Source organism: Melozone crissalis, unplaced genomic scaffold (genome assembly GCF_028551555.1).
Source record: "Melozone crissalis strain CALT ecotype California unplaced genomic scaffold, PUWL_Pcris_2 ptg000635l_1, whole genome shotgun sequence".
Taxonomy (NCBI): Eukaryota; Metazoa; Chordata; class Aves; order Passeriformes; family Passerellidae; genus Melozone; species Melozone crissalis.
Genome location: NW_026536310.1, coordinates 1 through 52,386, shown reverse-complemented (window position 1 = coordinate 52,386; position 52,386 = coordinate 1). Strand labels below are relative to the sequence as shown.

The following is a 52,386-nucleotide window of genomic DNA, read 5'->3' as shown; positions in this document are numbered from 1 at the left end:
GGGATTTTTAATGGGATTTTTTATGGGATTTTTATGGGATTTTTTATGGGATTTGTTTTTGGGATTTTTTTGGGGATTTTTTTGGGGATTTTTTGGGGATTTTTATGGGATTTTTTTGGGGATTTTTTGTGGGATTTTAATGGGATTTTTAATGGGATTTTTATGGGATTTTTTGGGGGGATTTTTGGGGTTTTTTATGGGATTTTTATGGGATTTTTTTTAGGATTTTTTGGGGTTTTTTTATGGGATTTTTTGGGGTTTCTCACAGGAATTTGAATTCCCCCTCCCCAGGTGCTGAAGGACCCCTCCAAGCCACACTCCAAGGATCCCTTTGTGGGATTTTTAATGGGATTTTTATGGGATTTTTTTGGGGATTTTTATGGGATTTTTATGGGATTTTTTGGGGATTTTTATGGGATTTTTATGGGATTTTTATGGGATTTTTTATGGGATTTTTAATGGGATTTTTATGGGATTTTTAATGGGATTTTTTGGGGATTTTTATGGGATTTTTATGGGATTTTTAATGGGGTTTTTTATGGGATTTTTAATGGGATTTTTATGGGATTTTTATGGGATTTTTTTTGGGTTTTGGGGTTTTTTATGGGATTTTTGGGGTTTCTCACAGGAATTTGAATTCCCCCTCCCCAGGTGCTGAAGGACCCCTCCAAGCCGCACTCCAAGGGCAATTTCTGGACGGTGGACGTGTCGCGGATCCCGCCGGCGGCGCTGAAGCTGCAGAACACGGCGGTGGCTCGGGGGGCCCTCGCTGGCTCCGCGCCCCCCTTTGTGCCCGACCTGTCCCCGTTCGTGCTCTCGGGGTGCCCCTACCCCCCGACCCCCCCGAGCCCCCCGAGCCCCCCGAGCCCCCGAACCCCCCGAACCCCTCCCCGGCCCCCCAGAACTCCTCGTTCTCCATCGATTCCCTGCTCAGGGAGAACGCCCCCAGATTTTCCGCTTTTCCACCCCAAAGCTGGGGGTGCCCCCCGCCCTGGGCGCAGCTGCCCGCGTCCTACAGCGCCGGCGTGGCGCCCAACGCGGTGGCGCCCGCGGGGCGGGGGGGGACCCCGAATCTGGGGCGGAGCTGGGGGGTCCCGGCGGGGTCCGAACCCCGAAATTTGGCGGGGGAAATCCCGAACCCCGAGGGGATTTCGGGGGGGCGTCCCCCGCCCATCCCCCGCCCCCCAACAAAAGCGTCTTCGACGTTTGGCTGAGCCACCCCGGGGACATCGCCATCCGCGGCTGATGACGTCACGGGGGGGGCGCCCCCAAAGTTTGGGGGGTCGCCCCTAAATCGGTGGCAAAAAGTTTGGAGTGTCGGGACCCAAAAATGGCGAAATTTGGGGGTGAAATGCCCCAAAATTCAGTTTAAACGCCTCAAAACTCTCAAATTTGGTGGTGATGACATCATAGGGAACCCCCAAATTTTGGGGGGTCACCCCAAAACCCTGATGGCAAAATTTGGGGGTGTCAGGGCCCCAAAATGGCGAAATTTGGGGGTGAAATGTCACAAAATTGAGCCTAAAACCCCCAAATTTCATCCAAAATCCGAATCACATTTGGTGGTGATGACGTCATAGGGAACCCCAAAATTTTGGGGGACACCCCAAATCAGTGGCAAAAAATTTGGCACCCCTAAACCCCAATGGCAAAATTTGAGGGTGTTATGATAAAAAAATGGCGAAATTTGGGGGTGAAATGGCTCAAAATTTACTTTGAACGCCCCAAAATTTGTGTCAAAACTCCTAAATTTGGGGGTGATGACGTCGTAGGGGAACCCCAAAATTTTGGGGGTCACCCCGAAATCAGTGGCAAAAAATTTGGGGTGTCAGGACCCAAAAATGGCGAAATTTGGGGGTGAAATGCCCCAAAATTGAGTCTGAACACCCCAAATTTTGAGAGTGTCACCCCAAAAATCGTGTTCAAGCCACCCCAAATTTGGGAGTGGTGACGTCATTGGGACACCCCTAAATTTTGGGGGGGGCACCCACAAACCCTATTGGCAAAATTTTGGGGTGTTAGGATCCAAAATTGGTGAAATTTGGGGGTGAAATGCCCCAAAATTGAGCCTGAACACCCCAAAAAATTCCTAGAAATCGCCCCTAATTTGGGGGTGATGACGTCATAGGGGAACCCCAAAATTTTGGTGATGTCATCCCCTCCAATGACGTCATACAGCCCCAAATTTTGGGGGGGTTTTGATGAAATTTTGGGGTGTTCGGACTCAATTTTTTGGCATTTCACCCCCAATTTTTGACATTTTGAGGGGGTGACACCCCAAAATTTTGGGGTACCCCTATGACGTCATCACTCCCAAATTTTGGGGGGGTCTAGACGCGATTTTGGTGGTGACACCCCCAAATTTTGGGGTGTTTAGACTCAATTTTGGGGCATTTCATCCCCAAATTTTGTCCAAATCGCCCCCAAAAATTTGGGGCTGCATGAGGTCATCAGGGTGATGACGTCATAAGGGCACCCCAAAATTTTGGGGGTCACACCCTCAAAATGTCAAAATTTGGGGGCAAAATGCCGCAAAATTGAGTCTGAACACCCCAAAATTTGAGGGTGTCGCCCCCAAATCAGGGAGAAAAATTTTGGGGTGTCAGGATCAAAAAACGGCAAAATTTGGGGGTGAAATGCCCCAAAATTGAGTCTGAACACCCCAAAATTGCTTCAAGCCACCTCAAAATTTGGTGTGATGACGTCATAGGGACACCCCCAAATTTGGGGGGATCCCCCCCAAAAAATTGAGCCGAAATCCCCCAAAATTTCGGGGTCAAACCCCCCCAAAATCGCCCGGAATGGCCCCAAAACCTGGGGCTGACTGGCAATGACGTCATCGGGGTTCCCACTCTCCATATATGGAGGTGGTGACGTCATCAGGGGTTCCCCAGTCCATATATGGGCGTGGTGACATCATCGCTGTGGCCCCGCCCCGTTCCGTGTTTCCCCTCCCTCTTTTCAATAAAGGATCGACCAGTTTGCACCAGTTTGGACCAGTTTGCACCAGTCTGGTTCTTGTTTGGACCAGTTTGAACCAGTTCGGACCAGTTTGATCCCAGTCCCTCCCAGTTCAGTTCCCATGTGATCCCAGTTTGTCCCAGTTTGGTCCCAGTTCATCCCAGTCCCTCCCAGTTTGATCCCAGTTTGATCCCAGTCCATCCCAGTTTGGTCTCAATTTGTCCCAGTTTGGCCCCAGTCCCTCCCAGTTGGTCCCAGTTGGTCCCAGTTGGATCCCAGTTCATACCAGTTTGGTCTCTGTCCCTCCCAGTCCATCCCAGTTTAATCTCAGTTCCTCCCAGTTTAATCCCAGTCCCTCCCAGTCTGTCCCAGTTTGCTCCCAGTTTGATTGCAGTCCCTCCCAGTTCATCCCAGGCAGTCCCAGTCCCTCCCAGTTTGGATCAGTCTGTCCCAGTTTAGTCCCAGTCCCTCCCAGTCTGTCCCAGTCCCTCCCAGTTTAATCCCAGTTTATCCCAGTCCCTCCCAGTTTGGGCCCAGTTTGCTCCAGTCCCTCCCAGTTTGGAACCAGTCCCTCCCAGTCCCTCCCAGTCCTTCCCAGTCACTCCCAGTTTACTCCCACTCTGTCCCAGTTTGTTCCCAGTTTGTTCACTCCCAGTCCCTCCCAGTTTAATCCCAGTTTGGCCCCAGTCCATCCCAGTCCCTCCCAGTTTGCGTCAGTTGTCCCAGTCCATCCCAGTCCCTCCCAGTTTGGTATCAGTCCATCCCAGTCCATCCCAGTCCCTCCCAGTTTAGTCCCAGTTTGTCGCAGTCGCTCCCACTCTGTCCCAGTTTCATCCCAATCCATCCCAGTTTGTCCCAGTTTGGCCCCAGTCCCTCCCAGTCCATTCCAGTCTGGTCCCTCCTAGTTTGTCCCAGTCCCTCCCAGTTTGATCCCAGTTTGATCCCAGTCCATCCCAGTTTGGTCTCAATTTGTCCCAGTTTGGCCCCAGTCCCTCCCAGTTGGTCCCAGTTGGTCCCAGTTGGATCCCAGTCCATCCCAGTTTGCATCAGGCAGTCCCAGTTTAGCCCCAGTCTGTCCCAGTTGGTCCCAGTCCCTCCCAGTTTGTCCCAGTCCCTCCCAGTTTGGAACCAGTTTGGTCCCGGCTGCTCCCAGCTCATCCCAGTCCCTCCCAGTTCCTCCCACTTCCTTCCAGTCCCTCCCAGTTTGATCCCATTTTGCCCCAGTTTGGCCCAGTTTGGCCCCAGTCCCTCCCAGTTTGGCTCCAGTCTCTCCCAGTTTGGCCCCAGTCCCTCCCAGTCTCTCCCAGTTTGGCCCCAGTCCATCCCCGTCCCCCCCAGTTTAATCCCAGTTTGGCCCCAGTCCCTCCCAGTCTCTCCCAGTTTGGCCCCAGTCCATCCCAGTTCCTCCCAGTTTGCGTCAGTCTGCCCCAGTTTGGCCCCAGTTTGATCCCAGTCCCTCCCAGTCACTGACACTTTATCCCAGTTTGGTTCCTGTCCCTCCCAGTTTGGACCAGTTTGGTCTCAGCCCCTTCCAGTTTGATCCCAGTTCGTCCCAGTCCGTCCCAGTCCCTCCCAGTTCATCCCAGTTTGGCCCCAGTTTGATCCCAGTATATCCCAGTCCCTCCCAGTCCATCCCAGTTCATCCCAGTTTGGTCCCAGTCCCTCCCAGTCTGTCCCAGTTGGTCACAGTTTGCTCCCAGTCCCTCCCAGTTTGGTTCCAGGTGCTCCCAGTCCGTCCCAGTCCCTCCCAGTTTGATCCCAGTTTGCTCCCAGTCCCTCCCAGTCCCTCCCAGTTTAATCCCAGTTAAATCCCAGTTTGGCCCCAGTTTGATCCCAGTATATCCCAGTCCCTCCCAGTCCATCCCAGTTCATCCCAGTTTGGTCCCAGTCTGATCCCAGTCCCACCCAGTCTGTCCCAGTTGGTCACAGTTTGCTCCCAGTCCATCCCAGTTTGGACCAGTCTGTCCCAGTTTGCTCCCAGTCCCTCCCAGTCCCTCCCAGTTTGGTTCCAGGTGCTCCCAGTCTGTTTCAGTCCCTCCCAGTTTAATCCCAGTTAAATCCCAGTTTGGCCCCAGTCCCTCCCAGTTTAATGCCAGTTTGACCCCAGTCCATCCCAGTCCCTCCCAGTTTAATGCCAGTTTGACCCCAGTCCATCCCAGTCCCTCCCAGTTTAATGCCAGTTTGACCCCAGTCCATCCCAGTCCCTCCCAGTTTAATCCCAGTTTGGCCCCAGTCCATCCCAGTCCCTCCCAGTTTAATCCCAGTTTGGCCCCATTCCATCCCAGTCCCTCCCAGTTTAATCCCAGTTTGGCCCCAGTCCATCCCAGTCCCTCCCAGTTTGCATCAGTCTGTCCCAGTTTAGTCTAAATCCATCCCAGTTTGCTCCCAGTCCATCCAGTTTGCTCCCAATCTGTCCCAGTCCCTCCCAGTTTAATCCCAGTTTGTCCCAGTCCCTCCCATTTTGCCCCCAGTTTGGTCCCAGTCTGATCCCAGTTCATCCCAGTCCCTCCCAGTTTATCCCCCTTTGATCCCAGTCCGTCCCAGTCCCTCCCAGTTTGCTCTCGGTCTGTCCCAGTCTGTCCCAGTTTGCACCAGTTCGGTCCCAGTCCCTCCCAGTTTGGCCCCAGTCCATCCCAGTCCCTCCCAGTTTGCGTCAGTCTGTCCCAGTTTGTCCCAGTTTGGCCCCAGTTTGGTCCCAGTCCCTCCCAGTTTGGTTCCAGGTGCTCCCAGTCTGTTTCAGTCCCTCCCAGTCCCTCCCAGTTTGGCCCCAGTCCATCCCAGTCCCTCCCAGTTTGCGTCAGTCTGTCCCAGTCTGTCCCAGTTTGTCCCAGTTTGGCCCAGTTTGGCCCAGTTTGGTCCCAGTCCCTCCCAGTCACTGACACTTTATCCCAGTTTGTTCCCAGTCTGTCCCAGTTTGGTTCCTGTCCCTCCCAGTTTGGACCAGTTTGGTCTCAGCCCCTTCCAGTTTGGTCCCAGTTCGTCCCAGTCCGTCCCAGTCCCTCCCAGTCCATCCCAGTTTGGCCCCAGTTTGATCCCAGTATATCCCAGTCCCTCCCAGTCCATCCCAGTTCATCCCAGTTTGGTCCCAGTTTGCTCCCAGTCCCTCCCAGTCCCTCCCAGTTTGATCCCAGTCCCTCCCAGTTTAATCCCAGTTAGGTCCCAGTCCCTCCCAGTTTGCATCAGTCTGTCCCAGTTTAGTCCCAGTCCATCTCAGTCCATCCCAGTTTGGTCTCAATTTGTCCCAGTTTGGCCCCAGTCCCTCCCAGTTTGGTCCCAGTTCATTGATTAGGATTTGGGATTTGGGGGAATTCAGGGATTTGGGATTTTGGGGTTTGGGATTTTGGGGATTTGGGGTTTGGGGTTTGGGATTTGAGGGAATTCAGGGGTTTGGGATTTTGGGATTTGGGGTTTGGGATTTGAGGGAATTCAGGGGTTTGGGATTTTGGGGTTTGGGATTTTGGGGATTTGGGGTTTGGGATTTGTGGGAATTCAGGGATTTGGGATTTTGGGGTTTGGGATTTTGGGGATTTGGGGTTTGGAGTTTGGAGTTTGAGGATTTGAGGGAATTCAGGGGTTTGGGATTTTGGGGATTTGGGATTTGGGGTTTGGGATTGGGGGGATTCGGGGGTTTGGGGTTGGGATTTGGAAGAATTCAGGGATTTGGGGGTTGGGATTTGGGGATCTGGGATTTGTGGGAATTCAGGGATTTGGGGTTTTGGGGATTTGGGGTTTGGGATTTGAGGGAATTCAGGGGTTTGGGATTTTGGGGTTTGGGATTTTGGGGATTTTGGGTTTGGGATTTGAGAATGGGATTTGAGGGAATTCAGGGATTTGGGATTTGGGGTTTGGGGTTTGGGATTTGAGGGAATTCAGGGGTTTGGGATTTTGGGGATTTGGGGTTTGGGATTGGGGGGATTCGGGGGTTTGGGGTTTGGATTTGAGGGAATTCAGGGGTTTGGGATTTTGGGGATTTGGGATTTGGGGTTTGGGATTGGGGGATTCGGGGGTTTGGGGTTGGGATTTGGGAGAATTCAGGGATTTTGGGGTTGGGATTTGGGGATCTGGGATTTGTGGGAATTCAGGGATTTGGGGTTTTGGGGATTTGGGGTTTGGGATTTGAGGGAATTCAGGGGTTTGGGATTTTGGGGATTTTGGATTTGGGGGTTTTGGGGATTTGGGGTTTGGGATTTGAGGGAATTCAGGGGTTTGGGATTTTGGGGTTTGGGATTTTGGGGATTTGGGGTTTGGGATTTGAGAATGGGATTTGAGGGAATTCAGGGATTTGGGATTTGGGGTTTGGGATTTTGGGGATTTGGGGTTTGGAGTTTGGAGTTTGAGGATTTGAGGGAATTCAGGGGTTTGGGATTTTGGGGATTTGGGGTTTGGGATTTGGGGGAATTGGGGGATTTGGGATTTTGGGGTTTGGGATTTTGGGGATTTGGGGTTTGGGGTTTGGGATTTGAGGGAATTCAGGGGTTTGGGATTTTGGGGATTTTGGATTTGGGATTTGGGGTTTGGAGTTTGGAGTTTGAGGATTTGAGGGAATTCAGGGGTTTGGGATTTTGGGGATTTGGGGTTTGGGATTGGGGGGATTCGGGGGTTTGGGGTTGGGATTTGGAAGAATTCAGGGATTTGGGGGTTGGGATTTGGGGATCTGGGATTTGTGGGAATTCAGGGATTTGGGGTTTTGGGGATTTGGGGTTTGGGATTTGAGGGAATTCAGGGGTTTGGGATTTTGGGGTTTGGGATTTTGGGGATTTTGGGTTTGGGATTTGAGAATGGGATTTGAGGGAATTCAGGGATTTGGGATTTGGGGTTTGGGGTTTGGGATTTGAGGGAATTCAGGGGTTTGGGATTTTGGGGATTTTGGATTTGGGATTTGGGGTTTGGGGTTTGGGATTTGGGATTTGAGGGAATTCAGGGGTTTGGGATTTTGGGGATTTGGGATTTGGGGTTTGGGATTGGGGGGATTCGGGGGTTTGGGGTTGGGATTTGGGAGAATTCAGGGATTTTGGGGTTGGGATTTGGGGATCTGGGATTTGTGGGAATTCAGGGATTTGGGGTTTTGGGGATTTGGGGTTTGGGATTTGAGGGAATTCAGGGGTTTGGGATTTTGGGGATTTGGGATTTGGGGGATTTGGGGTTTGGGGGAATTCAGCGGTTTGGGGGATTTGGGGTTTGGGATTTGAGGGAATTCAGGGGTTTGGGATTTTGGGGATTTTGGATTTGGGGGTTTTGGGGATTTGGGGTTTGGGATTTGAGGGAATTCAGGGGTTTGGGATTTTGGGGTTTGGGATTTTGGGGATTTGGGGTTTGGGATTTGAGAATGGGATTTGAGGGAATTCAGGGATTTGGGATTTGGGGTTTGGGATTTGGGATTTGTGGGAATTCAGGGATTTGGGATTTTGGGGTTTGGGATTTTGGGGATTTGGGGTTTGGAGTTTGGAGTTTGAGGATTTGAGGGAATTCAGGGGTTTGGGATTTTGGGGATTTGGGGTTTGGGATTTGGGGTTTGGGATTTGGGATTTGAGGGAATTCAGGGGTTTGGGATTTTGGGGATTTGGGGTTTGGGATTTGGGGTTTGGGATTTGGGATTTGAGGGAATTCAGGGGTTTGGGATTTTGGGGATTTGGGGTTTGGGATTGGGGGGATTCGGGGGTTTGGGGTTGGGATTTGGGAGAATTCAGGGATTTTGGGGTTGGGATTTGGGGATCTGGGATTTGTGGGAATTCAGGGATTTGGGGTTTTGGGGATTTGGGGTTTGGGATTTGAGGGAATTCAGGGGTTTGGGATTTTGGGGATTTGGGATTTGGGGGATTTGGGGTTTGGGGGAATTCAGCGGTTTGGGGGATTTGGGGTTTGGGGTTTGGGATTTGAGGGAATTCAGGGGTTTGGGATTTTGGGGATTTTGGATTTGGGATTTGGGGTTTGGGATTTGGGATTTGAGGGAATTCAGGGGTTTGGGATTTTGGGGATTTTGGATTTGGGGGATTTGGGGTTTGGGATTTGGGGTTTGGGGGAATTCAGGGGTTTGGGATTTTGGGGTTTGGGATTTTGGGGATTTGGGGTTTGAGAATGGGATTTGAGGGAATTCAGGGGTTTGGGATTTTGGGGATTTGGGATTTGGGGGATTTGGGATTTGGCGTTTGGAGTTTGGGATTTGAGGGAATTCAGGGGTTTGGGATTTTGGGGATTTTGGATTTGGGGGATTTGGGGTTTGGGGGATTTGGGGTTTGGGGGAATTCAGGGGTTTGGGATTTTGGGGTTTGGGATTTTGGGGATTTGGGGTTTGGGATTTGAGAATGGGATTTGAGGGAATTCAGGGATTTGGGATTTGGGGTTTGGGATTTGTGGGAATTCAGGGATTTGGGATTTTGGGGTTTGGGATTTTGGGGATTTGGGGTTTGGAGTTTGGAGTTTGAGGATTTGAGGGAATTCAGGGGTTTGGGATTTTGGGGATTTGGGGTTTGGGATTTGAGGGAATTCAGGGGTTTGGGATTTTGGGGATTTAGGATTTGGGATTTCAGGTTTAAAATTTGGGGGATTCAGGGGTTTGGGGGAATTCAGGGATTTTGGGGTTGGGATTTGGGGATTTGGGATTTGGGATTTTGGGGATCTGGGATTTGTGGGAATTCAGGGATTTGGGATTTTGGGGATCTGGGGTTTGGGGCAATTCAGGGGTTTGGGATTCGGGGATACAAAGTTCGGGATTGGGTATTTGGGGTTTTGGGGATTTGGGATTTGGGGATTTGGGGTTTGGGGCAATTCAGGGGTTTGGGATTTGGGGATACAGAGTTCGGGATTGGGGATTTGGGGATTTGGGATTTGGGGTTCAGGTACTGGGATTTGGGGGATTCAGGGATTTCCAGTTTGGGATTTGGGGTATTCGTTGTATTCAGGAGTTTGGGATTTGGGGGGTTCAGAGTTTGGGATTTTGGGGTTTGGGATTTGGGGTAATTCAGGGATTTGGGGGATTTGGGGTTTGGGATTTGAGGGAATTCAGGGCTTTGGGATTTTGGGGATTTGGGATTTGGGATTTCAGGTTTGAAATGTGGGGGATTCAGGGGTTTGGGGTTGGGGTTTGGGGGAATTCAGGGATTTTGGGGTTGGGATTTGGGGATATGGGATTTGGGGATCTGGGATTTGGGGATCTGGGATTTGGGATTTGTGGATCTGGGATTTGGGATTTGTGGGAATTCAGGGATTTGGGATTTTGGGGATCTGGGGTTTGGGGCAATTCAGGGGTTTGGGATTCGGGGATACAGAGTTTGGGATTGGGGATTTGGGGTTTTGGGGATTTGGGATTTGGAGATTTGGGGTTTGGGGGAATTCAGGGGTTTGGGATTTGGGGATACAGAGTTCGGGATTGGGGATTTGGGGATTTGGGATTTGGGGTTTGGGGGATTTGGGGTTTGGGGGAATTCAGGGGTTTGGGATTTGGGGATTTGGGGTTTGGGGGAATTCAGGGGTTTGGGATTTGGGGGTACAGAGTTTGGGATTGGGGATTTGGGGATTTGGGATTTGGGGTTCAGGTACTGGGATTTGGGGGATTCAGGGATTTCCAGTTTGGAATTTGGGATTTGGGGTATTCGTTGTATTCAGGAGTTTGGGATTTGGGGGGTTCAGAGTTTGGGATTTTGGGGTTTGGGATTCGGGGTAATTCAGGGATTTGGGGGATTGGGATTTGGGATGTGGGGGGTTCAGGGGTTTTGGGGGATTTGGGGTTGGGGATTGGGATTTGGAGGATTTCAAGCATTTGGGATTTTGGGGGTTTGGGGTTTGGGATTAGGGGTTCAGGGATTGGGATTCGGGGTAATTCTGGGATTTGGGGCTTAGGACTGGGGGAATTCAGGGATTTGGGATTTTGGGAATTTGGGGTTTGAGGTTTGGGATTCGGAGTTTGGGATTTTGGGGATTTGGGGTTTGGAGTTGGGGATTCGGGGTTTGGGGTTTGGGGGAATTCAGGGATTTTGGGATTTTGAGGGATTTGGAATTGGGGAGTTCAGGGATTGGGATTTTGGGGCTTTCAGGGACTGGGATTTTGGGGAAATTCAAGGATTGTGATTTTGGGGTTCCCATTCTTGGGGGCCTGCAGAGATTTGGGATCAGAAATTGAGGCTGAGGCATCTCCCATTCACACCCTAAAGGAATTTTCCCCCTATTTGAGAGCCTCAAAATATCTTGGGAGGAACACAAACACACCAGAGTGGACACCCTAAATCCCTCTGTGGAGGACCTCAAACTTGGAAACCCCAAAAAACAAAAAAAACCCCAAAACCCCCAAAATTTTGCGTTGTCTTTCCTCCGCCAGGGGGCGCCGCTCCTTGCCTTGCCCGCCATCTTGAGTGTGGCGCGGCACTTCCGGGTTGTGCGTCACTCACTTCTGGGTTTGCCGTCACTCACTTCCGGCGTCACCGGAAGTGGCGCGGTCGCCATGGCGACGGCCCCGCCTGTGGCAGCGGCGGGCGCGGCCCGAGGGCGCGGCGGGGACAGCGAGGGGACAACGAGGGGACAGCGAGGGGACAGCGAGGGGACAGCGCCGGTAACGGGAGCGGCGACACCGCGGGGACAGCGCGGGGGGGGGGGGGCTGGGAGTGAGGGGGAGCCGGTGGAACGGGGGAGGGAGGGGGGGGGGGAGAGGGAAGGGGCCGGACAAAATGGCGGCGACGCGAGGGGCGGCCTGAGGGGGGCGCGGGGACATGGCGGGAACCGGGAGGGGACCGGGGAGGGGACACGGAGGGGACTGAGGGGACTTTGGGGACATGGCGGGAACCGGGAGGGGAACGAGGGGACCATGAGGGGACTTTGGGGACATTGAGGGGATTCTGGGGACATTGAGGAGACACAGAGGAGACACAGAGGGGACCGTGAGGGGACTTTGGGGGGACTTTGGGGACTTTGAGGAGACCGTGAGGGGACCGTGAGGGGACACGGAAGGGACTTTGAGAGGACTTTGGGGACCCTGAGGGGACTTTGGGGACATTGAGGGGATATTGGGGACTGTGGGGGGACTGAGGGGACTTGGAGGGGACCGTGAGGGGACTTTGGGGACTTTGGGGACATGGAGGGGACCGTGAGGGGACTTTGGGGACATGACGGGAACCGGGAGGGGGCTGAGGGGACACGGAGGGGACTGAGGGGACCGTGAAGGGACTTTGGGGACTCTGGGGACATTGAAGGGATCTTGGGGACCGTGAGGGGACTGAGGGGACTTTGGGGACCGTGAGGGGACGTGGAGGGGACCGTGAGGGGGACTGAGGGGACATGGAGGGGAGCATGAGGGGACATTGGGGACTGTGAAGGGGCTTTGGGGACTTTGGGGGCATTGAGCGGCCTGAGGGGACTTTGGGGACCCTGAGGGGACTTTGGGGACATGGAGGGGACCCTGAGGGGACTTTGGGGACATTTGGGACCGTGAGGGGACTTTGGGGACCCTGAGGGGGTTTTGGGGACCGTGAGGGGACTGAGGGGACTTTGGGGACATTGAGGGGACTTTGGGGACCGTGAGGGGACTGAGGGAAATTTGGGGACATTGAGGGGACTGAGAGGACATGGAGGGGAATTTGGGGACATTGACGGGGACTTTGGGGACCCTGAGGGGACTTTGGGGACATTGAGGGACTTTGGGGACCGTGAGGGGATTTTTGGGGACATGGAGGGGATTTTGGGGACCCTGAGGGGACTTTGGGGACATTGAGGGGACTGAGGGGACCGTGAGGGGACTTTGGGGACCCTGAGGGGATTTTGGGGACCGTGAGGGGACTGAGGGGACATTGAGGGGACTTTGGGGACATTGAGGGGACTGAGAGGACATGGAGGGGAATTTGGGGACATTGAGGGGATTTTGGGGACCCTGAGGGGACTTTGGGGACCGTGAGGGATTTTGGGGACCGTGAGGGGACTGAGAGGACATGGAGGGGAATTTGGGGACATTGAGGGGATTTTGGGGACCCTGAGGGGACTTTGGGGACCGTGAGGGGATTTTGGGGACCGTGAGGGGACTGAGGGGACATTGAGGGGACTTTGGGGACTGTGAGGGGAATTTGGGGACATTGGGGGGACTTTGGGGACCCTGAGGGGACTTTGGGGACAAGAGGGTCCCCTCAGGGGGGCCTTGGGGACAAGTTTGGGGTCTTGGGGGGACCTTGGGGACATGGGAGGGGCCTTGGGGACATCGGGGTCCCCTCAGGGGGGGTTTGGGGGCTGTTCTGAGGAATTTTGGGCTGTTTTTTCGGGGGGATTTTGGGGGTTTTTTTTGTGGATTTTGGGGCTGTTTTGGGGATATTTCAGGGAATTTTGGGGTTTTTTGGGGAATTTTGGGGCCATTTTGGGGCTGTTTTGAGGAATTTTGGGGGTGTTTGGGGAATTTTGGGGGATATTTCAGGGAAATTTGGGGCTGTTTTGAGGAATTTTGGGCTGTTTTTCTGGGGGATTTGGGGGATTTTGGGTTTTTTTGTGGGATTTTGGGGGCTGTTTTGGGGATATTTCAGTGAATTTTGGGGATATTTCAGGGAATTTTTGGGGCTGTTTTGGGGATATTTCAGTGAATTTTGGGGATATTTCAGGGAATTTTTGGGGCTGTTTTGGGGATATTTCAGGGAATTTTGGGGCTATTTCAGCGGAATTTTGGGGATATTTCAGGGAATTTTGTGGCTTTTTTGAGGAATTTTGGGGCTTTTTTTGTGGAATTTTGGACTATTTGGGGGTGTTTATGAGGAATTTTGGGGCGTTTGATGAATTTTCTGTCTATTTTAATGATTTTGGTGTTTTTTTTAGGAATTTTGGGTCATTTTGCTGCTGTTTTAGGAATTTTGGGGCTTTTTTTCCTGGAATTTCGTGGCTTTTCCAAAGAATTTCAGAATTTGCAACAAAATGTGGAATTTTTTTGATTTGCTTGGGTTTGGTTTTTCCAAAATTACCACTTTTTTTTTTTTGTTTGTGTTTTTGTAATTCCAGTCAGATTCAAGGTCAACCCCAGCTTAGGAAAACCAACAAGAAAATTTAAAAATTCCAATTTTTTTAAAGAATTCTGGTGGGATTTGAGGTCAATCCCAGTTCAGGAAAACAAAAAAAAATTCCAAAAAATTCCAATTTTTTTTAGGAATTCTGGCTGGATTTGAGGTCAATCCCAGCTTAGGAAAACCAAACCAAAAAACATTTTAAAATTCCATATTTTTTAAGGAATTCTGGTGGGATTTCAGGTCAATCCTGGCTTAGAGAAACCAACCAAAATAAAATTTGAATTCCATATTTTTTTAGGAATTCTGGTCAGATTCAAGGTCAATCCAGACTTTAAAAAATTCCAATTTTTTGGGGGGGAATTCTGGTTGGATTTGAGGTCAATCCTGGCTTTAAAAAATTCCAAATTTTTTTGTAATTCCAGTCAGATTCAAGGTCCACCCCAGCTTAGGAAAAACAAAAAAAAATTTCCAAAAAATTCCAATTTTTTTTAGGAATTCTGGTGGGATTTGAGGTCAATCCTGGCTTTAAAAAATTCCAATTTTTTTTAAATTAAAATCAGATTCGAAGTCAATCCCAGCTTAGAAAAACCAAAAAAATTCCAAAAAATTCCAATTTTTTTTTAGGAATTCTGGTTGGATTCGAGGTCAATCCCAACTTAGGAAAACCAAACCAAAAAAATTCAAAAATTCAGATTTTTTTTTGGAATTCTGGGTGGGATTTGAGGTCAATCCCAGCTTAGGAAAAACCAAAAAATTCCAATTTTTTTTTTGTAATTCCAGTCAGATTCGAGGTCAATCCCAGTTTAGAAAAACCAAACCAAGAAAAGAACAAAAATCCAATTGTTTAAAAAAATTATGATTGGATTTGAGGTCAATCCCAGCTTAGGAAAACCAAACCAAAAAAATTGCAAAAATTCAGATTTTTTTGGGGGGGGAATTCTGCTGGGATTTGAGGTCAATCCCGTCTTTAGAAAATTCCAATTTTTAAGGTCAATCCCAGCTTAGGAAAACAAAAAAAAATTCCAAAAAATTCCAATTTTTTTTTAAATTCCCGTCAGATTCCAGGTCAATCCCGGCTCAGCCGAACCGGCCAAACCGGGCGAGCCGGCTCCGGGCCGGGATTCCCCAACGTGGGTTGGGATTTATTTATTTATTGCCATGGGTTGGGATTGATTTATTTATTGCCATGGGTTGGGATTGATTTATTTATTTATTGTTGCTCCTTTTCGTTTCCCTCTCCTCAGGATTCCTCCCGCGGCCCCTCCCCGACATCTGTGGGAAAAAGCCGCGATAATTCAGCAGAAATTCGGAATTTTTTGGAATTTTTGGCTCCACCTGAGAGCCGAGCCCAGGAGATAAACCCGCGATAATTCAGCAGAAATTCGGAATTTTTTTGGAATTTTTGGCTCCACCTGAGAGCCGAGCCCAGGAGATAAACCCGCGATAATTCAGCAGAAATTTGGAATTTTTTTGGACTTTTTGGATCCACCTGAGACTCAACCTCAGGAGATAAACCCGCGATAATTCAGCAGAAATTTGGAAATTTTCGGTGATTTTTGCTCCACCTGAGAGCCGCCCCCAGGAGACAAAACCGCGATAATTCAGCAGAAATTTGAAATTTTTTTGGAATTTTTGGATCCACCTGAGAGCTGCCCACAGGAGATAAACCCGTGATAATTCCGCAGAAATTTGGAAATTTTTGGCCATTTTTGCTTCACCTGAGAGCCGCCCCCAGGAGATAAAACCGCGATAATTCAGCAGAAATTTGGAATTTTTTGGCCATTTTTGCTCCACCTGAGAGCCGCCCCCAGGAGACAAAACCGCGATAATTCAGCAGAAATTTGGAATTTTTTCGGTGATTTTTCCTCCACCTGAGAGCCAACCCCAGGAGATAAACCCGTGATAATTCCGCAGAAATTTGGAATTTTTTGGCCATTTTTGCTCCACCTGAGAGCCGCCCCCAGGAGACAAAACCGCGATAATTCAGCAGAAATTTGGAATTTTTTTGGACTTTTTGGATCCACCTGAGAGCCGCCCCAAGGAGATAAACCCGCGATAATTCCGCAGAAATTTGGAATTTTTTTGGAATTTTTGGATCCACCTGAGAGCTGCCCCCAGGAGATAAACCCGCAGTAATTCAGCAGAAATTTGGAATTTTTTTGGAATTTTTGGATCCACCTGAGAGCTGCCCCCAGGAGATAAACCCGCGGTAATTCAGCAGAAATTTGGAATTTTTTTGGAATTTTTGGATCCACCTGAGAGCCGCCCCCAGGAGATAAACCCACGATAATTCAGCAGAAATTTGGAATTTTTTTGGAATTTTTGGATTCACCTGAGAGCTGCCCACAGGAGATAAACCCGCGATAATTCCGCAGAAATTTGGAATTTTTTTGGAATTTTTGGATCCACCTGAGAGCCGCCCCCAGGAGATAAACCCGCGGTAATTCAGCAGAAATTTGGAATTTTTTGGCCATTTTGGCTCCACCTGAGAGCCGCCCCCAGGAGATAAACCCGCGATAATTCAGCAGAAATTTGGAATTTTTTCGGTGATTTTTCCTCCACCTGAGAGCCAACCCCAGGAGATAAACCCGTGATAATTCCGCAGAAATTTGGAATTTTTTTGGACTTTTTGGATCCACCTGAGAGCCGCCCCAAGGAGATAAACCCGCGATAATTCAGCAGAAATTTGGAAATTTTTGGCCATTTTGGCTCCACCTGAGATCCAACCCCAGGAGATAAAACTGCGATAATTCAGCAGAAATTTGGAATTTTTTTGGACTTTTTGGATCCACCTGAGAGCCGACCCCAGGAGATAAACCCGCGATAATTCAGCAGAAATTTGGAATTTTTCAGTGATTTTTGCTCCACCTGAGAGCCCACCCCAGGAGACAAAACCGCGATAATTCAGCAGAAATTTGAAATTTTTTTGGAATTTTTGGATCCACCTGAGAGCTGCCCACAGGAGATAAACCCGCGATAATTCCGCAGAAATTTGGAATTTTTTGGCCATTTTTGCTCCACCTGAGAGCCAACCCCAGGAGATAAACCCGCGATAATTCAGCAGAAATTTGGAATTTTTTGGCCATTTTTGCTCCACCTGAGAGCCGCCCCCAGGAGATAAACCCGCGATAATTCAGCAGAAATTTGGAATTTTTTGGCCATTTTGGCTCCACCTGAGAGCCGCCCCCAGGAGATAAACCCGCGATAATTCAGCAGAAATTTGGAATTTTTTGGCCATTTTTGCTCCACCTGAGATCCGACCCCAGGAGATAAACCCGTGATAATTCAGCAGAAATTTGGAAATTTTCGCTGATTTTTGCTCCACCTGAGAGCCGCCCCCAGGAGACAAAACCGCAATAATTCAGCAGAAATTTGGAATTTTTTTGGAATTTTTGGATCCACCTGAGAGCCGAGCCCAGGAGACAAAACTGCGATAATTCTGCAGAAATTTGGAATTTTTTGGCCATTTTTGCTCCACCTGAGAGCCGCCCCCAGGAGATAAACCCGCGGTAATTCCGCAGAAATTTGGAATTTTTTCGGTGATTTTTGCTCCACCTGAGAGCTGCCCACAGGAGATAAACCCGCGATAATTCAGCAGAAATTTGGAATTTTTCGGCCCTTTTTGCTCCACCTGAGAGCCGCCCCCAGGCGATGCTCCCCTCCTCGCCGGCCCCGCGCGACCCCCGGCGGACGGAGGGTTAAACCGACCCCCCCCCCGGCGGTTTTGGGGTGATGCTGCCGCTGCCCCCCGTCCCTGCCGAGCTCCGGGGGCGGCCATGGCCGAGCACCGGGAGCTGCTGGCCGAGATGGCGGCGGTGGCGCGGCTGGGCACGGCCGAGCGGCTGCGGCACGCCCGGCGGCGCCGCGCCCAGCAGCTCAAAGCCTGGGCGCGGGCCCAGAAGGAGAACCCGGGAACCCCCAAAGGAGGAGGAGGAGGAGGAGGAGGAGGAGGAGGAGGGGAGAGGAAGAGCAGCAGCAGGAGGAGGAAGAGGGTGACGTTCCCGGCCAGCGTGCGGCTCCTGGAGGCGGCGGCGCGGCACGACGCCGAGGAAGGTGCGGGGATTGGGGGTTCCTGGGGTTTTTTGGGGTTTTTTTGGGGGGGATTGAGGGGTGGGGATGGAGGTGGGGGGGGTGATGGGGCTCTGGTGGGGTTCTGGGGAGAGTTGGTGGGGTGGTCGTGGTGCCATTGGGATCCTTGGAAGCACCACTGGGATCCTTGGAATGGCCTTTGGGATTCTTGGAATGGCCTTTGGGATTCTTGGAATGGCCTTTGGGGTCCTTGGAATTGCCACTGGGATCCTTGGAATTGCCATTGGGATTCTTGGAATTGCCACTGGGATCCTTGGAATTGCCATTGGGATTCTTGGAATTGCCACTGGGATCCTTGGAATTGCCATTGGGATTCTTGGAGGGTTGTTAGGATTGTCATGGTTCCATTGGGATCCTTAAAATTGCCATTGGGATCTTTGGAACGGCCTTTGGGACTCTTGGTGGTTCCACTCAAATCCTTGGAATTGCCATTGGGATCCTTGGAATGGCCTTTGAGATTCTTGATGATTCCACTCAAATCCTTGGAATTGCCATTGGGATCCTTGGAAGGGCTGTAGGGATGGTCGTGGTGTCATTGGGATCCTCCTTGGAATTGCCATGGGGATCCTTGGTAGGGCTGTAGGGATGGTCGTGGTGTCATTGGGATCCTTGGAGTTGCCATTGGGATCCTTGGAAAAGCTGTAGGGATGGTCATGGTGTCATTGGGATCCTTGGAATTGCCACTGGGATCCTTGGAAGGGCTGTAGGGATGGTCATGGTGTCATTGGGATCCTTGGAATTGCCACTGGGATCCTTGGAAGGGCTGTAGGGATGGTCGTGGTGTCATTGGGATCCTTGGAATTGCCATTGGTTTCCTTGGAAGGGCTGTAGGGATGGTCATGGTGTCATTGGGATCCTTGGAAGGGCTGTAGGGATGGTCATGGTGTCATTGGGATCCTTGGAATTGCCACTGGGATCCTTGGAAGGGCTGTAGGGATGGTCGTGGTGTCATTGGGATCCTCCTTGGAATTGCCATGGGGATCCTTGGAAGGGCTGTAGGGATGGTCGTGGTGTCATTGGGATCCTTGGAATTGCCATTGGAATCCTTGGAAGGGCTGTAGGGATGGTCGTGGTGTCATTGGGATCCTTGGAATTGCCATGGGGATCCTTGGAAGGGCTGTAGGGATGGTCATGGTGTCATTGGGATCCTTGGAGTTGCCATTGGGATCCTTGGAAAAGCTGTAGGGATGGTCATGGTGTCATTGGGATCCTTGGAAGGGCTGTAGGGATGGTCATGGTGTCATTGGGATCCTCCTTGGAATTGCCATGGGGATCCTTGGAAGGGCTGTAGGGATGGTCGTGGTGTCATTGGGATCCTTGGAATTGCCATTGGAATCCTTGGAAGGGCTGTAGGGATGGTCGTGGTGTCATTGGGATCCTTGGAATTGCCATGGGGATCCTTGGAAGGGCTGTAGGGATGGTCGTGGTGTCATTGGGATCCTTGGAATTGCCATGGGGATCCTTGGAAGGGCTGTAGGGATGGTCATGGTGTCATTGGGATCCTTGGAGTTGCCATTGGGATCCTTGGAAAAGCTGTAGGGATGGTCATGGTGTCATTGGGATCCTTGGAAGGGCTGTAGGGATGGTCATGGTGTCATTGGGATCCTCCTTGGAATTGCCATGGGGATCCTTGGAAGGGCTGTAGGGATGGTCGTGGTGTCATTGGGATCCTTGGAATTGCCATGGGGATCCTTGGAAGGGCTGTAGGGATGGTCGTGGTGTCATTGGGATCCTCCTTGGAACTGCCATTGGTTTCCTTGGAAGGGCTGTAGGGATGGTCATGGTGTCATTGGGATCCTTGGAATTGCCACTGGGATCCTTGGAAGGGCTGTAGGGATGGTCATGGTGTCATTGGGATCCTTGGAAGGGCCATTGGAATCCTTGGAAGGGCTGTAGGGATGGTTGTGGTGTCATTGGGATCCTCCTTGGAATTGCCATTGGTTTCCTTGGAAGGGCTGTAGGGATGGTCGTGGTGTCATTGGGATCCTTGGAAGGGCTGTAGGGATGGTCGTGGTGTCATTGGGATCCTTGGAATTGCCACGGGGATCCTTGGAAGGGCTGTAGGGATGGTCATGGTGTCATTGGGATCCTTGGAAGGGCTGTAGGGATGGTCATGGTGTCATTGGGATCCTTGGAATTGCCATGGGGATCCTTGGAAGGGCTGTAGGGATGGTCGTGGTGTCATTGGGATCCTTGGAAGGGCTGTAGGGATGGTCGTGGTGTCATTGTGCCGAGGAAGGTGCGGGGATTGGGGGTTCCTGGGGTTTTTTGGGGTTTTTTTGGGGGGGATTGAGGGGTGGGGATGGAGGTGGGGGGGGTGATGGGGCTCTGGTGGGGTTCTGGGGAGAGTTGGTGGGGTGGTCGTGGTGCCATTGGGATCCTTGGAAGCACCACTGGGATCCTTGGAATGGCCTTTGGGATTCTTGGAGGGTTGTCGGGATTGTCGTGGTTCCTTTGGGATCCTTGGAAGTGCCATTGAAATCTTTGGAATTGCCATTGGGAACCTTGGAAGAGCCCTTGGGATCCTTGGAATTGCCATTGGGATCCTCCATGGTTCCGTTGGGATTCCCGGCGGTGCCGGCATTCCCGGCATTCCCGGCATTCCCGTTGCCATTCCCGTTGCTCCGCAGTCCGGCAGTTCCTGGAGAGCGGGATCAGCCCCGACCTGTGCAACGAGGACGGGCTGACGGCGCTGCACCAGGTACTCCCACAATTCCCACAATTCCCAAATTTCCACGTCCCGGAGCTCCGGAGCCGGGTCCTTCCCGGGATTCCGGAGGATCCGGGTCCTGTTTGTCCCGTGAGCTGACTCTGATATCCCAAATTTGGGGCTTTTCCATCCCAGATCCATCCATTGATCCCAAATCCCGGTGATCCCAAATCCCAGTGATCCCAAATCCCAGTGATCCCAAATCCAGGTCACTCCCATCCCAGATCCATCCATTGATCCCAAATCCCAGTGATCCCAAATCCCAGATCCCAGTGATCCCAAATCCAGGTCATTCCCATCCCAGCTCCATCCATTGATCCCAAATCCCACTGATCCCAAATCCAGGTCATTCCCGTCCCAGCTCCATCCATTGATCCCAAATCCCAGTGATCCCAAATCCCAGTGATCCCAAATCCAGGTCATTCCCACCCCATTAACTCCTGATCCCAAATCCCAGTGATCCCAAATCCAGGTGTTTCCCATCCTGTTAATTGGTGATCCCAAATCCCAGTGATCCCAAATCCAGGTGTTTCCCATCCTGTTAATTGGTGATCCCAAATCCCAGTGATCCCAAATCCAGGTGTTTCCCATCCCAGCTCCATCCATTGATCCCAAATCCCGGTGATCCCAAATCCCACTGATCCCAAATCCCACTGATCCCAAATCCAGGTCATTCCCATCCCAGCTCCATCCATTGATCCCAAATCCCAGTCATCCCAAATCCCAGTGATCCCAAATCCAGGTCATTCCCACCCCATTAACTCCTGATCCCAAATCCCAGTGATCCCAAATCCAGGTCATTCCCACCCCATTAACTCCTGATCCCAAATCCCAGTCATCCCAAATCCAGGTGTTTCCCATCCTGTTAATTGGTGATCCCAGATCCCAGTGATCCCAAATCCCGGTGATCCCAAGTCCAGGTCATTCCCATCCCAGATCCATCCACTGATCCCAAATCCCAGTGATCCCAAATCCAGGTGTTTCCCATCCCGTTAATTGGTGATCCCAAATCCCAGTGATCCCAAATCCAGGTCATTCCCATCCCAGCTCCATCCATTCATTCCAGATCCCAGTGATCCCAAATCCAGGTCATTCCCATGCCTGCTCCATCCATTGATCCCAAATCCCGGTGATCCCAAATCCAGGTGTTTCCCATCCCGTTAGTTGGTGATCCCAGATCCCAGTGATCCCAAATCCAGGCCCTTCCCATCCCAGATCCATCCATTCATCCCAAATCCCAGTGATCCCAAATCCAGGTCATTCCCACCCCATTAACTCCTGATCCCAAATCCCAGTCATCCCAAATCCAGGTGTTTCCCATCCTGTTAATTGGTGATCCCAAATCCCAGTGATCCCAAATCCAGGTGTTTCCCATCCCAGCTCCATCCATTCATCCCAGATCCTGCTGATCCCAAATCCCGGTGATCCCAAGTCCAGGTCATTCCCATCCCAGATCCCAGTGATCCCAAATCCAGGTGTTTTCCATCCCAGATCCATCCATTGATCCCAAACCCCAGATCCCAGTGATCCCAAATATTGGCCCTTCCCATCCCAGATCCATCCATTCATCCCAGATCCTGCTGATCCCAAATCCAGGTCCTTCCCATCCCAAATCCCAGTGATCCCAAATCCAGGTCATTCCCATCCCAGCTCCATCCATTCATTCCAGATCCCAGTGATCCCAAATCCAGGTCATTCCCATGCCTGCTCCATCCATTGATTCCAAATCCCGGTGATCCCAAATCCAGGTGTTTCCCATCCCGTTAGTTGGTGATCCCAGATCCCAGTGATCCCAAATCCAGGCCCTTCCCATCCCAGATCCATCCATTCATCCCAAATCCCAGTGATCCCAAATCCAGGTCACTCCCATCCCAGATCCATCCACTGATCCCAAATCCCAGATCCCCGTGATCCCAAATCCAGGTCATTCCCATCCCAAATCCCAGTGATCCCAAATCCCAGTGAGTGTTTTCCATCCCAGCTCCATCCATTGATCCCAAATCCCGGTGATCCCAGATCCAGGCCCTTCCCATCCCAGATCCATCCATTGGTCCCAAATCCCAGTGATCCCAAATCCCAGATCCCGGTGATCCCAAACCCAGGTCCTTCCCATCCCAAATCCAGGTGTTTTCCATCCCAGCTCCATCCACTGATCCCAGATCCCGGTGATCCCAAATCCAGGCCCTTCCCATCCCAGATCCCAGTGATCCCAAATCCCAGTGATCCCAAATCTAGGTCATTCCTAAATACAGATCCTTCCCATCCTGTTAATTGGCGATCCCAAATCCCGGTGTTTTCCTTCCCAGCTCCATCCCCTGATCCCAAATCCTGCTGATCCCAGCGATCCCAAATCCTGGTCCTTCCCATCCCGTTAAACAGTGATCCCAAATTCCATCATTCCCAAGTCCAGGTCATTCCCATCCCAGATCCCAGTGATCCCAAATCCAGGTGTTTTCCATCCCAGATCCATCCATTGATCCCAAACCCCAGATCCCAGTGATCCCAAATATTGGTCCTTCCCATCCCAGATCCATCCATTCATCCCAGATCCTGCTGATCCCAAATCCAGGTCCTTCCCATCCCAGATCCCGGTGATCCCAAATCCCAGTGGGTGTTTTCCATCCCAGCTCCATCCATTGATCCTAGATCCCAGTGATCCTAAATTCAGTCCCTTCCCAAATCCCAGATCCCGGTGACCCCAGATCCCGGCATCCCGTTTTCCAAATTCTTCCCATCCCGTTAACCTCCAACATCCCAATAACCCTGAATCGCACCCCAATCCCAATCCCAATCCCATTATTCCCAATCCCATTCTCAATCCTGTTAATCCCAGACCTGTATCAACAACTCCATCCCGCTGGTCCCGCTGGTCCTGCTGCTCCTGGACCGTGAAATCCCATTACTCCCATTCCCATTATTCCCATTCCCATAATTCTCATTCTCAATCCCATTCCCAATTCCATTATTCCCATCATTCCCATTCCCAATCCCTTTATTCCCAATCCCAATCCCATTATTCCCATCATTCCCATAATTCCCATTCGCTTCCCTATCCCATTTCCATTCCTGATCCCATTCACACCATTCCCATCATTCCCATTATTCCCAATCCCACCATTCCCAGTCCCATTCCCACCATTCCCAGTCCCATTCCCATCATTCCCATCATTCCCACTCCCATTCCCAGAGCTGCATCGACGACTCCCTGCCCCTGGTCTGGCTCCTCCTGGACCATGAAATCCCATTATTCCCAATCCCATTATTCCCAATCCCATTATTCCCAATCCTGTTATCCCCAATCCCACCATTCCCATTATTCCCAATCCCATTCCCACCATTCCCATTCCCACTCCCATTCCCAGAGCTGCATTGACGACTCCCCGCCCCTGGTCCGGCTCCTCCTGAACCATGAAATCCCATTGTTCCCAATCCCATTCCCATTCCCGCCATTCCCATTCCCACCATTCCCAATCCCAATCCCACCATTCCCATTCCCATTCCCATTCCCAATCTCACCAATCCCATTCCCATTCCCATTCCCAATCCCACCAATCCCAATCCCATTCCCATTCCCATTCCCCATTCCCAGAGCTGCATCGACGTCTCCCTGCCCCTGGTCCGTCTGCTCCTGGACCATGAAATCCCAATCCCATTATCCCCCATCCCAATCCCACCATTCCCATTCCCATTCCCACCATTCCCAATCCCATTCCCGCCATTCCCAATCCCATTCCCGCCATTCCCAATCCCACCATTCCCATTCCCACATTCCCCCATTCCCAGAGCTGCATTGATGACTCCCTGCCCCTGGTGCGGCTGCTCCTGGACCATGAAATCCCATTGTTCCCAATCCCATTATTCCCAATCCCATTATTCCCAATCCCAATCTCATTCCCAATCCCATTCCCATTCCCACCATTCCCACCAATCCCAATCCCATTCCCATTCCCACATTCCCCCATTCCCAGAGCTGCATCGACGACTCCCTGCCCCTGGTGCGGCTGCTCCTGGACCATGAAATCCCATTGTTCCCAATCCCATTGTTCCCAATCCCATTATTCCCAATCCCAATCTCATTCCCAATCCCATTCCCATTCCCACCATTCCCACCAATCCCAATCCCATTCCCATTCCCACATTCCCCCATTCCCAGAGCTGCATCGACGACTCCCTGCCCCTGGTGCGGCTGCTCCTGGACCATGAAATCCCATTGTTCCCAATCCCATTATTCCCAATCCCATTATTCCCAATCCCATTGTTCCCAATCCCATTATTCCCAATCCCAATCTTATTCCCAATCCCATTCCCATTCCCACCATTCCCACCAATCCCAATCCCAATCCCATTCCCATTCCCATTCCCATTCCCCCATTCCCAGAGCTGCATCGACGACTCCCTGCCCCTGGTGCGGCTGCTCCTGGACCATGAAATCCCAATCCCATTATCCCCCATCCCAATCCCACCTTTCCCATTCCCATTCCCACCATTCCCAATCCCATTCCCGCCATTCCCAATCCCACCATTCCCATTCCCACATTCCCCCATTCCCAGAGCTGCATTGATGACTCCCTGCCCCTGGTGCGGCTGCTCCTGGACCATGAAATCCCATTGTTCCCAATCCCATTATTCCCAATCCCATTATTCCCAATCCCAATCTCATTCCCAATCCTATTCCCATTCCCACCATTCCCACCAATCCCAATCCCAATCCCATTCCCATTCCCATTCCCATTCCCCCATTCCCAGAGCTGCATCGACGACTCCCTGCCCCTGGTGCGGCTGCTCCTGGACCATGAAATCCCATTGTTCCCAATCCCATTGTTCCCAATCCCATTGTTCCCAATCCCAATCTCATTCCCAATCCCATTCCCATTCCCACCATTCCCACCAATCCCATTCCCATTCCCATTCCCACATTCCCCCATTCCCAGAGCTGCATCGACGACTCCCTGCCCCTGGTGCGGCTGCTCCTGGACTCGGGCGCCGACGCCAACGCTCGGGACGCGGAGCTCTGGACGCCGCTGCACGCCGCCGCCACCTGCGGCCACCTGCGCCTGGTGCAGCTGCTCATCCAGCGGTACCTGGGGACACCCCGGGGACGCCCTGGGGACAACAGCAGGGACACCCAGGGGACACCCTGGGGACACCCCGGGGACACCGCCGGGGACACCCTGGGGACACCCTGGGGACACCACGGTGACACTGGGGACACCCCGGGGACACCGCCGGGGACACCCTGGGGACACCCTGGGGACACTGGGGACACTGGGGACACCCTGGGGACACCGCCGGGGACACTGGGGACACACTGGGGACACACTGGGGACACCGCCGGGGACACTGGGGACACCCCGGGGACACCGCCGGGGACACCCTGGGGACACCCTGGGGACACTGGGGACACTGGGGACACCCTGGGGACACCGCCGGGGACACTGGGGACACCCCGGGGACACTGGGGACACTGGGGACACCCTGGGGACACCGCCGGGGACACTGGGGACACACTGGGGACACACTGGGGACACCGCCGGGGACACTGGGGACACCCCGGGGACACCGCCGGGGACACCCTGGGGACACCCTGGGGACACCACGGTGACACTGGGGACACCCTGGGGACACCGCCGGGGACACTGGGGACACCCTGGGGACACCGCGGTGACCCCGGCGCTGTCCCCGCAGCGGCGCCGACCTGCTGGCGGTGAACTCGGACGGGAACATGCCCTACGACCTGTGCGAGGACGAGGCCACGCTGGACTGCCTGGAGAGCGCCATGGCGCAGCAGGGTCCGTCGGGGGGACACGCCGGGGCACGGCGGCGCGGCCCCGGTGGCGTCACCGGCGTCACCGGCGTCGCCGATGTCGCTCGTGGCAGGGATCACGCAGGAGCGCATCGAGGAGGCGCGGGCGGCCACGGAGCGCGCCATGGTCGCCGAGATCCGCGAGCTCATCCGCGACGGGAAGGAGCTGGACGCGCCCCGGGGACACCACGGGGGCACCCTGGTACGTGGGGACAGCGAGGGGACAGACAGGGGACACCCTGGTACGTGGGGACAGCGAGGGGACAGCCAGGGGACACCACGGGGACACCCTGGTACGTGGGGACAGCGAGGGGACAGCCAGGGGACACCCTGGTACGTGGGGACAGTGAGGGGACACCATGGGGACACCCTGGTACGTGGGGACAGTGAGGGGACAGCCAGGGGACACCCTGGTACGTGGGGACAGCCAGGGGACACCATGGGGACACCACGGGGACACCCTGGTACGTGGGGACAGACAGGGGGCAGCCAGGGGACACCCTGGTACGTGGGGACAGTGAGGGGACAGACAGGGGACACCCTGGTACGTGGGGACAGTGAGGGGACACCATGGGGACACCCTGGTACGTGGGGACAGCCAGGGGACAGCCAGGGGACACCCTGGTACGTGGGGACAGTAAAGGGGACACCATGGGGACACCCTGGTATGTGGGGACAGTGAGGGGACACCACGGGGGCACCCTGGTACGTGGGGACAGCCAGGGGACAGCCAGGGGACACCCTGGTATGTGGGGACAGTGAGGGGACAGCCAGGGGACACCCTGGTACGTGGGGACAGCCAGGGGACACCATGGGGACACCACGGGGACACCCTGGTACATGGGGACAGCGAGGGGACAGCCAGGGGACACCCTGGTACGTGGGGACAGCCAGGGGACACCCTGGTATGTGGGGACAGCCAGGGGACACCATGGGGACACCCTGGTACATGGGGACAGTGAGGGGACGCCATGGGGACACCGTGGGGACACCCTGGTACGTGGGGACAGTGAGGGGACAGCCAGGGGACACCCTGGTACGTGGGGACAGTGAGGGGACAGACAGGGGACACCCTGGTACATGGGGGTGACATTAAGGGGACAGCCAGGGGACACCACGGGGGCACCTTGGTGTGTGGGGACAGCCAGAGGACAGTGGGGCAGGGTGGCACTGGGGTCACTCCTGGGGACAGCACAGGGGCACCCTGGTACGTGGGGACAGTGAGGGGACACCATGGGGGCACCTTGGGGGTGCCACTGGGGTCACTGGGTGACACTGGGGGTCACTGGGCGGGTCAGGGTGACACTGGGTGACACTGGAGGGGATGAAGGTGACACTGGGGGGGTCAGGGTGACACTGAGTGACACTGGATGAGGATCAGGGTGACACTGGGGTCACTGTGAGCGGATGAGGGTGACACTGGGAGGGTCCCCATGGCCCTGGTGACACTGGGGGAGGATCAGGGTGGCACTGGGGTCAGTGTGAGTGGATGAGGGTGGCACTGGGGTCACTGGGTGGCACTGGGGTCACTGGGTGACACTGGGAGTCACTGGGTGAGGGTCCCCATGGCCCTGGTGACACTGGGAGAGGATCAGGGTGACACGGGGGGCCACTGGGTGGCAGTAGGGTCACTGGAGGTGAGGATCAGGGTGACTCTGGGTGATGATCAGGGTGGCACTGGGAGGGTCAGGGTGCCACCCAGGTGCCACTGTCCCCACCCTGTCCCCTGCCGGCTGCACGTGGCAGCCGCCCACGGGTACCTGGAGGCGGCCGAGCTGCTGCTGGGGACACTGGGGGACACTGGGTCAGGATCAGGGTGGCACTGGGAGGGTCAGGGTGCCACCCAGGTGCCACCCAGGTGCCACTGTCCCCCGCCAGCTGCACGTGGCAGCCGCCCACGGGTTCCTGGAGGCGGCCGAGCTGCTGCTGGAGCACCGCGCCCGCCCCGACGCGTGCGACGCCGACGGGTGGCAGCCCCTGCACGCCGCCGCCTGCTGGGGACAGGTGTGTCACCCGCACCCTTGGGGACATCCCCCGTCGTCCCCGTCGTCCCCGTCGTCCCCTTTTCCCACCCGTTTTTGCGTCCCCCTTGCAGGCGCCGCTGGCGGAGCTGCTGGTGGCTCACGGTGCCGAGCTCGGCGCCAAATCGCTGCTGGACGAGACCCCCCTGGGTGCGTGCGGGGACACCGCGGGGACATCGCGGGGACACCGCGGGGACGCGTGTGGGGACGCCGCGGGGGCACTCGGTGACGGACGGGGGTGTTGTCCCAGATGTGTGCGGGGACGAGGAGGTGCGGGCCAAGCTGCTGGAGCTGAAGCACAAGCGGGCGGCCGTGCTGAAGGGCCACGAGAGGCACAAGGGGCTGCTGCAGAGGAGGGCGTCCAGCGCCGGCAGCCGCGGGTGAGCGGGACACAGTGTCACCTCCCTGCCTTGGGGACACTGATGGGGTGGCACTGGGGTGGCACTGGGGTGACACTGGGGGTCACAGATCCCTGCTGCAGAGGAGGGCGTCCAGCGCCGGCAGCCGCGGGTGAGCGGGACACAGTGTCACCTCCAGGGTTGGGGACATTAATGGGGTGGCACTGGGTGACACTGGGGTGACACTGGGGGTCACTGGGGTGGCACTGGGGTCACTGGGTGGCACTGGGGTGACACTGGGGGTCACAGATCCCTGCTGCAGAGGAGGGCGTCCAGCGCCGGCAGCCGCGGGTGAGCGGGACACAGTGTCACCTCCCTGCCTTGGGGACACTGATGGGGTGGCACTGGGGTGGCACTGGGTGACACTGGGGTGACACTGGGGTCACAGATCCCTGCTGCAGAGGAGGGCGTCCAGCGCCTGCAGCCGCGGGTGAGCGGGGCACAGTGTCACCTCCCTGCCTTGGGGACACTGATGGGGTGGCACTGGGGTGGCACTGGGGTGACACTGGGGGTCACTGGGGTGGCACTGGGGTCACTGGGTGGCACTGGGGTGACACTGGGGTCACAGGCCCCTGCTGTAGAGGAGGGCGTCCAGCGCCGGCAGCCGCAGGTGAGCGGGACACAGTGTCACTTCCAGGGTTGGGGACATTGATGGGGTGGCACTGGGGTGACACTGGGGTCACAGGTCCCTGCTGTAGAGGAGGGCGTCCAGCGCCGGCAGCCGCAGGTGAGCGGGACACAGTGTCACCTCCCTGCCTTGGGGACACTGATGGGGTGGCACTGGGGTGGCACTGGGTGACACTGGGGTGACACCGAGGGTCACAGATCCCTGCTGCAGAGGAGGGCGTCCAGCGCCGGCAGCCGCGGGTGAGCGGGGCACAGTGTCACCTCCCTGCCTTGGGGACACTGATGGGGTGGCACTGGGGTGGCACTGGGTGGCACTAGGGTGACACCGAGGGTCACAAGTCCCTGCTGCAGAGAACGTCCAGCGCCAGCAGCCGCGGGTGAGCGGGGCACAGTGTCACCTCCCTGCCTTGGGGACACTGATGGGGTGGCACTGGGGTGACACTGGGTGACACTGGGGTGACACTGGGGTCACAGATCCCTGCTGCAGAGGAGGGCGTCCAGCGCCGGCAGCCGCGGGTGAGCGGGACACAGTGTCACCTCCCTGCCTTGGGGACATTAATGGGGTGGCACTGGGTGACACTGGGGTGACACTGGGGTCACAGATCCCTGCTGCAGAGGAGGGCGTCCAGCGCCGGCAGCCGCGGGTGAGCGGGGCACAGTGTCACCTCCCTGCCTTGGGGACACTGATGGGGTGGCACTGGGGTGGCACTGGGTGGCACTGGGGTGACACTGAGGGTCACAAGTCCCTGCTGCAGAGAACGTCCAGCGCCAGCAGCCGCGGGTGAGCAGGCTTGGGGACATTGATGGGGACACTGGGTGGCATTGGGGACACCACTGGGGTCACTGGGAGGGTCAGGGTGACACTGGGGGTCACTGGGTGAGGGTCCTCATGGTGGGGGTGACACTTGGCCCTGGTGGCCCTGGGAGTCACTGGGTGAGGGTCCCCATGGCCCTGGTGACACTGGGGGGATTAGGGTGACACTGGGAGGGTCAGGGTGACACTGGGGGTCACTGGGTGGCATTGGGGTGACACATAATCCCCAGAACCCCCAAATCCCCGTAATTCCAAATCCCCAAAACCCCATAAACGCTGAACCCTCATAATCCCCAAAACCCCATAAATCCCCAAAAACCCACAAACCCCAAAATCCCACAAACCCCACTAAAACCCCCATAATCTCTAAACCCCATAAAACCCCAAAACCTCATAAACTCCCAAAACCTCATAAATCCCCAAAACTCCATAAATCCCCAAACCCCCATAAATCCCAAATACCCCATAACCCCATAAACCTCAAACCCCCATAACTCCCAAACTCCCACCCCCTGTAATCGTGAATCCCCATAAACCCCAAAACCCCACAAATCTCCTCAACCTCATAAACCCCACAAAACCCCCCATAAAAACCCCATAAAACCCCCAAATCTCCATAACCCCATAAATCCCCCAAATCCCCAAATCCCCATAACCCCAAAACCCCATAATCCCCGAAACCCCATTTACCCCAAACCCTCTGTAATTCCCATAAACCTCGTAACCCCAAAACCATAAATCCCCTAAATCCCCCAAACCTCATAACCCCATAATCCCCTGAACCCCATTTTCCCCAAATCCTCCGTAATTCCCATAAACCCCTAAACCCCATAAATTCTCTAAATCCCGAAATCCCCATAACCCCAAAACCCCATAATCCCCGAAACCCCATTTACCCCAAACCCTGCATAATTCCCATTAACCCCCTAAACCCCATAAACCCCCTAAACCCCATAAATCCCAAATCCCCTAAACGCCATAAATCCCAAAACCCCATAAACCCCAAACCCCCGTAAACCCCCAAAACCCCACAAATCCCCAAAACCCCCACCCCCTGTAATCGTGGATCCCCTAAACCCCATACCCCAAAACCCCACAAATCCCCACAAATCCCCTAAATCCCCAAATTCCCTAAATCCTCTAAACCCCATAAAAACCCTAAAAAAACCCCATAATTCCCATAAACCCTAAAACCCCCCAAATCCCCATAAACCCCAAATCCCCTAAACCCCATAAACCCCCAAAACCCCCCAAAACCCCATAAACCCCAAATCCCCATAATCCCTAAACTCCATAAAACCCCAAAACGCCATAAATCCCCAAATCCCCATAAACCCCAAATCCCCATAAACCCCAAATCCCATAAACCCCATAACCCCCCAAATCCCCAAAAACCCATAAAACCCAAAACCTCCTAAATCCCCAAAACCCTATAATCCCCAAACCCCCATAAACCCCAAAACCCCAAAGCCCCCATAAATCCCCAAATCCCATAATCCTCATAAACCCCAAACCTGCCATAATTCCCATAAACCCCAAAATCCCATAAACCCCACAAATCCCCAAAACCCCCATAAACCCCAAGTCCCCCAAATCCCCAAAACCCCCCAAATCCCCACAAACCCCAAATCCCCTAAACCCCATTAAAACCCCATAAAAACCCCATAAAAACCCCATAAAACCCCCATAAAAACCCCATAAAAACCCCATAAATCCCAAATCCCCTAAATCCCCTAAACCCCATAACTCCCAAAACCCCATAAACTGTAAACCCCCAAAACCCCACAAATCCCCAAATCCCCAAAACCCCCACCCCCTGTAATCCTGAATCCCCATAAACCCCATACCCCAAAACCCCACAAATCCCCACAAACCCCAAATCCCCTAAACCCCATAAAAGCCCCATAAAAACCCCATAAATCCCAAATCCCCTAAATCCCCTAAACCCCACAAACCCCACAAATCCCCAAACCCCCATAATTCCCATAAACCCCAAACCCCCATAATCTCCATAAACCCCATAAACCCCAAAACCCCCCAAAACACCATAAACCCCAAATCCCCTATAAACCCCCAAAACCCCACAGATCCCCAAATCCCAAAGCCCCCCAAATCCCTAAAACCCCGATCTCCTTTAATCCTGAATCCCCATAAACCCTACAATTCCCCAAAACCCCACAAATCCCCACAAACCCCCATAAACCCCGAAAACCCCCATAATCCCGAAACCCCATAAAACCCCAAAACGCCGCAATTCCCCAAAACCCCATAAATCCCCAAACCCCCATAAACCCCAAACCCCCATAATCCACAAACCCTCATAAACCCCCAAACCCCACAATTCCCCAAAACCCCATAAACCCCAAACCCCAATAATTCCCATAAACCCCAAACCCGCAAAAACCCACAAACGCCCATAAACCCCATAATCCCCAAACCCCCTCAAATCCCCCAAATGCCCTAAATGCCCCCCCAAAACCCCACAATTGCACAAACCCCCATAAATCCTCAAACCCCTGTAAATCCCCAAGCCCAATAAATCCCCAAAAATTCATAATCCAAAACCCCACAAATCCTGAACCCCACATCATTCCCCAAAACCCCATAAACCCCAAACCCCAATAATTCCCATAAACCCCAAACCCCCATAAACCCCAAACCCACAAACGCCCATAAACCCCATAATCCCCAAACCCCCTCAAATCCCCCAAAACCCCAAAACCCCACAATTTCACAAACCCCCATAAATCCTCAAACCCCCATAAATCCCCAAGCCCAATAAATCCCCAAAAATTCATAATCCGAAACCCCACAAATCCTGAACCCCACATCATTCCCCAAAACCCCATAAACCCCAAACCCCAATAATTCCCATAAACCCCAAACCCCCATAAACCCCATAAACCCCATAATCCCCAAACCCCCTCAAATCCCCTAAATGCCCCCACAAAACCCCAAAACCCCACAATTCCACAAACCCCCGTAAATCCCCAAGCCCAATAAATCCTCAAAAATTCATAATCCAAAACCCCACAAATCCTGAACCCCACATCATTCCCCAAAACCCCATAAACCCCAAACCCCAATAATTCCCATAAACCCCAAACCCCCATAAACCCCAAACCCGCAAAAACCCACAAACGCCCATAAACCCCATAATCCCCAAACCCCCTCAAATCCCCCAAATCCCCCAAATGCCCCCCAAAACCCCACAATTTCACAAACCCCCATAAATCCTCAAACCCCCGTAAATCCCCAAGCCCAATAAATCCCCAAAAATTCATAATCCAAAACCCCACAAATCCTGAACCCCACATCATTCCCCAAAACCCCATAAACCCCAAATCCCCCCAAAACCCCACAAAAACCCCACAAATCCCCCCGAAACCCCCCAAACCCCGTTTCAGGAAGGTGGTTCGCCGCGCCAGCCTGTCGGAGCGCTCGAGCCGCTACCGCCGGGAGCTGCAGCGCGAGGCCATCGTCTGGGGACACCTCGGGGACAGCGAGGACGACGACAGGGCCACCACCGCCGCCACCGGTGTCACCGCTGCCACCGAGACGCGGCCGCCGCTGCCACCGGCCGGGCACCGCGGAGGGGCCGGGGTGAGGGACGGAGGGGACAGCGGGGACATTGGGGACAGTGGGGACGGCGGGGACAGTGGGGACATCGGGGACGTTTGGTATGTTGAGGACACTGGGGACAGTGGGGACATCGGGGACATTGCAGACATTGGGGACATCAGGGACATTGGGGGATTGGGGACATTGGAGACACCTCAAGGGTGAGGGACATTGAGGACATTGGGGGATTGAGGACATTGGGGACACCTTGGGGGTGAGGGACGCTGGGGACATTGGGGACATTGGAGACATCAGGGACAATGGAGACGTCAGGGACATTGGGGACATTGGGGATGTTGGGAGTGAAGGACATTGGGGACACCTCGGGGACAGCGAGGATGAGGACAGGGCCACCGCTGCCACCAGTGTCACTGTCACCGCCGAGGGCACGGCCACCGAGACGCGGCCACCGCTGCCACCGGCCGGACACCGCGGAGGGGCCGGGGTGAGGGACAGCGGGGACAGCGGGGACATCGGGGACATTGGGGACTTTGGGGACAATGGTGACAGTGGGGACACCTCAGGGGTGAGGGACATTGGGGGAATTGGGGACATCGAGCGACTGGGGACATCAGGGGACTGGGGACATCAAGGATGTCAGGGACATTGGGGACATGGGGGTGAGGGACACTGGGGACATCGGGGGTGACATCGGTGTGAGGGACACTGGGGACATTGTGGGACCTCGGGGATATTGGGGACAATGTGGGACCCTGGGGACAATGTGGGGATGAGGGACCTTGGGGACATTGTGGGATACTGGGGACACTGGGGACAATGTGGGAGGACATTGGTGTGAGGGACATTGGGGACATCAGCGGTGACATTACTGGGGACATTCGGAGTGACACCGGCGTGAGGGACATTGGGGACATTGGGGGTGAGGGGCCTTGGGGACATCGTGGGACGTTGGGGACATCGGGGGATTGGGGACAATGAGGACAACATGGGGGACGTTGGTGTGAGGGACCTTGGGGACATTTGGGGACACTGGGGACATTGAGGTCACTGTGGGACAATGTGGGGGTGAGGGACCTTGGGGACATTGGGGGACACTGGGGACAACATGGGGGGGACATTGGGGGATTGGGGACATCGGGGGTGACACCGGAGTGAGGGACACTGGGGACATCGGGGACATTGAGAGTGAAGGACCTTGGGGACATGGGGGACACTGGGGACATTGGGGACATTGACGTCACGGTGGGACATTGGGGATGTTGTGGGACATCGGTGGCATTGGGGACAACGTGGGACATGGGGGACATTGGAGGTTGGCTCTTTGGGGACACCGGGGGGACATTGGGGGTGAGGGACATTGGGGACAATGTGGGGGGGACATTGGGGGATTGGGGACATCGGGGGTGACACCGGAGTGAGGGACACTGGGGACATCGGGGACATTGGGGGGTGAGGGACATCAGGGACATTGGTGATGAGGGACCTTGGGGACAATGTGGGGGGACATTGGTGGGAGGGACATTGGGGACATCGGGGGACATCAAGGGTGACATCAGTGGGAGGGACATGGGGGGACATTGGGGGTGAGGGTCCTTGGGGACATCGTGGGACCTTGGGGACATTGGGGGACATTGGGGGTGAGGGACATTGGGAGTGTGAGACCTTGGGGACCTTGGGGACATTGGGGGACATTGGGTGTGGGGGACATTGGGGGTGAGAGGCCTTGGGGACATTGGGGACCTTGGGGACATTGGGGGTGAGGGACATTGGGAGTGTGAGACCTTGGGGACATTGGGGACATTGGGGGACATTGGGGGACATTGGGGGAGGGACTTTGGGGACAATGTGGGACCTTGGGGACGACGTGGGACATTGGGGACATTGGAGGTTGGGTCCTTGGGGACACTGGGGGGACACTGGGGGGACACTGGGGACCTTGGGGACAATGTGGGGGTGGGGGACCTTGGGGACAACATGGGCACAATGGAGACATTGGGGACACTGGGGACAATGGGGGGGGACATTGAGGGGGTTGGGGACATTGCGGGGACACTGCGGATGAGAGACCTTGGGGACATTGGGGGACATTGAGGGTTGAGGACCTTGGGGACATTGAGGGACACTGGGGACAATGTGGGGGTGAGGGACCTTGGGGACAATGGGGGGGGACATTAAGGGTTGGGGACCTTGGGGACAAAGTGGGACCTTGGGGACATTGAGGGGATGAGGACACTGGGGACACTGGGGACAATGGAGACATTGGGGACATTGGGGGACACTGGGGACATCAGGGGACAGTAAAGGTTGGGTCCTTGGGGACATTGAGGACATCGGGGGTGACATCGGTGTGAGGGACACTGGGGACATTGGGGGACATTGGGAGTGAAGGACCTTGGGGACAACGTGGGACCTTGGGGACATTGAGGGATTGAGGACATTGGGGACAACATGGGGTGACACCAGGGGGTTGGGGACATTGTGGGGACATCAGGGTGAGGGACCTTGGGGACCTTGAGGGACATTGAGGGACATTGAGGGACATTGGGGGACATTGAGGGTTGAGGACCTTGGGGACATTGGGGGACATTGGGGACATCCTGGGGGGGTTGAGGACCTTGGGGACCTTGGGGACAACATGGGGACATTGGGGAAAATGTAGGGGGACATTGAGGTGAGGGACCCTGGGGACATTGAGGGGTTGAGGACCTTGGGGACATTGGGGACACCATGGGGTGACACCAGGGGGTTGGGGACATCGCGGTGACATCGGGGTGAGGGACCTTGGGGACCTTGAGGGACATTGGGAGAACATTGAGGGTTGGGGACGTTGGGGGGACCTTGGGGACATTGGGGGACATTGGGGACATTGAGGGTTGGGGACCTTGGGGACAATGGGGGACATTGAGGGACATCATGGGGGATTGAGGACCTTGGGGACACCATGGGGTGACACCAGGGGTTTGGGGACATCGCGGTGACATCAGGGTGAGGGACCTTGGGGACATTGAGGGACATTGGAGGACATTGTGGGGACATTGGGGGGTTGAGGACCTTGGGGACATTGGGGGACCTTGGGGACATTGTGGGACCTTGGGGACATTGAAGGTTGGGGACCTTGGGGACATTGGGGGACATTGAGGGACATTGGGGGACATTGAGGGACATCATGGGGGATTTGAGGACCTTGGGGACAACATGAGGTGACACCAGTGGGTTGGGGACATCGCGGTGACATCGGGGTGAGGGACCTTGGTGACAACACGAGGTGACACCAGTGCCTTGGTGACAACAGCGGGGAGCACACCCGCGCTCAGGGTGGCACCGGGAGGGGACAACGGCGACACCGCTGGGGACAACGGCCCCGAGCGTCGCCGCTGTCGCCGCTGTCCCCATTGTCACCCCCCGTTCTCTGTCCCCTCAGGAGCCGCCCGCCGCCGTCCCCTGGGCGCCGTCCCCGCTGTCCCCGCACCCCAACGGCTCCGCGCCGGCCCCGCTGTCCCCAGGGTCCCCTCGCTGTCCCCCGGTGTCCCCAGGGTCCCCTCGCTGTCCCCCGCTGTCCCCAGGGTCCCCTCGCTGTCCCCCGGCGCCCTCGGGGGACAGGAGCCGCCCCCCGCACACCCTGGCCGACCTCAAACGGCACCGGGCGGCCGCCAAAACCCCCAAAAACGACCCCAAAAACGACCCCAAAAACCCCGAAACGCCCCTCGGGGACACCCCTGGGGACATCGGGGATACCCTCGGGGACACCCCTGGGGACATTGGGGACACCGGGGACACCGGGGACCCGCCCCTGCTGCGGCTGACGGCGCCGCCCCCCGAGGGCCCCGCGGGGAAGCAGCGCTGCTGCCGCCTCATGTGACCCAACCCGGGGCTTTTTTTTTTGGGGGGGGGGGGGGGGTCACCCCAAAAATTTGGGGGGGGGCGTCCCCGGTGTCACTCGGTGTCCCCAAACGGGTTTTTTTTTTTTTTTTTTTTTTTTTTGTGTCATTTTTTTTGTCCCCAAAAAAAGAAAAAAAAAAAAAAAACCCAAACCCCAAAAAAGGGGACGAGGAAGAAAACGGGGGCGGCAGCGTTCCGGTGTCGGCGTGGATTTTGTTATTTGGGGGTTTTGGGGTTTTTTTTATGGGAAATGGCCCCAAAATTGTGGGGGGGGGGGGGGGACGGGGACCCCCCAAAATGGGGGGGAGGGGATGGGAGACCCCAAAAGTCGCGTTTGGCGGGAAAAGGGACCCCAAAATTGGGGTTGGGGAGGACAAGGGACCCCAAAATTGGGTTTGGGGTTTTGGGGAACCCCTAAAGGCTCATTTGGGGTTTTGGGGATCCCCAAATCCTACAGGGAACTTTTGGGATCCCCCAAATCCCACTGGGAACTTTTGGGAACCCCCAAATCCACATTTGGGGTTTTGGGAACCCCTAAATCCACTTGTGGTGTTTTGGGGGCCCCAAATCCTACAGGAAAGTTTTGGGGTCCCCCAAATCCCACTGAGAACTTTTGGGAACCCCCAAATCCACATTTGGGGTTTGGGGAACCCCCAAATCCACATTTGGGGTTTTGGGGATCCCTAAATCTCATAGGGAAGTTTTGGGGTCCCCCAAATCCCACTGGGAACTTTTGGGGACCTTCAAATCCCACATTTGGGATTTTGGGGACCCCCAAATCCTACAGGAAAGATCTGGGATCCCCCAAATCCCACGGGGAACTTTTAGGAACCCCCCAAATCCACATTTGGGGTTTTAGGATCCCCTAAATCCCACAGGGAACCCCCAAATCCACCTTTGGGGTTTTGGGGACCCCCAAATCCTACAGGGAACATTTGGGGACCCCCAAATCCTACAGGGAACTTTTGGGAACCCCCCAAATCCCACAGGGAACTTTTGGGGACCCCCCAAATCCCACAGGGAATTTTTGGGGACCCCCAAATCCACATTTGCGGTTTTGGGGGGGCTCCTAAATCCTACAGGGAAATTTTGGGGACCCCCCAAATCCACTTTTGGGGTTTTTAGGATCCTCCAAATCCCACATTTGGGGTTTGGGGAACCCCCAAATCCACATTTGGGGTTTTGGGGACCCCTAAATCCCACAGGGAAGTTTTGGGATCCCCCAAATCCTACAGGGAAGTTTTGGGAACCCCCAAATTCACATTTGGGGTTTCGGGGACCCCCAAATCCTACAGGGAAGTTTTGGGATGCCCAAAATTAATTTTTGGGGTTTCGGGGACCCCGAAATCCCACAGGGAAATTTTGGGATCCCCCAAATCCCACTGAGAACTTTTAGGATCCCCCAAATCCACATTTGGGAACCCCCAAATCCTACAGGAAAGTTTTGGGAACCCCAAATCCCATATGGGATCTCTAGGATCCCCCCAAATCCCACATTTGGGGTTTGGGGATCCCCCAAATCCACATTTGGTGTTTTGAGAACCCCGAAATCCTACAGGGAAGTTTTGGGGACCCCCAAATCCTCATTTGGGATTTTAGGATCCCCCCCAAATCCCACTGGAAACTTTTGGGATCCCCCAAATCCACTTTCGGAACCCCCAAATCCCACAGGGAAGTTTTGGGATCCCCCAAATCCACATTTGGGGTTTTGGGACCCCCCCAAACCCCACTGTGAACTTCTGGGAACCCCAAATCCCTTTAGGAACTTTTAGGATCCCCCCCAAACCCCAAATAAAAACCCCAAACCCCTTTCGGGACCCCCCAAACCCCAATGGGAACTTTTTAGGACCCCCCCAAATCCTTTAAGGGATTTTAGGACCCCCCAAACCCCACAGGGAACTTTTGGGATCCCCCAAATCCACATTTGGGGTTTTGGGACCCCCCAAATCCCACACTGGGAACCTTTGGGGACCCCAAATCCTGTATGGGGTTTGTGGGACCCCCAAATCCACATTTGGGGTTTCAGGACCCCCCCAAACCCCCACAGGGAACTTTTAGGACCCCCCAAAACCCCAAATAAAACCCCCAAATCCCTTTTAGGACCCCCCAAAACCCCAAATCCCTTTTAGGGCCCCCCCAAAACCCCACAGGAAACTTTTAGGACCCCTCCAAATTCTTTATGGGATTTCAGGACCCCCCAAACCCCACTGGGAACTTTTGGGAACCCCCAAATCCACATTTGGGGTTTTAGGGTCCCCCCAATCCCACAGGGAAGTTTTAGGACCTCCCCCCAAATCCACATTTGGGGTTCAGGGCCCCCCAAAACCCCACAGGGAACTTTTTAGGACCCCCCCAAATCCTTTAAGGGATTTTAGGACCCCCCAAACCCCACAGGGAACTTTTAGGAACCCCCCAAACCCCACAGGAAACTTCTAGGACCCCTCAAATCCTATATGGGATTTTAGGATCCCCGAACCCCAAATAAAAAACCCCAAATCCCTTTTGGGGCCCCCCAAAACCCCAAATCCCTTTTAGGAACTTTTAGGATTCCCCAACCCTAAATAAAACCCCCAAATCCCTTTTAGGAACCCCCAAACCCCACCAGAAACTTTTTAGGATCCCCCAAAACCCCAAATAAAAACCCCAAATCCCTTTCGGGGCCCCCCAAAACCCCACAGGAAACTTTTAGGACCCCCCCAAATCCTTTGTGGGATTTTAGGACCCCCCCAGATCCCATTGCAAACTTTTAGGACCCCCCAAATCCACATTTGGGGGTTTTCAGGATCCCCTAAATCCCACTGGGAACCTTTGGGGACCCCAAATCCTGTATGGGGTTTGTGGGACCCCCAAATCCACATTTGGGGTTTCAGGACCCCCCCAAACCCCACTGGGAACTTTTGGGAACCCCCAAATCCACATTTGGGATTTTGGGATCCCCCCAAATCCCACAGGGAAGTTTTAGGACCTCCCCCCAAATCCACATTTGGGGTTCAGGGCCCCCCAAACCCCACAGGGAACTTTTTAGGACCCCCCCAAATCCTTTAAGGGATTTTAGGATCCCCCAAACCCCAAATAAAAACCCCAAATTCCCTTTTAGGACCCCCCCAAACCCCAAATCCCTTTCGGGACCCCAAAAGGGTCCAAACCCCAAATAAAAACCCCCAAATTCCCTTTCAGGACTCCCCAAACCCCCCAAAAAACCCCAAATTCCCTTTTAGGACCCCGCAGACCCCAAATCCCTTTCGGGACCCCCCCCGAACCCCAAATAAAAACCCCAAATCCCTTTGGGGACCCCCCAAACCCCCAAATTAAACCCCAAATTCCCTTTTAGGACCCCCCAAAACCCCAAATAAAAACCCCAAATCCCTTTCGGGACCCCCCCAAACCCCAAATAAAAAACCCCAAATCCCTTTCGGGACCCCCCCAAACCCCAAATAAAAAACCCCAAATTCCCTTTTAGGACCCCCCAAAACCCCAAATAAAAACCCCAAATTCCCTTTCGGGACCCCCCAAAACCCCAAATAAAAACCCCAAATCCCTTTTGGGACCCCCCCAACCCCCAAATTAAACCCCAAATCCCTTTCGGGACCCCCCAAAACCCCAAATAAAAACCCCAAATCCCTTTTGGGACCCCCAAACCCCAAATTAAACCCCAAATCCCTTTCGGGACCCCCCAAACCCCAAATAAAAACCCCAAATTCCCTTTCGGGACCCCCCAAAACCCCAAATAAAAACCCCAAATCCCTTTGGGGACCCCCCCAAAACCCCAAATAAAAACCCCAAATTCCCTTTTAGGACCCCCCAAAACCCCAAATAAAAACCCCAAATCCCTTTCGGGACCCCCAAACCCCAAATTAAATCCCAAATCCCTTTGGGAACCCCCCAAAACCCCAAATTAAACCCCAAATCCCTTTCGGGACCCCCCAAACCCCAAATAAAACCCCAAATCCCTTTGGGGACCCCCCCAAAACCCCAAATAAAAACCCCAAATTCCCTTTGGGGATCCCCCAAACCCCCAAATCCGCGCCCCAAACCCTCCCCCCGAGCCGTGTTTCACTTTTTGGGGTGGCCCTTTATGGGGCGGGGCCCCCCAAAATCCCAACCCGGCCCCGCTCCTATTTCGGGCCGCGGCAGCTGCGGGGCAAGGTCAGCGCTGGTGGGGTGACCCCAAAGGGCGCCCCCAAAAACCCCGAACCGCGCCCCAAAATCCCCAAAAACCCCCCGGGGGGTTTGGGGGGGCTGCAGGGCGAGGGGCGGGGCCGCTTTGGGGTTTTTTGGGGGGCTGGAAGGGGCTGATAAGGGGGGGGGGGGGCGTTGATAAGGGTGGGGCGGCCCCAAAAGGGCCCCGGGGAGGGAAAGGGGGCCCTGAAGCGGAATTGGGGGGGTCCCAAATAGGGGAATTTGGGGGGGTCCCAAATAGGGGAATTTGGGGAAATTTGGGGGGTCCCAAATAGGGGAATTTGGGGGGCTCCTAAATGGGAAAATTGGGGTGGAAATAGGGGAATTTGGGGGGCCCTGAAGGGGAATTTGGGGGGCCCTGAAGCGGAATTGGGGGGGGTCCCAAATAGGGGAATTTGGGGAAATTGGAGGGGTCCCAAATAGGGGAATTTGGGGAAATTTGGGGGGGTCCCAAATAGGGGAATTTGGGGAAATTTGGGGGGTCCCAAATAGGGGAATTTGGGGGGCTCCTAAATGGGAAAATTGGGGTGGAAATAGGGGAATTTGGGGGGCCCTGAAGGGGAATTTGGGGGGCCTGAAGCGGAATTGGGGGGGTCCCAAATAGGGGAATTTGGGGAAATTTGGGGGGTCCCAAATAGGGGAATTTGGGGGGGGCCTAAATGGGAAATTTGGGGTGGAAATAGGGGAATTTGGGGGGCCCTAAAGGGGAATTTGGGGTGGAAATGGGGGAATTTGGGGGGCCCTGAAGCGGAATTGGGGGGGTCCCAAATAGGGGAATTTGGGGGGCCCTAAAGGGGAATTTGGGGGAATTTGGGGGGTCCCAAATAGGGGAATTTGGGGGGGTCCTAAATGGGAAATTTGGGGTGGAAATAGGGGGGAATTTGGGGGGGGCCTAAATGGGAAATTTGGGGTGGAAATAGGGGAATTTGGGGGGCCCTAAAGGGGAATTTGGGGTGGAAATAGGGGAATTTGGGGGGCCCTGAAGCGGAATTGGGGGGGTCCCAAATAGGGGAATTTGGGGAAATTTGGGGGGTCCCAAATAGGGGAATTTGGGGGGGTCCTAAATGGGAAATTTGGGGTGGAAATAGGGGAATTTGGGGGGCCCTAAAGGGGAAATTTGGGGTGGAAATAGGGGAATTTGGGGGGCCCTGAAGGGGAATTTGGGGGGGTCCCAAATAGGGGAATTTGGGGAAATTTGGGGGGTCCCAAATAGGGGAATTTGGGGGGGTCCTAAATGGGAAATTTGGGGTGGAAATAGGGGAATTTGGGGGGCCCTAAAGGGGAAATTTGGGGTGGAAATAGGGGAATTTGGGGGGCCCTAAAGGGGAATTTGGGGTGGAAATAGGGGAATTTGGGGGGCCCTGAAGGGGAATTTGGGGGGTCCCAAATAGGGGAATTTGGGGGGTCCCAAATAGGGGAATTTGGGGGGAGCCTAAATGGGAAATTTGGGGTGGAAATAGGGGAATTTGGGGGGCCCTAAATGGGAAATTTGGTGAAATTTGGGGGGTCCCAAATAGGGGAATTTGGGGGGTCCTAAAAGGGAATTTGGGGGGTCCTGAATGGGGGAATTTGGGGATCCTAAATGGGGAAATTTGGGGTGGAAATAGAGGAATTTGGGGGATCCTGAATTGGGAATTTGGGGGAATTTGGGGGATCCCAAATAGGGGAATTTGGGGGGCCCTAAAGGGGAATTTGGGGAAATTTGGGGGATCCCAAATAGGGGAATTTCGGGGGGTCATAAAGGGGAAATTTGGGGGAATTTGGGGGGTCCCAAATAGGGGAATTTGGGGGTCCCAAATAGGGGAATTTGGGGAAATTTGGGGGGTCCCAAATAGGGGAATTTGGGGGGGTTATAAAGAGGAAATTTGGGGGATCCCAAATAGGGGAATTTCAGGGGGTCATAAAGGGGAAATTTGGGGGTCCCAAATAGGGGAATTTGGGGGGCCCTAAAGGGGAAATTAGGGGAAATTTGGGGGGTCCCAAATAGGGGAATTTGGGGGGTCCTAAAAGGGAATTTGGGGGGTCCTAAGTGGGGAAACTTGGGGGGAATTTGGGGGGATCCTAAATAGGGGAATTTGGTGGGTCCTAAAGGGGGAATTTGGGGGATCCTAAATGGGGGAATTTGGGGGATCCTAAATGGGGGAAATGGGGGAATTTTGGGGAATTTGGGGGATCCTAAATGGGGAATTTGGGGGGCCTTAAAAGGGAATTTGGGGGAAAATGGGGGATCCTAAATGGGGAAATTTGGGGGGATCCTAAATGGGGAATTTGGGGGGCCCTAAAGGGGAATTTGGGGGAATTTGGGGCATCCCAAATAGGGGAATTTGGGGGGCCCTAAAGGGGAATTTGGGGAAATTTGGGGGGGTCCCAAATTGGGGAATTTGGGGGGGTCCTAAAGGGGAATTTGGGGAAATTTGGGAGAATTTGGGGGATCCCAAATAGGGGAATTTGGGGGGCCCTAAATGGGGAATTTGGGGGGGATCCTAAATGGGGGGATTTGGGGGGATTTGCGGGATCCTAAATGGGGAAATTTGGGGTGGAAATAGGGGAATTTGGGGGATCCTGAATGGGGAATTTGGGGGATCCCAAATAGGGGACTTTGGGGGGCCCTAAAGGGGAAATTTGAGGGGATCCTAAATAGGGAAATTTGGGGAATTTGGGGTGGAAATAGAGGAATTTGGGGGATCCTAAATGGGAAATTTGGGGTGGAAATGGGGGAATTTGGGGGGTCCTAAATGGGGAAATTTGGGGGGATTGTAAATGGGAAATTTGGGGGGAAAATGGGGGAATTTGGGGGATCCTAAATGGGGGAATTTAGGGGGAATTTGGGGGATCCTAAATGGGGAATTTTGGGGAATTTTGGGGGATCCTAAATGGGGAATTTGGGGTGGAAATGGGGAAATTTGGGGGGGATCCTAAATGGGGAAATTTGGGGTGGAAATGGGGGGATTTGGGGGATCCTAAATGGGGGAATTTAGGGGAAAATGGGATTTGGGATTTTGTCATTTTAGGGGATCCTAAATAGGAGAAATTTGGGGTAGAAACGGGGTTTGGGGTTTTCTCATTTTAGGGGATCCCAAATGGGGGAATTTGGGGTGGAAATGGGATTTGGTGGATCCTAAATGAGGAAATCTGGGGATCCTAAAGGGGGAATTTGGGGGATCCTAAAGGGAAGGATTTAGGGGAAAATGGGATTTGGGGTTTTGCCATTTTAGGGGATTCTAAATGGGGGAATTTGGGGATTTATGGGGTCAGTAATGGGGGTTTATGGGGTCACTTAGGGGGGTGTTTATGGGGTCCCTAATGGGGATTTATGGGGTCTCTATTGGGGATTTTTGGGGTCCCCAATGGGCATTTATGGGGTCAGTAATGGGGATTTTTGGGGTCTCTAATGGGGATTTTTGGGGTCCCCAATGGGCATTTATGGGGTCAGTAATGGGGATTTTTGCGGTCTCCAATGAGGATTTTTAGGATCTCCAATGAGGATTTTTGGGGTCCCTAATGGGATTTTTGGGGTCTCCAATGGGGATTTTTGGGGTCCCTAATGGGGATTTTTGGGGTCCCTAATGAGGATTTATGGGGTCCCTAATGGGGATTTTTGCGGTCTCTAATGGGAGATTTTTGGGGTCTCCAATGAGGATTTTTGGGGTCCCTAATGGGGGATTTTTGGGGTCTCCAATGGGGATTTTTGGGGTCCCTAATGTGGATTTATGGGATCTCTAATGGGGATTTTTGGGGTCTCTGTTGGGGATTTGTGGGGTCCCTAATGGGGGGATTTATGGGGTCCCTAATTAGGGGGGAGTTCTATAGGGACCCCCAATTATGGGGTCTGTGGGGTCCCCTAATTTTTGGGGGCTCTATGGGGTCCCTAATTTTGGGGGGGGGTCTATGGGAACTCCTAATTTTGGAGGGTTTATGGGGTCCCCCTCATTTGGGGGGGGCTCTGTGGGGTCCCTAATTTTTTGGGGGTCTATAGGATCCCTAATTTCGGGGGTTCCATGGGTTCCCCTAATTTTGGGGTCTATCGGGTCCCCTAATTTGGGGAGACCCCTAATTATGGGGTTGATGGGGTCCCTAATTTTGGGGGGCTCTATAGAGACCCCTAATTATGGGGTTTATGCGCTCCCTAATTTTGGAGGGGGTTTATGGGGTCTCCAATTTTGGGTGGTTTATGGGGTCCCTAATTTTGGGGGGGGTCTATAGGGACCCCCAATTATGGGATCTGTATGGTCCTTAATTTTGGGGGGGTCTATGGGGTCCTTAATGGTTTATGGAGTCCCCAATTTTGGGGGCTCTTTGGGGTCCCCAAATTTTGGGGCGGGCTCTATGGGGTCCCAAATTTTGGGGGTTCTTATAGGATTCCTAATTTTGGGGGCTCTATGAGGTCCCAAATTATGGGGGGTCTATAGGAACCCCTAATTTTGGGGGGGTCTATGGGGTCCCTTAATTTTTGGGGGGGTCTATGGGGTCCCAAATTATGGGGTCCTCTAATTTTGGGGGGGCTCTATAGAGTCCCCTAATTTTGGGGGGTCTTCGGGATCCCCAATTTTTGGGGTATTCTATGGAGTCCCTAATTTTATGGGGTCCATAAGATCCCGAATTTTGGGGGATCTATGGGGTCCCCAATTTTTGGGGATCCCTCATTGGGCCCCTAAACGGGCGAATCCATCAGAACCCCAAAAAAGGGGGGTGAGTTGCCCGAATTCCCCCCCCCCCACCCCCGCCGCATTTTGGTCTCTCCCGGCCACGCCCCCCGCTCCCTCACCCAATCAGCTCCGAGTGGGCGTGACATCACCTGATTGACAGCCGGGGGGCGTGGCCGGCGCGGGCGCGGCGGTTGGAGCCGCTGGGGGGCGATGTGAGCGGGGCTTGGGGACAATTGGGGACAATTGGGGACATTGGGGACAATTGGGGACATCGGGGCGGGGGCGGGGCTGGGGTCCCCAATTCCCGCATCCCCTCGTGCCCCGCCACCCGCGTGGCGCTGTCCCCAGCCCGGGCGGTGGCGCTGGCCCGGTGCCACCTCCCCTGCCCGGCGCCCGTTGTCACCAGTGCCACCCCGCGTCTGTTGTCCCCTGCCCGGTGCCCGTTGTCACCAGTGCCACCGTCCCCTGTGCCACCGGTTGTCCCACTGTTGTCACCAGTGCCACCCCTTGTCCCACTGTCCCCTTCCCGGTGCCACCCCCCCTGCCCGGTGCCCGTTGTCCCCAGTGCCACCCGTGTCAGTTGTCACCCGTGCCACCCCCGTGCCTGTTGTCCCCTGCCCGGTGTCCCCTTCTCGGTGCCACCCCCGTGCCAGTTGTCCCCTTCCTGGTGCCACCCCCTGTCCCGTTCCCAGTGTCCCTTTCCTGGTGCCACCCCCGTTCCCCGTGCCCGTTGTCCCCAGTGCCACCCCCGTGCCAGTTGTCCCCTTCCTGGTGCCACCCCCTGTCCCGTTCCCAGTGTCCCTTTCCTGGTGCCACCCCCGTTCCCCGTGCCCGTTGTCCCCAGTGCCACCCCCGTGCCAGTTGTCCCCTTCCTGGTGCCACTCCCCGTCCTGGTGTCCCGTACTCGGTGCCACCCATTTCACTGTGCCCGTTGTCCCCAGTGCCACCCCCCCCCCCCCCGGCATTGTCCCATTCCCAGTGTCCCCTTCTCGGTGCCACTCCCTGTCCCGGTGTCCCGGTGCCACCCATTGCACTGTGCCCGTTGTCCCCTGTGCCACCCCTGTGCCCTCTGTCCCCGCTGCCACTCCTGTCCCTGTCCCTGTGCCCATTGTCACCAGTGCCACCCCCGTTCCCTGTGCCCGTTGTCCCCAGTGCCACTCCTGCCTCTGTGTCCATTGTCCCCAGTGCCACCTCTGTCCCTGTCCCTGTCCCCCCTGCCACGTCCCCATTCCCGGTGCCACCCCCGTCCCCGGTGCCACGTGCCCTCTCCCGGTGTCCCTTTCCCTGTGCCCGTTGTCCCATGTGCCACCCCTGTCCCTGTCCCAGCTGTCCCTGTGCCACCCCTGTCCCTGTGCCACCCCTGTCCCTGTCCCGGCTGTCCCTGTGCCACCCCTGTCCCTGTGCCACCCCTGTCCCTGTCCCGGCTGTCCCTGTGCCACCCCTGTCCCCGTGCCCGTTGTCCCCGGTGCCACCCCTGTCCCCCGTGCCACCCCTGTGCCCGCTGTCACCCTTGCCACGTGCCCGTTCCCGGTGCCACCCCCCGATCCCTGTGCCCGCTCCCGGTGTCCCTGTCCCTGTCCCTGTGCCCCCGGTGCCACCCCTGTCCCTGCTGTGCCCGCTGTCCCCGCTGCCACATGCTCGGTCCCGGTGTCCCCTTCCCGGTGCCACCCCCGTGCCAGCTGTCCCCGGTGCCGGTGCCAGTCCCGGTGCCCGTGTCCCATCCCTGTTTGTGCCCATCCTTCTGCCAACCCCTGTCCCCGATGTGCCAGCTGTCCCCGGTGCCAGTCCCGGTGTCCCTTCCCGGTGTCCCGTCCCTGTTTATCCCCGTTCCCGGTGTCCCCTTCCCGTGCCAGCTGTCCCCGGTGCCAGTCCCGGTCCCGGTCCCGGTGTCCCCATCCCTGTGTCCCCTTCCCGGTGCCACCCCCGTGCCAGCTGTCCCCGGTGCCGGTGCCAGTCCCGGTCCCAATGTCCCATTCCCGGTGTCCCCATCCCTGGTTGTCCCCATCCCAGTGTCCCCATCCCGGTGCCACCCCCGTGCCAGCCGTCCCCGGTGCCAGTACCATTCCCAATGTCCCATTCCCGCTGTCCCTTCCCGGTGCCACCCCCGTTCCCCGGTGCCACTCCCGTGCCACCTGTCCCCATTGCCGGTGCTGGTGCCAGTCCCATTCCCGGTGTCCCATTCCCGGTGCCACTCCTGCTCCCCGGTGCTGGTGCCATCCCGGTGTCCCATCCCTGTTTGTCCCCATCCCGGTGTCCCCTTCCCCGTGCCACCCCATTCCAGCTGTCCCCCGTGCCAGTCCCGTTCCCGATGTCCCATTTCCGGTGTCCCCTTCCTTGTGCCACCCCCGCTCCCCGGTGCCAGCTGTCCCATCCCGGTGTCCCGTCCCTGTTTGTCCCCATCCCGGTGTCCCCTTCCCGTGCCAGCTGCCCCCGGTGCCGGTGCCAGTCCCATTCCCGATGTCCCGTTCCTGTTTGTCCCCATCCCGGTGTCCCATTCCCGGTGCCACTCCCGTGCCAGCTGTCCCCGGTGCCAGTCCCGTTCTCAATGTCCCGTTCCCGGTGTCCCATCCCAGCGTCCCCTTCCCCGTGCCAGCTGTCCCCGGCGCCGGTGCCATTCCCGTTGTCGCATCCCGGTGTCCCATTCCCGGTATCCCCTTCCCGGTGCCACCCCCGTGCCAGGTGTCCCCAGCGCCGGTGCCAGTCCCGGTCCCAATGTCCCGTTCCCGGTGTCCCCATCCCTGTTTGTCCCCATTCCCGGTGTCCCATCCCAGTGTCCCCATCCTTGTTTGTCCCCATTCCCGCTGCCACCCCCGTGCCAGCCGCCCCCGGTGCCAGTCCCGTTCCCAGTGTCCCATTCTCGGTGTCCATCCCTGTCCCCGTTCCCGGTGCCACCCCAATGCCAGCTGTTCCCGGTGCCAGTCCCATTCCCGGTGTCCCCATCCCTGTTTGTCCCCATCCCGGTGTCCCGGTGCCCGGTGCCGGTGCCATCTGTCCTTGGTGCCGGTGCCGGTGCCGGTCCCATTCCCAGTGTCCCCTACCCGGTGTCCTGTTCCCGGTGTCCCCTACCCGGTGTCCCGTTCCCGGTGCCACCTCCGTTCCCTGTGCTCGGTGCCGGTGCCAGTCCCGTTCCCGGTGTCCCCATCCCTGTTTGTGCCCGCTGCTGGTGTCCCCGTTCCCGGTGTCCCCATCCCTGTTTGTGCCCGTTCCCGGTGTCCCCGTTCCCGGTGTCCCCATCCCTGTTTGTGCCCGTTCCCGGTGTCCCCGTTCCCGGTGTCCCCATTCCCGGTGTCCCCGTTCCCGGTGTCCCCATCCCTGTTTATCCCCGTTCCCGGAGTCCCTTCCCCATTCCAGCTGCCCCCGGTGCCAGTCCCGTTCCCGGTGCCCCATTCCCGGTGTCCCCATTCCTGTTTGTCCCCGTGCCCGGTGCCGGTGCCATCTGTCCCTGGTGCCGGTGCCAGTCCCGTTCCCGATGTCCCATTCCCGGTGTCCCCTTCCCTGTGCCACCCCCGTTCCCCGTGCCCGGTGCCGGTGCCAGTCCCGTTCCCGGTGTCCCCATCCCTGTTTATCCCCACTCCCGGTGTCCCCTTCCCCATTCCAGCTGTCCCCGGTGCCAGTGTCCCATCCCGTTCCCAGTGTCCCATCCCCGGCGCCACCCACCCCATTCCCGGTGTCCCCATCCCGGTGTCCCCTTCCCCGTGCCAGCTGCCCCCGGTGCCGGTGCCAGCTGTCCCGTTCCCGATGTCCCGTTCCTGTTTGTCCCATCCCTGTTTGTCCCCATTCCCGGTGTCCCATTGCCGGTGCCACCCCCATGCCCGGTGCCAGTGCCAGCCCGGGGCCCAGCGTCCCATTCCCGGTGTCCCCTGTGCCACCCCATTCCAGCTGTCGCCGGTGTCAGCCCCGTTCCCGGTGCCCCACTCCCGGTGTCCCCTTCCCTGTTGGTCCCCATCCCGGTGTTCCGTTCCCGGTGTCCCATCCCAACGTCCCGTCCCCGGCGCCGCCCATTGCAGCTGTCCCCAGCCCCGTTCCCGGTGTCCCCGCCCCTGTGCCGTGCCCGGTGCCAGCCCCGCTCCCGGTGTCCCCTCCCCCATCTTTCCCAGTGTCCCTGTCCCCTCCCCGCTGTCCCCGCCGTCCCCTCCCCCCGGTGCCCGTTGTCACGGTGCCCGCTGCCCCTGTGCCCCGTGCCCGTTGTCCCGTGCCCGTTGTCACGGTGCCCATTGCCCCTTTGCCCCGTGCCCGGTGCCCTGCCCCCGTTGTCCCGTGCCCGTTGTCACGGTGCCCGTTGCCCCTGTGCCCCGTGCCCGGTGCCCCGTGCCCGTTGTCACGGTGCCCTCCCCCGCTGCCCCTGTGCCCCGTGCCCGGTGCCCCGTGCCCGTTGTCACGGTGCCCTCCCCCCGGTGCCCGTTGCCCCCGTGCCCGCCGCCGTTGCCGCCGTTGCCGCCGTTGCCGGGAGGGAGGCTCCGCTCGGCCCAGAGCGCCCGGGGCAGCTTTGGGGGTACCGGGGCGGCCCCGGGGCAACTTTGGGGGTACCGGGGCGGCCCCGGGGGCTCCGGGGCGCTGTCCCCGTCCCTCCCTTCCCCTCCCGGGGGCGGTGTCGCGATTGTCCCTCTGTCCCCGGTCCCCTCTCGTTGTCGCGGAGGCGGTGTCGCGTTTGTCCCGGGCTGTCCGGGGGCGGTATCGCCGCTGTCCCGGGGTCCCCCCATCCCGTCCCGTTGCCCCGGGGGCGGTGTCGGCCGTTGTCCCCGTTGCCCCGGGCGCGGTGTCGCGACCGTTGTCCCGGGCTGTCGCCTTTGCCCCGGGGGCGATATCGTGATTGTCCCGGGCTGTCCCGGTCCCTGCCCGTTGCCCCGGGGGCGGTGTCGCGGCCGTTGTCCCGGGCTGTCCCGGGCTGTCCCCGGTCCCTGCCCGTTGCCCCGGGGGCGGTGTCGCGGCCGTTGTCCCGGGCTGTCCCGGGCTGTCCCGATCCCTGCCCGTTGCCCCGGGGCGGTGTCGCGGCCGTTGTCCCGGGTTGTCCCCTTTGCCCCGGGGGCGGTGTCGTGATTGTCCCGGGCTGTCGCGGTCCCTCCCCGCGGCCCCGGGCGGTCCCGGGCGGTCCCGATGCGGGCGCTGAGGGCGCTGCGGCCCCGCAGGCTCCTGGCGATGGCGGCGGCGGCGGCGGCGGCGGGCGCGGGCTCGGCGGCGAAGCGGGGCCCGGTGCTGACGCCCGAGTCGATGAACCCCGCGATCCGCCGCGTCGAGTACGCGGTGCGCGGCCCCATCGTCATCCGCGCCATGGAGATCGAGCAGGAGCTGCGCAAGGTAACCCGGAATAACCCGGGACAAACCCGAGCGGGACAGAACCCGAGCGGAGCGGGACAAACCGGGGGAAAGGGGGGAGAGAGCCGGGGAACGGGAGGGCACCGAGCGGAACGGGAGAAGGGGACACCGGACCGGGAAAACGGGAAAACCCAGCCCCGAACCGGGACAACCCGTCCGGGACTGGGAGAAGGCGATCCCGAACCGGGACACTCAGTCCCGAACAGGGACAACCTGTCCTGGACCGGGACAACCCAGCCCTGAACCGGGTCACTCAGTCCTGAACCGGGAGATGTCCCTAAGAACCGGGACAACCCGTCCAGGACCGGGAGAAAGCGATCCCGAACCGGGACCGGGACAGTCCGGCCCTGAGCAGAGAAACTCGGTCCTGGACCGGGAGAACCCGGCTCTGAACCGGGACACT

At 55.9% G+C, this 52,386-nt stretch overlaps 1 protein-coding gene and 1 long non-coding RNA gene across 2 annotated transcripts; both read left to right on the top strand.

Annotated features, from left to right (window-relative positions):
- The first annotated feature begins 17,651 nt into the window (after positions 1-17,651).
- PPP1R16A (protein phosphatase 1 regulatory subunit 16A) lies at positions 17,652-37,842 on the top strand. The gene is made up of 12 exons (XM_054295319.1): positions 17,652-17,975; positions 20,642-20,712; positions 25,653-25,798; positions 26,407-26,510; positions 26,599-26,726; positions 28,403-28,528; positions 28,620-28,695; positions 28,796-28,925; positions 33,792-33,987; positions 34,199-34,450; positions 37,388-37,442; positions 37,530-37,842. Exons 1-12 carry the CDS (start codon positions 17,699-17,701, stop codon positions 37,823-37,825), a joined length of 1,857 nt encoding a protein of 618 aa, XP_054151294.1. The 5' UTR covers positions 17,652-17,698; the 3' UTR covers positions 37,826-37,842.
- On the top strand, positions 22,498-23,361 carry LOC128950436 (uncharacterized). The gene is made up of 3 exons (XR_008484349.1): positions 22,498-22,682; positions 22,846-22,956; positions 23,170-23,361. It is a non-coding gene; the product is annotated as an uncharacterized LOC128950436 (long non-coding RNA).
- Positions 37,843-52,386: the final 14,544 nt, after the last annotated feature.

What these genes read in the sequence shown, in the direction of transcription:
- PPP1R16A (XM_054295319.1), top strand. Translation starts at nt 17,699, where the DNA reads ATGGCCGAGCACCGGGAGCTGCTGGCCGAGATGGCGGCGGTGGCGCGG. An exon ending in GGCACCGCGGAGGGGCCGGG is followed by an intron (nt 33,988 to 34,198) that starts GTGAGGGACGGA and finishes TGGGGGATTGAG; the next exon opens with GACATTGGGGACACCTTGGG. An exon ending in GCTGTCCCCGCACCCCAACG is followed by an intron (nt 37,443 to 37,529) that starts GCTCCGCGCCGG and finishes CGCTGTCCCCAG; the next exon opens with GGTCCCCTCGCTGTCCCCCG.